Consider the following 72,089-nt stretch of genomic DNA (forward strand, 5'->3'; position numbering starts at 1 on the left):
AAAACTTGTTTAAAATGAGAAAAAAGATTTAGAGAACAAAGATCCACATATATGCATTTATTCGAAAACCTTGTATTACAAGACATCGTGGTGTATTTTACCACGGGATAGACAGCTTGGCTTAATTCCACGAGTTGAGTAAAATGCATGTCAGTAAAAAGAAAAACAAAAAACTTCTGTGTGCTGGTTAAAAAAATGATGAGAAGATCATTTTGCCTGATTTTGCTCACTTCAGACATGTGACTTTTTAATATCATTGTGTATAAATATATAATGATATCGGAAAGGAATATATTACCCTGGACTTTTGAAGATGTCTAAAGGTCTTGCACAGAGTGACTGAACCTACAAATCATAGTGCAAAATTGTACAATTCACTACATGCATGAATGGTCAATACATTAAAAGGAATGCATTTTGCGATCTGATATAAATTCTCATTTATTTTTTATTTTTATTTTTCTTTTGGTGGTGGGTGGGCTGTGGATAGAGTCTTGCTATGTCACTCAGGCTAGAGTGCAATGGCGCAATCTCAGGTCACTGCAACCTCCGCCCCCTGGGTTTAAGCAATTCTCCTGCCTCAGCCTCCTGAGTAGCTGGGATTACAGGCCTGGCTAATTTTTGTATTTTTAGTAGAGACAGGGTTTCACCATGTTGGGCAGGCTGGTCTCAAACTCCTGACCTCGTGATCCACCCACCTAGGCCTCCCAAAGTGTTGGGATTACAGGTGTGAGCCGCTGGGCCCTACCTAAGTTCTCATTCCTAGCTCACTAAAAAACTAGTGATTTTAAGCAAACAAACAAACAAGCAAACAAACAAACAATAGTGTTTCTAGGAGACTAGTTTTGGATTGAACTAGATTCTTTATAGGTCAGATCCTAAAGATACTCCTATGTCTCCCAATTGTTTCTTCTTACACTATTTTGCTTTAGGATACTTTGCCCTGAGATTTTAAATTTAGCCTTCATTAATTAAATAATGTAATTCACTTATTCAAAGAATAATGGAGAGGTGTGCATCAATGAATGTGTGTTTTGTTTTTCTCTATTACAAACTAAATCCTGGCTGTCTGTTTGCTGGTGAAATCAACAAACAGATAACCAGGATAGAGTGGAGCATCATAACAGCTCACTGCTTGTGTGCTCTGGTCCCTGCGTACCCTTCCTCCCTCCTTGGCAGCATTTTATCTGTAAAAGAAGTATGTTCTATATGTTTTTATCATGGACATGTAGAACTCACTTTGAACTAAAAAATCACTTTCTGGTTGAAATCAAGGATAAAATGAATTTCCTTAATGCACAACACATTAAACATCCACAATTATTAAACCACCAGTTTATGGAGCAGTACTTTTTAGTCATTTTATGCCCCATTTTGTGTATATTCCACTAGAATTTTGGAAGAAGGATGGCTAGGAATTTATCCCCAGCTCACTCCTTCAATAAGAATAAAAGACTTTTCCAAAGTAAAATAGAGCTAATTCCGTAACGCAAGTCCAGGAAATAGAAATCTCCCAGGGTTATGGTTCACTACTCTTTATTCCTCTGCCCAAAATGGCAACTCTCTTTCTTGCTCTTCCTCTCTCATTTTTTCTTTTAATGAACAATTCAGTTACATAGCCATTGAGTTGGGTAGAACAAGGTAGGTGTCCACACCTGGTGATGAAGGGATGTGATGGTTGAGATCACGACATGTTGGAGCCTGAGCAGTGTGAGGAGTGTGTGCCTGTAAGAGGGCTGCTCCCTGGAGAGAATAAGAGCCAAGAGGCGTGAGAAGAGTGACCACAGGGAAGAGTGGTCTGGTGTGCGTTGTCACAGCCTTGTGCAGGGTGAAGTGGCATACACACAGGGGAAACCCTGGTTATGGAGCCTGATTGTGAGCGGTGTGGAAGCCATGTGCATGGAGAATGGGGCAACAATAGTGATGAAAGACTGGCTACATACAGGAGCTTGATCAATTAAGTAATTATAGTAAGGATGATAGGAATCTGATTTGTTGCTGTTGGAGAAGGGAGTCTCCTGTCTTGGACTCCCAAAGTATTAGGATTACAGGTGTGAGCCACCATGCACAGCAACAAACCTATGGTTTTGGATAGAATCAGTTATTTTATGACATGACATGCTGATTCCTTAAAATTGTGCCACGCAGAATTACACAGTAAAACTCACAAGGCTTATGGAGCACAAAACTCAAATACTTCCTTACTGACACACACACAAAAGATTGAAACTTAAAAATGATAGTAGAGTTTACATATGGTAAGTGGGTAAGAAGTACGTAAATATTATACTAAATATGTCACTTTATCTTGAAAAGGACCTGAAGTTTGCTTGTGGAAGTGGGAAGCAGAAGAATTGCAACTTATGAAATAGTGGAAGAGGTTTACTTGAAATCAGACAGAAAGCTGTGACGTTAGATGAGCTGGGTATAGCTCATAGCACATGAGATGAGCTGAGGTAATCTAGAGATTTGTGCATGTGTGCATACTTTATGTCCAGGCTTGTTTCAGCTGGATGCAGTTTTCTGGTTTCATCTTGTGTTTCTTATAAACGAAATAATGCATAAGCAAACACAAAATATATACTACGCTCAATTTGTTCCTTCGTATGTCAACTGTACTGAAACAGATTCTCATTTTCAAAACAAGCATTATAGCAGAACTCATTGAATATTAAAAAATATATATAGATATAGAAATAATTGTAGATGAAAATATATGCCTTCAGAGACATTTATATTCCCTATCTCTACAACTGAGAGGGCTGGAGAAAGGCAACATCCCCCCCGCCAGTAGCAATGAGCACACCTAACTTGCAGATCTCAGACTCTAAATACAACTAAAAGAAATCAGAGGCCAGGTGCAGTGGCTCATGTCTGTAATCTCAGCACTTTGGGAGGCTGAGGCGGGTGGATCATCTGAGGTCAGGAGTTCAGGACCAGTCTGACCAACCCTGTCTCTACTAAATACAAAAAATTAGCCAGGCTTGGTGGTGGGCTCCTGTAATCGCAGCAACTTGGGAGGCTGAGACAGGAGAATCTCTTGAATCTGGGAGGTGAGGGTTGCAGTGAGCCGAGATTGCACAATTGCATTCCAGCCTGGGAAACAAGAGCAAAATTTTTTCTCAAAAACAAACAAACAAGCAAACAAACAAACAAAAAAACAAAAACAAAGAAATTAGGAATTGAGAAAAAGAACTAGAATAGGAAAAGGATAAGATGAGCACATCTCAGAGAGACATAGGAACCAGCATGAATAGACTTGCACTGGCAAATCTGGGACAATCTCACCATCACAACAAATGTTTTTATAATGTATTGTAAATAGTTTAATAAAATAAAAAATCTATTGTGATAAAAGTTGATAAATGAATGCACTGAAAGATTAAGGAGGAATGGGACATTGACATAGGGATGTGGAACATTTCATATTGCTTTCACACAAAATAAAATGAACTATAAAACAAAACAAGAAACTTTATAGTGGAGAAACATGCTCTCCATCAATAATGGAAGTGAATAATCATTAATAATGGAACAAGTTCAAGAAGAATTCCACCTAGTAGGATGCAATTCAGTATATAGGCTCGCTTTTGTGATATTGCTCTTAAAGTTGTATAACCTAAATGTAATCATGGGGAAACATCAGAAAAACCCAGATTGAAGACATTCTATGAAATAACTAGCCTACGATCTTCAAAAGTGTCAAGGTCATGAAAGTCAGAGAAACACCAAGGAACTGTTCCAGATTGAAGGACTAAAGAGGCAAGCAACTAGGTATAAAATGGGACCCTGAACTAGATCCTTTTGCTATAATGGACATCGTTAAAACATTTGGTAAATTTGAATGGGGTATCAGGATCCGATGGTTGTTACAGCCTGAATCGTGTGTCCCACCCCATCCTCAAAATACCTCTGCAGAGTAGGTATTATCTCTTTTTATAACTGAATAAAGAGGCTCAGAGAGAAAGTATTTTGTCTAAAGATACTTAAATAGTAAAATACTAAGAAAGGATTAAATTCAAGGCCAAAAGAAGGGAGAAGGACTTTGTTCAAAAGAAGGTCTCATATAATTTATTTATTTATTTATTTATTTATTTATTTATTTGAGACGGAGTCTTGCTCTGTCGCCCAAACTGGAGTGCAGTGGCCGGATCTCAGCTCACTGCAAGCTCCGCCGTTCGGGTTCATGCCATTCTCCTGCCTCAGTCTCCCGAGTAGCTGGGACTATAGCCGCCCGCCACCTCGCCCGGCTAGTTTTTTGTATTTTTTTAGTAGAGACGGGATTTCACCGTGTTAGCCAGGATGGTCTCGATCTCCTGACCTTGTGATCCGCCCGTCTCGGCCTCCCAAAGTGCTGGGATTACAGGCTTGAGCCACCGCACCTGGCCATAATTTATATATATTATATATAATATATCATACATTATATCATATAACATATATAATATATGATACATATAATATACATTGTATCATATATTGTATATTATTATATATTTATATATTATATATATATATAGAATACATATAATTATATATATATATATTTTGCAGATGGTGTCTTGCTCTGTTGCCCAGGCTGGGGTGCTATGGCATGCTCTTGGCTCACTGCAATCTCTGCCTCCCGGATTCAAGTGATTCTCCTGCCTCAGCCTCCCAAGTAGCTGGGATTACAGGTGCATGCCACCACGCCTGGCTAATTTTTGTATTTTTAGTAGAGGGGGATATTACCATGGCCAGGTTGATCTCGAACGGCTGACCTCAGGTGATCTGCCCTCCTTGGTCTCCCAAAGTGCTGGGATTACAGGTGTGAGCCACTGCGCCCAGCCTGATGGAATTATACTTTCTATCAGATTAATTCTTGGAAGTGTCTGTGTGGTTAACAAAACCAGGGTGCACTATAACTGCTGTCATTTCAGTTAGATGAAGCTGGAATAGATACTATTCCGAGAGATTTTCAATGAACACCCATCAAAATAAGGCCAAGATAAAAGCCAAAATTATTAGTTAGAAAAGACTCGATTTTATACTCCTAAAATAGAAGGGAACTTAGGTCTGGACTTGGACAGGGATAGAGGAAGGTGGCTCAGGAAGTAAAGGGAAGAGTGGAGAGATCTGATAGTTCATGGGTTTGTTAACTCCTCCCATTTGCTAATCTCCCCCGCCGACCTACTCCACCTTAGCACTCACACTCTTACACAAATAACTTCTATCTTCAAAAACAGAAGAAGAAATTGATTGAGCAGACTTCCAATCTTTCATTTCATGAGCAGGGTGGTCTCCAGAGAAAAGAGTATCAGTTTTACTTTCAGTAGAATTGGTCCTTAATCCAGTCTCTGTTTAGCTGTATGCTTTTTTTATGTCATTTAAAATTTTTTTCTGACAGGTTTTCCTTGAGTGGCTGAATTTGATTTAGGTTCTTGTCTCCTCCTATGTGTACCACTCTGTATGCTACCATAATAGAACTTGTTAGTATAGACACTTTAGTATGTCACTGATCCACCAGCTATACTCTAGGAAAAGCTGCAAACAATTTTTTTTTGTGGTCAAGAGTTTTATTTTATATGACTTTGTATTTATAGAGTAAAACTTAGCCAGTGCTTAATGAATTATTATTGAATAAATGAGTAACCAGATAAATTTTAAAAAGGGTCCCTTTGCTTCTTTGAGGCTGATTGCCTTGGTTTGTTCAAGTCATTCAATTATTTATCCATTCATCCACTAAACAAGCTTCCCTAAAACATGTGCTCTATTGAAGATATGAGGTTTACAAAGAAATAAATGAATTGTGTCTGCTCTTAAAAGAGCAGACTTTAAATGGAACATGGAACATTATCGAGTTGTAAAATACATGGAGTGACATCTTTTAACCTTATTTAAGTGGGGAGATGGGAGCTGCATTGTGTCCCTCTTACCTTGTACACAATTAAACTATAGGACCTCTCCTGAGCTAAGCATTAACCTGGCCTGAAGGATGTGAAACCTTTAGATTCTGGGAATACACCAATGACAAAACCTACAGAGAACTTCCCTCCTCTGTGTTGGAGGAAAGTCTGGAGGCAGTTGTAGAGAGTCATGGGGTAATGTTCTGCTGGTTTGCAGAGATTTGTGAATTCCCAATGGATGGTGATGTAGCTTCTCAATTGAGTGTTCCTGAAATGGCAGTGGTCTTTCTGGTCCCCCATAGGTGGCAGGAGGGCTTGGCAGATACATTGAGCTTCTTTTGGCCCTGATTCTAAGATAACAGGAAGCTTTGGCAGCTGAAAAAAACTAAAGAACAAAGAGATTTCCTTTAGGTGCCAATCCAGGGGAGTTCTGTTTTGGCATCTGGCAAAACTTTAATCCATTCAGCCAGAGATTACTGTTCCTTCCTTCATTTTTAAGATTTTTGTCACCCAAGGTATCTCAGCAGCTGGAATTCAACCCTCAGTGAATAGACAAAAAGAAAACGGACAATCCACCTAATGGTTCCAGCACTCAAAGTGAAGAGAATCAAGAAAACACACAAAGTAAGTGGCTCCTAACAAAACACAGCTACTAGAGAAGTCCCCCCACACCCCTGTTCAGCAGAGTGTTCTTGTCTTGTGCAAGAAACAGGTTACAGACTATGGAAAAAAGGGTTGGGGAAGCTTGAAGATTGTAGCTTTCACCAAAGGATCTGAAATTGCAGTTAGTAATCATGAGTCAATCTTTCAGATTTAGATAAGAAAAAAAAAATAACAAAAACTTCCTGAAATTGATCATGTTAAGTACAGCTTGAGATTTCTATTATCATAAATAGAGTATTAGTTAACATCCTAAATGTTTTTTTGTGTGTGTGTTTGAACAGATAAAGTATAATGTTATGTAAGTTTTGCAGACAGATTTTGAACTTGAACAAAAGTAGCACCCCTCTCCAATAAACAAAATTATAAAAGTAAGGAAATTCAAGCATGGCATATATACATGCATGCGTGCGTGCGCGCGCGCGCACACACACACACACAGATTTGCTGGACCTACAAAAACGGACCATGATTTGCAAACAATGAAACAAACAAAAATAAATTGATGAAATGGATGAATAGAACCAATGAAATAAAGATTGGGAAGATCTTGTATAAGAGTCCAAGCAGACTTTCCATATGAATAACAAGAGCGCCAGAAAAAGAAAAAATTAACAGTTGAAGAGGACAAAGTTACTAAATAGTAGGACAAAATGTATCTGAACAGAAGACTCAAGTATTACAATTGAAATGCTTCACCAAATTCCAGGCAAGATAGATAAAAAAGATATTATTCTACTGTGAAAAGAAGACCACTAACACAGAATTGGAAAAATAAGGCTTTTTTACTGACAAGAGACTGCCCTGTAGAAAGGCAGGAGAGAATGTTTACAAGCCAGGGAATGAAGATGATCATGAGCCAGTTCCTTAGCACATAAAAATGACAGACTGACTTACATGTTCCTGAGTATACCCAAGGCCCTCCAAGATTTGCTTTATGACCAGCAGAGCGGGGAGGAGGTCTCATTACCCTGGTAATGAAATGATTCTTTGTAAGGATCAGAAGGGAGAGAACAGTGGACTTTGTAAGTGAGCACACTCCAAAACACCTATTTGAAAGAAGTTCTGATGTGTATTTAAAAGAAGTCAACAATGTCAAGTAAGATACATGAATAAAATATACATGATGTATGTTTTTCAAGGAATAAAATATTAAATAATCCACTCTTAGTTATAATTTTTAAGTTCATTCAGAAGCTGGCGTTCTGTTAATTATGGGAGGACTGATTGCCTTGTTGGTACCTAGATATATCTTGAGAAAATTTCAGGACTCCAAGGCTAGAAGAAAAATCTTAAAAGCTTCCAGATAGAAAAAATAAGTTACTTGATTTTTCTTAAAAATGATCTTTTGACTATGTCAGTTATCTTTTCTAAAACTTAACTTTTTACAACATTCTATAATGAGTCATTAACTTGATTTTTAAAAAATAGCAAATACATGATAAATAATATATTTAAATTGGGTGTGGACTAAATATGAAGTGTGTGTGTGTGTGGTGTGCGCACATGTGCTTGTTACTGACATGAATTCCAACTACCAAAGAAAGGAGAGTCAAAGACTAATGTTTTATTTTATAACAATATTTAATTATTGGACATTTTATACAAAATAGACTTTGATCAGATAGCATTTGAGCTCATTGCAAATAGTAAACATGCAAAAGGAATTGAGAATAATATTCAGGCAAGGATACAACATTACTAACTAGAACATTTTTAAAATAAAAAGCACTACCTAAAATCATCATATTACTACTTTACACACATGCATTTCTTTAATTTGTTTTTTACATAGATTTCTCACATCTATTCTTGCTTCACGGGTTTCAGTTTTATAATTTTGGGAATTGAAGACATAGTGTCTACATTAAGAAACTGACATGTCTACTCTGTATTTACTCACTGCCAAAAGCATTTTGGGAATCCTGGAGAAGATCTGTTCAATTATTTGTTTTATGAGTCACATCCCCTCAATTAGTCATTGAAGAGCAAGAGACAGCATCAGACATAAGGATATCTTTACACCGGCCATTTGAGACTTAAGATCTATTCACTCTGGTCCATACTCTCTTTGGTTACTGCCTTTTTTTTTTTTTTTTTTTGGACTTGATTCTTGATAATGGGAAAGGAAGCTGGAGAGCAGGAATGGTGTTTAGACTTCAGGTTCCAGCTGGCTGTGGTCACCATGTCCATGGAAGTGATGGTCAGGTTCTCTCAATATAGGCACCTTTAAAAAAACAAGTTTGGGGGCACTTAATAGTTTATTTCACTGTGCTTGTCAGAAGTTAGTATTGAAATAAAAATATTTTTGGTAATTATTATTCAAGCTTGGAAAGAACTGGGAATAAAAATTGTTTGAGTTGAAGAAAAATAAAAGAATAAAATATTTATCTCACCCACCCTGACTACATTCCTGCTTTTGCAAACTAATTCTCCCTGAAATTTTGCTGAGAACGCCCAAACATCTATCCTTCTCAAGCTTTGCAGGAAATAATTTGGGGAAAAGTATCAATAGAGTAAAGAGAAACTGGAGGATAGAAAGAGGCTGATGTTTTGTTATTCATTTTGATGTGTACTCACTTTTGATGTGTACTCACTCAAATTCTTCAACCTTATGTATTTCACTTGCTTTTGACTACTTTTACCTATGACATAGTTTATAATTATTTTAAATTTCTTTTTTTTTAACCAAATAAACCTGTGGACCATATATGGTATAAAATCTCACACTATTTCTGATAATTCACATTATTTTTATGAATAGCTTTTTTATGGCTCTCAGAGGAGTGAAACAACATTTGCTAACTAAATTCTTTCTTTTCTTTATCTAACCTCTGCTTTAGAAAATACCATAACTTCTGATTTTATCTGGCTGGGCACATCATCTCAATTTCTCTCTCTCTATAGGTAGTTCATTCAGTTCCTTTTTATTTATTGATTTTTCTTTTACATTTGACATCCCATGGAAAGAAAATTTTAAAATTTATTATTTATTATTTTTGTAGAGAGTTGCCCAGGCTGGTCCTGAACTCCTGGCATCAAACAATCCTCCAGCTTCGGCCACCCAAAGTGCTGAGATTACATGTGTGAGCTACCATGCCAGGCTAATTCAATTTCATCACACATATGCCACACAGATATCTAGGCTTGAAGTGAGTAAAGCTTTCACTAATGAAGCCATCATTCACATTCTTGTTTAGAATACTGTACAGTACCTCCCAATAAACAGAATCATCATAGCAGTCCTGGTCAGATGGCTGTCCCCAAAAAGGCAACTTTAGAATTAAACCTGTGTTGGTAGAGGGAAAATGAATCATGTCGTGATGCTGAAGAGGAAAATCTACTTGCATAGTAGTTAATATCCTGTTATAAAATCATTGCCTTTAGCTGGCATAATTACTTTACTGCCAGAAGATTAGAACATTTTTGAATTTAGCAATTGACTTGCTCATTAATTATCTATTGTAAATAATCTGAGAGCATAAGATACAGGGAAGTGTTCACTTTTTATGCTGACCTGTAATCAGACCTCCAACAACTGCTGTTCCGATAGAGGAACACAGCGCAGCTGCCTGCATGGCCACAGACCTAAGGAAGCAAACAAAAAAGAATCAGTGTCTTTCCTGGACCTCAACCAAAGAAAGTCTCACCCACTGAAGGTGTGGATGACTGCCATCTTCAGGCCAGAGTGTAACATTACACACCAGCAAATTAAGCATTTGTTACAATTTTTCTTTCATATTCTTATTTTCTTTGAAACTCTTGAGCAGTGTTAGAAAATTCTGAGATACACCTAAAAGAAGAGAATCATCTTTTAATATAAACTTTGGAAATAAGACTTTCCTTAGAAAGGGTTTAGCACTCTCAAAAAATTGATCCCTGATCTGATTTATTTAATAAATATTCAGTATCCACTCTCTGTCAGTTTCTTTCCTAGGCATTGAGGATAGAGTAATAAATAAAACCACATGAGCTACTATCTCTCCTCACTCCATTTTAATGAAATAGTTATGACAAAATTAGAAAAATCTATCAATAAGTTCAGAAAAGTTAATTTCCACATATATTGTAGAGATAGCTCATTGAAGATATTTAAGTATATCTCTATATGTCATATTAGAAGTCATTGCTTTAAACTGAAATTAGTAAAGGATTGTTTGTAATTTTGATAATGAAAGAATGTGATAAAAGGCCATTGAAGTGCATAAAGGTGTTGTATGAATGACAAATGACCTAGGAATGTGGGAATCTTCTTAGCAAAGTGGCTTACTCATAGCAGGCAGTTAATAAAGAGCTGTTTAAAGATTGAATGAGTGACTCCAATGAATAAAACAATAGGAAAATGAGAGTTTTGTTAGTCTTCCAGTCTCATCATCCAAGGGAGAGGATGCACTAAACTCAGATTCCTTTTTTTTTCTCCTTATTTGAAAGGTTTAAATATTTTAATATATATAAAAAACTGCACAAGTAACATATAATTGTGAAAACATTAGAAACTGCAGATAACAAAAAGAAGCAGAAAAGTTTAATATTCCTCAGATTGTATCAGAATTAAAATGTAAAATAAAAACACATATTTTTATAAAAATGCAATCATGCTATATTACTTATTTTCCCATTAAATATGTTTTAGGGGTCTGTTTATGTGAGTCAATGTAGATCTGGACCACAGTTTGAATTGCTACAGGGTATTACACTGGGCAAAGTACTGGTTGCTTCCAGTGTTTCATATTTTTAAAAATGCTGTGAGAACATCTCTTCTGAACAAGCTTATGAACTTGTCTGATTATTTTCCTAATATAAAACCTATCTAGAAATGAGAATATTGTAAAAGGCTACATATACCTCTTTTTTTGAGACGGAGTCTCGCTGTGTTGCCAGACTGGAGTGAAGTGAGGTGATCTCAGCTCACTGCAATCTCCTCCCTCCACATTCAAGCAATTCTCCTGACTCAGCCTCCCAAGTAGCTGGGATTATAGGCGCCCACCACCATGCCTGGGTCCTTTTTGTATTTTTAGTAGAGACGGGGTTGCTCCATATTGGCCAGACTGGTCTCAAACTCCTGACCTCAGATGATCCACCTGCCTCGGCCTCCCGGAGTGCTAGGATTACAGGTTTGAGCCACTGCGCCCGGCTTATATACTTCTTAAGAACTTTTCCAAATAGAAAATTGTACAATTTCGATTCCAATTTTTTACTTTAGCCACTATTCAGTATTATTATTATTCATTCATGCTTTATCACTTTGATAAGTGAAAAACTGGTAGCTTGTTTTAATTTGCATTTCTTTGATTACAAATGAAGTTGAGTATTTTATATATACTTATTTATTTGATTTTCTTCTTTTGTAAATTTCCTATTATTTTTACAAGAATTTGCCAAGATCTTTTACAAGGTCTTAAAAGATATTTTTGATAACAAGTGTTCTGTGATCAAATAAACTTGGAAAACAATGACTTATACAAAATTAACAGCATTACTAAAGTTATGCTGCCATAATTTGCAAAAATGTCCCTTAAGAATATTAACTTTCCCTTGTTCTATGCTTATCAAAAACCTGATTTGTATTTTAATATTCTGAAGAGACACATGTAAGTAGTCCTGGCTCTCAGGCAGTATTTTATTTGGTGTGAGATATGTAAATTTTACCCAAGTGAATGGACCTTCAAGGCTTGCCCCCCTTCCCCTCTGATATTCCTCTACCTCCTGACCCCACCAACGAATAAATTGAGAAGATGTTTCTAAATCTGCATTTTCAAGGACTAGACCCATAACTCTGAGACTTACCCAATGTCTGACCACCCAGCGAGGCCTGCCCTTTGAGAGCCAAATAGACTAGTTTTATTGCATCTGTGAAACTGGTCTAGGCATGATGCTCAAGAATTCTTAACCATAGGCACCTCTTAGTGTGTTTGCACAGTGTATGCACACTGCAACACTGAGCAGTTGAGCTCATTCACACATGCTTTTATCATGCTTAATTTGCATTAAAATATTTTCGTGTTTGATTTCTGCAGTCTCTGGAACTGAAAAAGATATGCATATTCTGGAGTTGTCTTCTAAATTTGCAAAAAGGGTTAAAAAACATATAGAAGAAATGTGTCAACTGTACACATGAAGAAGGAAGCAAACTACGTAGTAGGAGATATGATTAAATGAGTTTTTCAAGTATGTACTATTATTGATCTCAACGGGGTTAAATTTTAATCTGCTAAAATTGAAGATAAGATTTTCCTTTTTAAATTAGTGGTCATTCAGACATTTCTAGACATACATTTCCCTCTTCTTCATGCTTTCAATTGGATTTAAAAATTGAGTGTTCTACTATGCAGCCATAAAAAAAATGAGTTCATGTCCTTTGCAGGGACACGGATGAGGCTGGAAACCATCATTCTCAGCAAACTAACACAGGAACAGAAAACCAAACGCCACATGTTCTCACTTATAAGTGGGAGTTGAACAATGAGAACACATGGACATAGGGAGGGGAACATCACACAACCGGACCTGTTGGGAGGTGGGGTACGAGGGGAGAGAGAGCATTAGGACAAATACCTAATGCACACAGGGCTTAAAACCTAGATGACTGGTTGATGGGTGCAGCAAACCACTATGGCACATGTATACCTATGTAATAAACCTGCAAGTTCTGCACATGTATCCCAGACCTTAAAGTATGCACAATTTTAAAAAATTGAGCATTCTGATTCCTCTTTATTTACTCTGAGGGATCTGGACTCTACCATCTTCCTAGCTTTTTCACATGGATGACATTCATACCAAGTCGTTCCAATATTGTGGCATCCCTTCCATTCTCCGGCGTTTGCTTGATAGTTGTTCTTCCTCTGGTCATTTAAGTAAACATGTGTACCCAACTCAGGGAAGAATCTACGTCTGATAGAGCTAGAAGGGATTTTGGAGAATAAATATTCCAATCTTCTTATTTTACAGAGGAGAAGACTGAAAACCAGAAATGCTGAGTGATACCTCAGAGGTGACGTAACTAGTTAGTAGCAGAGTTGGGGCCATATACCAGTGTTGTTGATTCTGTAGAACTAACTGCTTTCTGTCTTATTCCAACTCATTCTTCTTTGTATGGATTGGATGGAACTGACTGTTCAGTTCATCATATGTGTCTCCTCTTCCATTTTGGAGGGATCAAGCAAAAGACTAAGCCTTCTATAATCTAACTGTGATTATCAAATTTCCCTGTCTGCTAGGAGACAGTTGTTTCTGGTAAAGACATTTAAAATAAAATTATTAATTTTTTTAAATTGACAATTTCAGTTAAGGTGCCTCTTTCAATGTAAATTTATTCTAATGATCTTCTCTCTCAGGTGCGTCTCTTTGGCTCCAGTAAAGACAATACAGACCATGGTCAGAACTGCTAAAATGAAAACTCTCCCATCACTAATTTCTCAAAGTGAGAGAAAACATCACGGGACCACAGGGGATGGAAAACCCATTCTTTTACTCACGTGTTGGAGGCGCCCAATGCTACTGCCGCAATGCCTGCAAGGCCTCCCACTACACCAGGTAAGCCGTGGAGGTTATGGACCCCACATGTATCATGGATCCCCAGTTTAGTAGTAAAAAGTGGCTAAAATTGTAAAAGGAGGAAGGTTGATTATTTTGTTAAATGTATAGAACTGAAACAGAGCTATAGCTGAGCTCTATTCTTCCATGCAGAATTATTTTATAAGTATTTTTATGTATATTTAAGGTATACAACATGATGTTATGAGGTACACATAGAGAGTAAAAAAAGGTCACTATAGTGAAGAATATTAACGTCTCCATCATCTTATATAGTTTCTTTTTTTTGTGTGTGGTAAAAGCAGCTAAAAATCTCATTTAGAATAAATCTTGTGTACAGATATATAATACAACTTTACTACTATAATCCTCATGCTGTGCATTGAGAAGTGTTCATTCTGTATTTCTGCTACTTTGCATTCTCTGACCTACATCTCCCCATTTTCTTCTCCACCCAGAAGAAATTTTGTGTATAGTACAGATCTCCATCCACATCTGAAGTCCACTTAAGTTAAAGGATTTGAGTAGATATTTGTGGCAAAACTGCCCATTTCAGTCTTTAGTGGATGGGTTTGAAGGGAGTCATTTCACATCCTACTCCTTCTCACCTACTGATGACATCCTAAATCTCTCTCTCTTTCTTTTTTCTTTGAGATGGAGTCTCACTCCGTTGCCCAGGATGGAGGCTAATGGTGCCATCTCAGCTCACTGCAACCTCTGCCTCCCGAGTTCAAGCGATTCTCCTGCCTCAGCCTCCCCAGTAGCTGGGATTACAGGCGCCTGCCACCATGCCTGGCTAATTTTTGTAGGTTTTTTTTTTTTTAGTAGAGACGAGGGTTTCACCATGTTGGCCAGGCTGATCTTGAACTCCTGACCTCAGGTGACTCGCCCGCCTCAGCCTCCCAAAGTGCTGGGATTACAGGTGTGAGCCACCATGCTTGGCCGACATCCTAAATCTCTTAAAAGAGCAGACTCCTTAATTGCATAAGACAAATAACAACAACAACTTCAATGGAACAACCCCAAAGGAAAGTAATGTCCATGTACTTAACATTTAATTCAAACTAAATTATAAATAATTGATATCAGATTCTTTCCTGTTACACAGAAGTTAGGGCAGTGTAGAACCACTGAACTACTGAAATGGGAGCAGTATTTCCTAAAAGAAGGCAAGTGGCCTCCAAATAAAAATGTTTATAAAACAAAACTTTGTAGCTTTTTTCTGCTGGTGGGACATGTGAGAAAAATGGTGCATATTCAGAGTTTGACTGAGAACATCTGCCGTACTTACAGTCAGGAACTTGTATCCAATCACAGAGACCGCTCCTGCAATGCTCCCAAGGGTCATAGAACCGAATGGGTGAATTGCCATATCCGCACAAGTGCCCACGGCAACTCCTCCAGCAAGGGTGGCATTCTGAATGTGAACCTGTGTGAGCAGCAGAAACATAAATGAGGCAAGCTGGATGATGGAGAATTCAGAAGGATCAGAGGATTCTAGAGTTCAAGAGACCCATATCACATTCTTCAGCTGAAAGGGCTATTGGTTCTTTTTTATTTTTTTTATTTTTTATTTTTTATTTTTTTATTTTTTATTTTTTATTTTTTTTTTTTTTGAGACGGAGTCTCGCTCTGTCGCCTGGGCTGGAGTGCAGTGGCCGGATCTCAGCTCACTGCAAGCTCCGCCTCCCGGGTTCACGCCATTCTCCTGCCTCAGCCTCCCGAGTAGCTGGGACTACAGGCGCCCGCCACCTCGCCCGGCTAGTTTTTTTTGTATTTTTTAGTAGAGACGGGGTTTCACCATGTTAGCCAGGATGGTCTCGATCTCTTGACCTCGCGATCCGCCCGTCTCGGCCTCCCAAAGTGCTGGGATTACAGGCTTGAGCCACCGCGCCCGGCCGGTTCTTTTTTAAAAAGAGGGTTGGTTGGATTTATAGAAGGCCTTTTTTTCGAGAAGGTGACATTTGGTATCTTTCTTGCCAGTCCCTTGGTAGTGAATGAGTAATCAGTTTAACCCATTAAGGCCAGTGGTGGAAGGCATTTGAGAAAATCAAAAGATGTTGTAGTGGGAGGATAGGAGTGTTTAGAGTAAATATTCTCGCAATGTTTTGTCTATTTGTGCAGTTTTTGGAACACATTTGTGGTTATCATGAACCAAAAGATGATTATGGCCACCGTGTGTTTTGTAGTCTATGATATTCCAATATTCAAAGAGGAAATGTAGAGACGTTGAAATGTACACATTACATATTAAAGACAATAGTTTTTGCAAATGTCACTGGATTGAGGACATTTGAGGATGAAGGAAAGAGGAATTTTTTTTTTTTTTTTTTTTTTTTTTTTTTTTGAGATGGAGTCTTGCTCTGTCTCCTAGGCTGGAGAGAAGTGGCGTGATTTTGGCTTACTGCGACCTCTACCTCCCGGGTTCAAGTGATTCTGCTGCCTCAGCCTCCCTAGTAGCTGGGATTACAGGTGCACACCACCATGTCCAGCTAATTTTTGTATTTTTAGTAGAGATGGGGTTTCGCCATATTGGCCAGGCTATTCTGGAATTCCTGACCTGAGGTGATCCACCTGCCTTGGCCTCCCAAAGCACTGGGATTACAGGCATGAGCCACCGTGCCCGGCCAGGAATCAATTTTTGTTTAGCAGAATTTCTCAGAAAAATTACAGTCTGGCTGTTCTGAGAAGCAGAGGTCATCATACTTTTAAAAGAGAAACACTGAACTGTGCAATTTTTTATTTTCTTGTTTTTAATGACCTCTCAATGAGACAATTTGTGGAGAATTAAGATACATGTCCTCAGCTATGCTTAAAAAATAAATTACAATAGCCTTTTCCTCCCCACTCCACCCCACCTGCCCCACCCAGCTAGAAAGGTAGACTGGCTGATCTGACGGGTTACTCCTTTATTGGTGTTTCTCTAGCTCATAGGCAAGAAACTCAAGAGACTAATCTGGGGAAATTTTAAAAAATTTTATTTTGAACTAATCGCAGACACATAAAAGTTGTAAAAATACTATAGAATGTTTCCATATATCCCTCGTGCATTTTCTCAAATAAGATGTTAATCTTACATAACCATGGAAAGGAAATTAGCATTGATAAAATACTAGTAAAGATCTTATTTGAATTTCACCATTATTCCCACTGAAATTTTTTCCAGTATCTTATAGAAGATCCCACATTGCATTTGGTTGTTATTTCTTTGAGAGGAATGTTTGCAGTTGGGAAAATAGAATCAGTGTGCATCATCCCACTCTCTTTTTCTGCTGTTTGATAAATCTTGTTTCTAAGAAATCTTTTCTCAGAACTTGGGAGCAGTTAACTCTATTATTAAAGAAATATACCTCAAATCAAAGATTTTTACAAGACTACCTTCATTCTCTATTAGACTGTAAATTCCTTGAGAACATTTTTTAATTTTCCAGGGTAATTTTTATTATTATTATTGTTTTGTGTGTGTGTGTGAGACGGAGTTTTACTCTTGTTGCCTAGTCTGGAGTGCAATGGCACACTGCAACCTCCGCCTCCCAGGTTCAAGCGATTCTCCTGCCTCAGCCTCCTAAGTGGCTGGGATTACAGGTGCCCGCCACCACGTCTGGTTAACTTTTTTTTTTTTTTTTTTGTATTTTTATTAGAGACAGGGTTTCACCATGTTGGCCAGTCTGGTCTCGAACTCCTGACCTCAGGTAATCCTCCTGCTTAGGCCTCCCAAAGTGCTGGGATTACAGGCATGAGCCACCACACCCAGCCTAGGGTACAGATTTGATGAATAAGTGAATTAATGAATAAATGTTGCTATTTTTAAACATTCTACAAGGTGTGCTTCTGATTTGTCTTGGGAGTTCAGCAGTGATGTGGAAATTACCTACTACTTATCTGAGCAACTGTCAGTGTCGTGAAGTGAAATTTCCATGAGGGCTAAGGCGGCACTTACCATGTTGAGCTTGCCTCGGCGCTCCACTAGGCTGGAGAAGGCAAAGGCTGTGACCACACAGGCAGCGAGAGAGAAGTATGTGTTTACAATGGCCCTGGACTGTTTGTCTCCAGGTTCAGCAATGGCCGAGTTAAAGCTGGGCCAAAACATCCATAGAAAGAGAGTCCCTGTAGTGAACCCAAAGAGGGGATATTAGTTCTGAATATGGAAGACAGTCCAAAAGATGCAGCTTGCTTTATTTATTTATTTATTTTTGAGACAGAGTGTCCCTCTATCGCCCAGGCTGTAGTGCAGTGGCTCAATCTCTGCTCACTGCAACTTCCACCTCCTGGGTTCAAGCAATTCTCCTGCCTCAGCCTCCTGAGTATCTGGGATTACAGGTGCGGGCTACCATGCCCACCTAATTTTTTTTTTTTTTTTTGTATTTTTAGTAGAGATGGGGTTTCAGCATGTTGGTCAGGCTAGTCTCGAACTCCTGACCTCATGATCCACCCGCCTTGGCCTCCCAAAGTGTTGGGATTACAGGTGTGAACCACTGCGCCCAGCCTGGAGGATGTAATTTCCTTTGGCCACTGACAATGTCTCTCTTTAGGCTTGATTATCTACTGTTAAGAGAAAAGACAAGAATTGAGCCAGCATAAAGTAGTATGCAAAAGATGCTCCTTTTTTCAAAGTTTAATTAAATTTACTATTATTATTTTTTAGAGATGGAGTCTTACTGTGTTTCCTAGGCTGGACTCAAACTCCGGGGCTCAAGCAATCCCACCTCAGTCTCCTGAGTAGCTGAGGCTACCGTCGTTCACTACCATGCTTGGCTTGGATGTTTTTTTTTGAGCATCTCACACCTGTGTTGACGTTAATCTTCCCTGGCCCCTTTTCAAATAGATAAGATTCAAGCAAGTTTATCCACACTCACCAATCATTGCAAACAAGTCTGAGTAGTAAGTGGACTCTTCATTTTTATGCCCCCTTCTCAGTGCAGATCGATACAAGATGCCTGCTACAGCCAAGCCAAAGTAGGCCCCAAATGCATGGATCGTCATTGATGCTCCAATGTCAGAGGCCTGAAGGGACAAAATAACATTCATATAAATAGAGGTGAACCTGAGACTCATTTATGGGAGGAAAGTCAATGAAAGAATTGCGTTGTTGGTTAAACAACTTAAAAAAATTAAAGAGGGACAGAAAGATTGTGTCAGAGAAAGAGGGGTAAAACAGGGAGTAAAATAGAAATAGCACAGAATTTGGGGCCACACACAACTGACTTTCAATCCTAGGTCAGTTACTTCCTTGCGATGTGACTTTAGACAAATTATTAAATATCTCTGATCTAAGGGTTCTGTAAAATGGGGAAATGTTACCCACACTCAACAGAGTTTGTGGTGAGACTTAGATAAGATCATATTTCTAAAGCACTAGTTCCCTAGTGGACACAAAAGACATGCAAGGTTACTTCTCTAGGTGATGGAGATTTTGAGTGAAATATGTATTGCACAGCCTGGCATGGTGGTGCCTGCCTTGTAGTCCCAGCTACTGGGGAGGCTGAGGCAGGAGAATGACTTGAGCCTAGGAGTTTGAGGTTACAGTGAGCTATGATTGTCACATTGCACTCCAACCTAGGTGACAAAGCAAGAACTAATCTCAAAATAAATAAATAAATAAATAAATAAATAAATAAATAAATAAATAAAAAGATATTGCTTGTGATAAAAAACGAAGATGATATGTTCACTTGAAATTGCAGTTAAAGCTCACTTAATTGTAATTCAAGACTTAAAACTTCAAAAAACCAGAATTTTTACCCATATTTGTTTTTTTATTTGGCTCTATGATGACCTGAAAACCAGTTGAGGTCCCAGATTCATTTGAAGAGATTTAGATTCCTCTTTAGGATATGGTGTGGATTTGACCCAGTTTTCTACATTTCCATCCCCTAGAGGGAATACTCAGAGGGTCAAATTCTAGACATTCATCTGTACTTATAGACAGTAAGATGACACACATCTATTTATGAAAGATTTCCAAATTTAAGTAAAAATGGTCTCCTAGTTGTTGTTCCTTTGTTTGCTAGACATAGACAGACCTAGTCCCCTTGAAGATCCACACTTGGTTGGAATGAGTCAAATATCTTCCCAGCATATATGAGCTATCTAGCAATCTTTACCCTCCCAGCAACACTTAGTCCCCTCCCAGCTGGGAAACCTTGCTTTGCTTCACCAGGTGGCTTCAGGAAGATGGGAGATGGTGATTAATCATGCTTGGACTTTTCAAATACCATGTGATCCTGTGCCTCTCTTGAAATGCTCACATATTTGTAGGCAAAATAACCTTCTATTTTTCCCTTTGGAATCATCAAATAAGTCTTCATTCAGCTAGCACACAGAGTTGACAGAGTCTTTATTAATCGGACCCACTTACCTTGGTGGTTTCATCTGGTATCGGTCAAGTCCTTTCACCTTACTCTAAAAAAGTTTTCTTTTAGTTCTTCATCACCAATTCAAGACTGTGGTTGTTGTTACTTTGGCTTGAAGAACGTTTCTCTCCACTAGTTACTTGAAAACTTCTAGGTATCTTTTAGGTCCAGTGTAACTGTCACTTCCTCAGGGAACCTCTCCTGGATTCTACAATCTAAACTAATCTTCCAGTTACACTTTCTCATAGTCCCACCGTACATATTTTTCATAGCATGTATTGCAATTTATAATAACATTTGTGTGTTTGTGTCTTTGGGTGGGTAGATGAATGTGCAATTCTTTATTTGTTTTCTGTCTCTCCCACTAGAGTGTAAGCTCTATAAAAGCAGGAACTTTCATGTTTTGTTTGTCATTGAGTCCCCAACATCTAGAAAGTTGTCAAAAATATTTGCAGTTGAATTGATGTTAATAGAAATATAAACAAAATCACAAAGTACTAGAGAGTGCCCCGAAGTGTTCTTTATTTATTTATTATTCCTGGGAGGAATCAATGAAATATATTGTGGAGAAAAAGGTTTCATTGAGGCCTTAACAAAAACCACTATAAGGCTTTATATAGGGCTATTCACCTAGTAGTAAAAATATAAAAAGGAATTGATCATTGATAGGCAAAAGAAGAGTTGAGGAATTAGAACAATCTGGAGGTGAATTCGGACTCTGGCAAGTCATTCAGTATCTGTGATGATCAGTTTTTATGGTGTATATATGAGATAATAAAAATAATACCTACCATGCAGTGTTGTTGTGAAGATGAAATGAGATAATGTTTACAAAACTCCTACTTAACAGTAGGCACTCAGTAAATGATGGTTATTGTTAGTATTTGCTATGGTATCACTCTCACCAAGATTTGCTCCCATATACCATAGACACCCATTGTTTTTTGTAGCCAGAACTGATGTCCAAAGCTAGGTAAGTATAAATTTTCTAACTCTTACCTTAAATATTTCACCAACCAGATATTCATTGCCAGCAAATACAGCAATTTCTATAATTGTCATGATCAGCATTTGGGTGGGGCTCGTTTTTCCCAGGACAGCTCCAAAAGATATCAGAACTGTGGCTGTACTGAAGTCTGCATTTATCATGCTGAGGGGAAACAAGAATAAATTGAAGAGTAATGCACACCTAACATAAAACTGACCAAAGTGCAATCCCATCTCCCACCAGGCCCATCCGGTGCTTCCCAGACTTACTCATCATCTCCCACTTCCTTACTCCTCCTCCAACTAAAGAGTTTCTTTAGTTGCTCTAATGTATATATTTTAACTTACCTTTTATCTCATTTAGGGTTTTACTTTATATTCGTTGATTTAATCAGTGAATTATTTCTGGAGTATGTGTTTACTATTGCACAACAAGAATACATGTTTACGCTTTAGAAACAATCTGAAAAATAATGAATGGGAAACTTTTGCTCCCTGTAGCTGAGGTGGAAGGAATAATACTTTTATGGAAGAGGGTTTCTCATACCCTCAAAGTCAAACCAGAGATATTACAGACATGAATGTATTATCCAGCTCAGTAGAGCAAGGCATTGATTCAGATTTTTGAATTTCAACAATTTTCTGTTACATAAGGAAGACAATTTGCCAGCCAGCACAGTAAATGATAGTGGACTACCAGAGAAATGATTGATCTGAAAATGCAATGGCTGAAAAATAAAGAATTGTTTAGTCTGTTTGGACTGCTATAACAAAATACCATAAACTGGGTGGTTTATAAAAAACAAATTTATTTCTTACGGTTCTGGAGGCTGAGAAGCCCAAGATCAAGATGCTGACAGACTTGGTGTCTGATGAGGGCTCCCTTTCTGATTGGTAAGTGGTGCCTTCCAGCTATGTTCTCACATAGTGGAAGGGGTGAGGAATCTCCTGTGGACCTCTTTCACAAGGATGCTGACCCCATTCATAAGCACTCTGCCTTCATGACCTGGTCACCTCCCAAATCCCCCACCTCTTAATATCATCATGTTGCAGGTTAAGAGTGTAATATATGAATTCTGGAGGACACAAACATTCAGCCCATAGTAAGGATGCTCACTTTTTGATTCCAATGGTAATTTTCTGTCCCTGGCTATGCAGGATTCCCTGTACAACAGTGCCCCACTGGAGGCCCAAAGCAGCAATGAGTAGGTTGACACCCACACTGCTGAAGCCATATTTCTTCAGGAAGGTCATGAGGAAGCCAAACCCAACAAATATCATAACATGTACATCTTGGAACACTGGAAAAGAGTAAAGGAAAAAAAATCTGCATTAGGAGAGCATGAAGAAAGTATTGCATCATAGTATATCCCACGTATTAAGTGCTACCACCTTTGTATAACACACTGGGAAAAGAGAGCATTAGCTGGGAAGCAAAAGTTTGGTTCCAACGCCAGCTTGGCTACTTACCAACCAAGAGACTTTGGCAAGTTATTCAGCGTTGGAGCTTTTTATTGGGAAGACTATGCACTATTACAACAGTGTGCCTGTCATCCTGTTCCTGAGGAATTTTACATTGTTTTACACGTGAAGATAGCCTTACAAAGCACAGAGCAAGCATCACCCTTTCTTGCACTTTACCAAAACTCCCAGGAAACAGAATATTTTATCTTTTCATTTACATAGCTTTGTGTATATACTTCAGCTTTATCATTTGTCATGCTATATTAGCATTTATTTAGCATTTGTCAAACGATAATAGTCAATAAGGTGTCCATCTCCTGCACTAGATTGTGAATTTGTTGATTGAAGGGGTTTGGACACATTCATACTTGGCTCTCTTTAACTTGGCCTAGTAGCTTGCATATCAGACAGGAAGCAGTATGTTTCTTTGATGGATGAGTCTCCATTCATCAAATGTGTATAATAGCACCAGCCACAAAAATCTTACCACATCATTATTTGAGTCAAATGGGATAATCTCTGTTAGCACTTTATGAACCATGAAGCATTAATAAACATAAAGGCTGTATCCTCTTCAGTAACAAATATTCAACTTGGTGTCTGGGGATATGGGCTCAGGCACCTGAATTCAATCACATGATTGTGTGACCCTGGGCAAGTCACTTACTCTCTATGGGCTTCAGTGTTTTCATCTGCAACATTGTAAAGGCCCTATTTCACAGAATAATCCAAGTGGGATCACCTGTGTAGGAGGATTTGCATACAATAAAGTATTATACCAATAAAACATACGATCAAATGCAAGATAGTGAAAACATGAACTCTTCAAGAAACTGACAACTAAGTTGGTAAGACATATATATGGATAAGCCATATATGAAATTGACATTTTTGACTGGAAATAGTCCTTTGATCTGAAGGGAGGATCTGGACAGTACATAACAGCATCCACTACAGTGGACAAACCTGAGTGGGGTACCATAGTCTCTCTCTCTCTCCTTTTGTGGTGGGGCGGGGAGTGGGGAGGAGATGGAGTCTCTTTCTGTTGCCCAGGATGGAGTGCAGTGGCATGAACCCGGCTCACTGCAACCTCCGCCTCCCAGGTTCAAGAAATTCTCCTGCCTCAGCGTCCCAAGTAGCTGGAATTACAGGTGCATGCCAACATGTCTGGCTGAGTTTTGTATTTTAGTAGAGACAAGGTTTCACCATGTTGGCCAGGCTGGTCTTGAACTCCTAACCTCAGGTGATCTGCTCTCCTCGGCCTCCCAAAGTGCTGGGATTACAGGCATGACCCACCATGCGTGGCCCCATAGTCTCTTTTCAATTAAACATCACCACTGTGGCCAGAGGTTTAAGTGGAAATAGGTATGAGGAAGGATATGCCTTGAAAATATGTCCCAGAAGAAACCGACATTAAAGGTCAATTAATTTGCCCAAAGGGTGAACTCAGGATTTGAACTCCAACCTGACTTTCCTGATTTCTCTGTTCATTGAGCACTGCAGGGGTATAAAATGACCAAAGCAGAGCTCTGGCTTCCGAGGCATACCGAGACGTTACTACTTCTTGGCTCCTCTCTACTTCTGTTCTGCCATCAGGCTCAGGGTAGTGTGTTGAGGGTAAGAGACTATGGTACACTACTCAGGCTTGTCTACTGCAGTGGATGCTGAGATGCGCTACCCAGATGCTCCCTTCAGATCAAAAGACGTATTCCTCCCATTTTCCCTGACTGTCAGGAGTGCTGCCAGATGAAGCCCTAAGGTCTCAATTCTCTCTGGAAAATGCTGCTGTTTTGCTCAAGGTCATAACTCTTCTCTAGGGTAGTCTGGACACAATAACCGATTCACATGAGCAACCCCTTGTTTCAGAAAATGACCATCTAAACCTGGACAATCCTAGCTTCAGAGCCTCCTGCAGGGTCAGCTGAGGACTTCTACTTCTCTCCTCAAATCCTTTTCCCTCAAGTGTTGATCCTTAAGGTGTTGATTCCCACCCCATACCTACCCAGGGTACCCTGGAACTGAGATTTTACCTGACTCGCTGACGGGCACTTGTCATGTCAGTTAATATCAACCTGTTTCCCTTTCTGCTTTTTGAAGTATAGATAACCACATCATTCATTTTTCTTTACACATTGATTTGCCACCATTTAATTTTTTTTTTTTTTCTGAGACAGAGTGTAGCTCTGTCGCCCAGGCTGGAGTGCAGTGGCCGGATCTCAGCTCACTGCAAGCTCTGCCTCCCAGGTTTATGCCATTCTCCTGCCTCAGCCTCCTGAGTAGCTGGGACTATAGGTGCCCGCCACCTCGCCCGGCTAGTTTTTTGTATTTTTTTAGTAGAGACGGGATTTCACCGTGTTAGCCAGGATGGTCTCGATCTCCTGACCTCGTGATCCGCCCGTCTCAGCCTCCCAAAGTGCTGGGATTACAGGCTTGAGCCATTTAATTTTTATATGTAAAAATTTGATCTAGATCATAGAATAAGTTGGAGGGGAACTTAGAGTATATGCATGATTCTTACTATGGTTTTACTAAACCTTTATGGTACTCAGTTTTTTTTTTTAAGGAATACTCGGATTACATGATGTCTAAAGTGTCTTAGCTCTACAATTTATTTTATTTTGCATTTAGGTCAGGACTCTAAGACACACAGAAGTTAGGTGACTTGTTTATAGTCACAAAGTATAATAAAAATAAGGACTCAGTTTTTTTCATTTTGTTCATTTTTTTAAATTACACAAAGTTTTTCTAACTTTTTTTTTTTTTTCCTTAGAGCACTCTGGTTCTCCCTGTAATCTATTGATTTTAAACTGCGCAGTTACCAACTGATATGGTTTGGCTCTGTGTCTTCACCCAAATCTCATCTTGTAGCTCCCATAATCCCATGTGTTGTGGGATGGACCCGGTGGGAGATGACTGAATAATGGAGGCAGGTCCTTCCCGTGTTGTTCTTGTGATAGTGAGTGGGCTGGAGTGCAGTGGTGCAATCTTGGCTCACTGCAACCTCCACCTCCCAGGCTCAAGTGATTCTCCTGTCTCAGCCTCCCAAATAGCTGGGGTTACAGGCATGGGCCACCATGGATGACTAATTTTGATATTTTTAGTGGGGACAGGGTTTCACCACGTTGGTCAGGCTGGTCTCAAACTCCCGACCTTGTGATCCACCCTCCTTGGCCTCCCAAAGTGCTGGATTATAGGTGTGAGCCACCACGCCCGGCAGTCTGATGGTTTTAAAAACAGGAGTTTCTCTGCACAAGCTCTCTCTTTGCCTGCTGCCACCCATGTAAGACGTGACTTGCTCCTCCTTGCCTTCCACCATGATTGTGAGGCCTCCTCAGACATGTGGAACTGTAAGTCAAATAAAATTTCTTTCATAAATTACCAGTCTTGGGTATGTGTTTATCAGCAGTGTGAAAATGAACTAATACACCAACTAATTTAAGAAATTGTTTTATCTAATTTCATAATTTCCCTTAGTGGAACAATTGTTCTGCAGCATTCACCCCTCTTCCCCTTTGATGGAAAACCAGATATTTTATATTGGGGTAAAGAAATTTCATATATTGACTGTGCTTCAATATTTTTCCCTCTTCTGATGTAATTCTTGTTACTGCTTTTCGCCACAAGGGGGCTTAAGAACCTCATTTATTATTTAAATTAGTAAGAGCTTAAAAAGTTGTGGAGGCTCTTGACAGATAATGATTCGGTATGAAAGATATGAATAAAAAGGTTTATAAACAACTAGGATTATTGCGTTATCATTTATCCTGCTTTAAGAGTTTGTGGGTGGGAACCAGGGAGAGGGCCACAACTATAGTTGTGTGGTACAAGGCTCTGTCACTGAAGGAATAGTGTCCATTTTATAGAAGAAAAGGAACTCCTTTAGGGGTTTGCACTTTGGAGAAGACTTCCAACAGGTTTTAAGGATTGTCAAGTCTTGTCTAAATAAGTGATTCTCAACAAGAGGTAATATTAGCCCCCAGAGTACATTTGACAATGTCTGGAGACATTTGTGGTTGTTGCAACTCGAGTAGGTAGAGTGGTGCCACTGATGTCCTGAGGGATGCTGCCAAACATCCTGTGGTGAATAGGACAGCTTCCCACAAGGAAGTATTGGGTTCAAAGTGTTAAGGATGCTGCTGTGGAGAAATCCTTATCTAAATCAACTATGCTTTTAAGGATTAATAGTAAGTAGTGTAAAACTTTCATTTTCTTTAAACGTTTTATACCAAAACAGAAAATGCTGGCTTGATTTACTTACAAATTTCTGCCCAGTAGCACAGCAAATTTTGCACTCTGTTTTGGGCCAAGATAGCAGGGTAGAGGGAACCAGGTGCCTACGTTTTCCTTGCTCTCTTCTCCCATTCTTTGCTGCCCCCTGAGATCATAGCAACTCAGTGTTTTTTATTTCAAGCATTTTCCTGAAAGTTGTTAACAGAAAATAAAAGAGGATAGTGAAAGCTATAAAAGCGAAGAAATCTCAAGGCATTAGAATCCTACACTGTTCTTAGCATTCCCATCTCCCTGGCTGTGATAAGTTGTGTCTTTCACATTTATTTATTTATTTATTTATTTATTTTATTTATTTATTTATTTATTTATTTATTTACTGAGACAAAGTCTCGCTCTGTCTTGCCTAGGCTAGAGTGCAATGGCACGATCTCGGCTCACTGCAACCTCTGCCTCCTGGGTTCAAGCGATTCTCCTGTCTCAGCCTCCCCATTAGCTGGGACTACAGGCATGTGCCACCACACCTGGTTAATTTTGTATTTTCGGTACAGGTGGGATTTCACCATGTTGGCCAGGTTGGTCTCGAACTCCTGACCTCAGGTGATCCATCAGCCTTGGCCTCCCAAAGTGCTGGGATTACAGGCATGAGCCACTGTGCCTGGCATCTTTCACATTTAGAGAGGCATCACACTGATCAAAAACACTGTGTCAGCTCAACGCTAGCTAGTAATTTATATTCCATTCTAATTGTTTACTAGCTGTGTGTCTTTGGATAACCAGTGAATTGCTCTGAGCATCAGTTTCCTCATCTGTAAAATGGGACTAATACTTCATAAGGCTCCATGAGGGCATGTGTTTTATCTACCTCCTCATGTCTCCGGTATCTGGTACAGTGTGCGTGTGAAATATATCCAGAATAAACATGTAAACTCTGGTGTACATCTAACATCTAACAAACTTTTATGTTTTGATATTGGTGTATATTAAGGACTATCACATTTAGGCTCAATCTTAGAGGAGACCACTATATTTAGCTGTTTTCAAATAGCCAAACCTGTTTCTTTGCTATTAGTTGATGACATGCATAAAACCCCCCATATTATCAGCTGTGTAAAACACAATTTCATCTCTTTCTATGTGTAAATATGTGTTTGTCTGTGTATATCTTTATATATTTTAAGCTCACAGTGCCTTATCTTGGAAAACATCAATTGCTTTGAATTCTACAATTTTTGTTTAGAATACAAGGATATAAGATCACTCAACTTGATATTTTCACTGAGTAAACTCATTTTCCCCACAAATAGTATATTCTCACCCTTTAAAAGTCGACTGATGTTAGTAAAGACCAAGAAATATTTTGGCAAATCTGTTGGAGACAATAGATCCATGTAGACAAATATGGCCTAAATTCCTACCTGATAAACAATGCTGCCTATAGAACGTAGTGGTTAAAACACAGGTTTTGGAGGCAGACAATCTGGGTTGGAATCTCACTAAGCACTTTCATTTACTAAACATTTGACCTTGGACAAATTGCTTAATCTTTCTAAACCCCAATTTTATCATAGGTATTGCTTCTTAACATGTGTATTCCAAGGGTTGTTTTGAGGATTAGAAAATACACAGTAAGTTCACACAGTGCCTATGACAAATTAAGCATCATTATAATCAGTGGTTTTATTATAATTTAAAATTTGTCCTACTTTTCTGCTAAAAATGAATTTGGGTTTGAGGTTGGTAACCAGAACCTGACAGGATACAATTTCACCATCATCATTGCCATCACCACAACCATCAGCAGCGTCAGCATCCTCAGCATCATCTCATTCATTAGTAGAGTTTAATTTATGTTGTTAATTTTGTTCTATTCTACTTTTATGTCTCGCAATAGGATATCTTGCAAGCCCTAATGTATTAGCCTGTTCTCACAGTTCTAATAAAGACATACCCAGGACTGGGTAATCTGTAAAAGAAAAAGGTTTAATTGGCTCACAGTTCCACAAGGTTGGGGAGGCCTCACAATCATGGTGAAAGGTAAAGGAGGAGCAAAGTCATGTTTTACACGGTAGCAGGCAAGAGAGCTTGTGTAGGACAACTCTCCTTTATAAAACCATCAACTCTCATGAGATTTATTCACTATCACGAGAACAGCACAGGAAAGACTGGCCCCCATGATTCAATTACTTCCCACTGGTTACTTCCCACAACACATGGGAATTATGGGAACTACAATTCAAGATGAGATTTGAGTGGGAACACAGACAAACCACCTCATTTCACTCCAGCCCCGCCCAAATCTCATGTTCTTGCATTTCAAAACCAATCATGCCTTCCCAACAGTCCTCCAAAGTCTTAACTCATTTCAGAATTAACTCAAAAGTCCACAGTTTCATGTGAGACAAGGCAAGTCACTTCCACCTGTGAGACTGTAAAATAAAAAGCAAGTTAGTTACTTCCTAGACATGGTGAGGGTATAGGCATTGGGTAAATACTCCCATCCAAAATGGGAGAAATTGGCAAAAACAAAGCAGCTACAGGCCCCATGCAAACCTGAAATCCAATGGGCAGTCCTTAAATCTTAAATTTCCAAAATGATCTCCTTTGACTCCATGTTTCACATCCAGGTCATGCTGATGCAAGAAGTGGGCTCCCAAGACCTTGGGCAGCTCTGCCCCTGTAGCTTTGCAGGGTACAGCCCCCTCTCCAGGCTACTTTCACAGCTAGAGTTGAGTGTCTGTGACTTTTCCAGGTGCACGGTGCAAGCTGTCAGTGGATCTACCATTCTGCAGTCTGGAGGATGGTGGCCCTTTTCTCAGCTCCACTACACAGTGCTTTAGTAGAGACTCTGTGTTTGGGCTTGCACCCCACATTTCTCTTCTGCACTGCCCTAGCAGAGGTTCTCTATGATGGCTCTTCTCCTGCAGCAAGTTTCTGTCTGGACATCCAGGCACTTCCATACATCCTGTGAAATCTAGGCAGAAGTTCCCAAACCTCAATTCTTCACTTCTGTGCTTCCACAGTCCCAATACCACAGGTAAACTACCAAGGCTTGGGGCTTGTAGCCTCTGAAGAAACAACCAGAGCTGTACATTGACCCCTTTTAGCCATGACTAGAGCTGAAGCAGCTGAGATACAGAGCACCATGTCCTGAGGTTGCATAGAGCAGGGAAGCCCTGGGCCTGGCCCATGAAACCATTTTTCCCTCCTAGTCCTCCTGGCCTGTGATGGAAGGGATGGCCATGAAGGTCTCTAACATGCCCTGGAGACATTTTCCCCTTATCTCGGTGATGACGGAACGTTTGACTCCTGATTACTTAATGTAAATTTCTGCAGCTGGATTAAATTTCTTGCCAGAAAATGGGTTTTTCTTTTCTACTGCATCAGCAAGCTGAAAATTTTCTAAACTTTTATGCTCTGTCACCTCTCAAATGCTTTACTGCTAAGAAATTTCTTCCACCAGATACCCTAAATCATCTTTCTCACGTTCCACAGATCTTTAGGGCAGGGGCAAAACTATGCCAGCCTCTTTGTATAGCAAGAGTGACCTTTACTCCAGTTCCCAACAAGTTCCCCATCTCACTATCACCATTTTGGTCTAAGCCGTTTAAAAAGTCTCAAGGAAGTTCCAAAATTTCCCACATCTTCCTGTCTTCCTCTGACCCCTCCAAATTGTTTCAACCTCTGCTTGTTACCCAGTTCCAAAGTTGCTTTCACATTTTTGGGTATCTTTACAGCAGCATCCCACTCTACCTGTACCAATTTACTGCATTAATCTGTTCTCACACTGCTAATAAAAATATACCTGAGACTGGGTAATTTATAAAGGAAAGAGGTTTAATTGACTCACAGTTCCACATGACTGGGGAGGCCTCACAATCATGGTGGAAGGTGAATGAAGAGCAAACTCATGTCTTACATAGTGATAGGTGAGAGAGCTAGTGTAGGAGAACTCCCATTTATAAAACCATCAGATCTTGTGAGACTTACTATCACAAGAACAGCACAGAAAAGACTTGCCCTCATGATTCAATTACCTCCCACTGGGTCCCTCCCACAATATGTGGGAATTTGGGGAACTACAATTCAAGATGAAATTTGGTTGGGGACACAACCAAACTATATCACTTAATAATTCAACATGTTAAAATATAACTGATTATTCTAACTCACTCTCTACCACCCAAATGAAACAAAACTCTCCCTTCTTTCTATTTCATATATATATATATGTATGTATATATGCCAGCTGCTTGGAATGATGTCCACTCCATCCCACACCCAACACTTTGTGTGTGTGTGTGTGTGTGTGTGTGAGAGAGAGAGAGAGAGGGAGAGTCTTGCTCTGTTGCCCAGGCTGGAGTGCAGTGATGTGTACATAACTCACTGCAGCCTTGACCTCCTCCTGCCTCAGCCTCCTGAGTGTCTGGGATTACAGGTGCACGCTACCTGACTCAGCTAATTTTTTATTTTATGTTTTGTAGCGACAGGATCTCACTATGTTTTCCATGCTGATCTCAAACTCCTGGGCCCAAGTGATGTTCTTGCTTCAGCCTCCCAAAGTGCAGGCATGAGCCCAGTCCCAATACTCCTTTACCTGAAAATCTTCTAGATACCTTTTAAGAATCATTCTCTGAGTGTTACTGTACACAGTTGCCACGTTGTGCATATCCCTCTTGTTTTATTTCATTTGTTTGTCTGCTTTGTTGCTCTGTGTCCTCATTTATCAGTTATTTAAATAGACTTGATGGACCACTGCCAGTTAGACACTTTTGCAGGAGAAAGTGAATGCAACCCTTAAGATAGGAGTCATTGGGTGGCTTGTCTCAGAGAACTCAACAGAAAGTCTGCCACTTGTAGCTTTTTAGGAATTGCCTCAGTTATTCATAAATAAATAGATTACTGGTGAGGGCCATTGCAAATTCATCTAATTGGTACTATATTGGTCTTATTCAGAAAAATTTTGCTTATAGACTAACTGGTGAAAATCACAAAGTTCCTTTTCCAGTTAAAGTTTGGTTAGCTTTCTTGTTTCATTTTGTTCTGCTTTTTAGTGGCTCGAGGCTGGCCAGGTAGTTTGCTATACATATAGCTTTTTGGCCTTAGTGAGTTCCAGTCTTTTGAACCAGTGGGTTGTATTCTAAACTCATCTTTTTTTGAGAGAATAGTATCCTTAGGGCAGTATCTTCCTTCCTCCCTCTAAATATGTTATTTTTACATATTTCAAATATTTAGAAAAGAGAATACAATAAACACTTATATACTATTCACTCAGATTTATCAGTTATTAATATTTTCACACTTGCTTTCTGTGTTTGTGTGTGTGTACATCTCCTAAGTAAAAGGACATTCTAAATACCATAATATCAGCATCACATCCAAAAAATGCCAACATCGATATAATAACATGATCTAATATAAAATTATATTCAGATTACTCCAACTATCCCCAGACTGTCTTTTTATAAAATTTCTGGATTAATTATTCACTCAAGTTTCATACATTTTCTTTGTCATATGTCTTTAGATGCCTTTGATTTAGAGCAGTTCTCTTACATGCTTTTCATTGCTGGTATTATTTCATTTTTTATGTAGAATGCCCTACAATTTGGATTTGTTTGATTGTTTCACCATGATGAGAATCAGACTAAACATTTTTGGCGAGATATTATACAGATGGTATTGTGTACTTCCCACTAGATCACACCAGGAAGCACATAATTTGTTTTTCCTATTACTGATAATGGTAGGTTTGACCACTTGGTTAAGACTGTGTTGCCAGATCTCTCCATTATAAATGTAACTTTGACCCTGTAAATATCAAGTAATCTCTGGGTGATGCTTTCAGACCATGTGATTGCCATGCTGTCCAATAACTTTTCACCCAGTGATTTTAGATTCCATGATGAACATTGCTGAAATGGATTATTACACTGGTAACTTCAAAATTGCAATTTTCTGTGTCTATTCTCCTTTTGTATTAATTAGTATTCTTCTGTAAAGAAGAGCTTCCTCCTTCTCCTCTTTTTCCCTTTTGTGCAATATTTCTGTGGGCTTATTGAATCCCTTTTTCCTTATTTGAATTTCTATTACCATTATGTCATTATTATTTTAACACTCTATGTATTCCTAATTTGGCCTGTTGATGCCCCTTCAAGCAGGATCCTGCGTCCTTTTCACATGGCCCTGTTAATCTTTAAGCACTTGGGTTACCTTGTGCTTTCTTTGCCCCAACCTGGAACCAGCAATTTCTCCAATGAGTCTCGGAGTGGGGAACGATATTTCAAATCCAAGGTCTTAGTACTATTTGTGCCCATGGCTTCCAGGTCTTTTAAATAGGCAAAACTGTTCAATTCAAAGGCACCATATCGGTTCTGCTAGAGACTAGTATTTTATGTTAGGTCATATATTATGGACAGTATATTAATTCAGTTTTCATGAGAATTCCAGGTAACAAAACAGCAGCAAACCATTTCCTAGGAATGGTTTACACAGCACAAATCAGCTACCTTCATTTGTAACATGAAGATTTGCTGAATTTTTTGGTGAAAGTCATGAAATGATTTCAAGTGATATGTAGATCCTTTGCCAGTTCACCTCTGTCTTCAGTGGTTCCCAAAGTGTGATCCACAGATATCTGGGTGTCCTGCAGACTAACTTCCAGGGAGTCTGAGAAGTTAAAACTATTTTCATTACAATTCCAGGATCATATTTGCCTTTTGTGTATGACATGACTTTTTAATACGTATGAATCAGCCTGGTGAAATACAAATATATGTAAAGCACTACTGAAATGTGATGGTATCTCAGAAAAAAAGCCCTTTTGTGATTGATTGAGTTGCTAATTGAACAAGAAACATTTTAATAAGATTCCATTGTTTCTTGAAAGAAAGACTGACACATACATTGCTGCTTCTCAGACTTGAGTATCTGGCAGATATTTTCTGAAAAATGCATGAAATGAGGCTATCATCCCAATTTAAAGAACTGACAGTATTTATAGCTGTGATATATTCTCAATTTTTAAACAATTAGAATTTCAGAAAATGTATTTCTGCTATGACAAGCTTATCAACTTCCTGATACTCGGCAAGACTTTTCTAGAGAGATTGTTGATGATATTAACAGATATTCTTTTTTTATGTTATATATGGAAATATGTCAACATTTGGAAGATATGTATAAGTCAGTGAATCAATATTTTTCAAATGAACAATATAACAGTATTACAGAGTGACACATGAGAAAATGAGTCAATCAAAGTACAAGATAAACTAAAGGATTTTTAATGCCATGGAGTATAAAAAGATCATTAACATGATTTTAATGTCCCCTAGATATTGAATACCTAGCATCTGTGGAATTCTAAAAAAAAAAGTAAACAGTCCCCAGAGAGCTTTCTCTTTAACCTTAATTTTCTCTAGTCCATCTACATGTTAGCAAGGAGTAGCTGACAGACACAGTCAAACTTCAGTGCTTTTTAAATTATTTGACTCAACAGGGTGACCAGCACTTTGATAGGTGCTATGGAAGCCAAAAACCATGGAGTATAGCTAGTTTATCAGATGAGTATCTCAGAGGTTATTCATGGCATGAAACATGATATTCAGGTACATAACATAGTTTCAGAGTGCTTAGGGCTGTGTGCAAATCCAAGGGTTCTGTAACATAATTCCCTTTTCTCCCATTCAAAAAGCATAACAGAATACAAGTGATGAGAATAAATTTGTATTTTCTGTAGTTTACTTAAAATGTAGATTAATATACAACTTCATTTATTTTTGAAATACTCAAATATTTTACCATACTGCAATTGAGAACTATCATAACGTACTGTGAACTTCTTGGGGGAGGAAACGAACCTTTTCTATGCTTGAATCCCTGCACTGGCACTGGGCATGGAACTAGGTAGGCACCCAAAATACTCATTTGACTTGAACATTATTTTCTATTAATAAATATAAACAATCTGTTCTCCATTAACTTATACCATTACATAAACTTTGTGTAAGTCAATTGTTTGAAATGTAGGGAAATACATATATATATAATATATATTATATATATGTATATAACACCTCAGTCATGTACTTTCTCAGTCTATTCTACAAACGATTTTAAGCAGGAATAATATAACTGAACTGGAAGATGAGAACTTTCCAGAATTTTGAGTCTTGAGACCCACCCTTACTGAAGAGAGAACTTTTAATTGTGTATAGACTGGGCTATGGACAGCATTTTGAATGAATGAAGGCTACCTTTCATGTAAAATTCCACTTTGTGGCATTCTAGGTGCATAGGAGACAAGTTAATTAATTGCATGCAGTGGATGCCTTGAGTTATTAGGATTTTGTTCTCTCACATAACCCTGGTGGAGAGAGGCTGAAAAAACATCTCTTGTCCAAATGCATTTATGTCTCTAATCTTGCTTCATTTACAGCCATGGCATTTTTTTTTTAACCATCTAAATATATGGTATACATTTAGACATTCAGATGTGTCTGGTCGCACATCTCCTTGTCTGCCTTCCCCCATGGAAAGTAAACTTCCTGAGGACATGGACTTTGCCCATTTTGTCTTGTTTTTTCATTTTCTTTTCTATTTAAAATTGATACATAATATTTATACACATTTGTGGGATATATGTGGATGGTATTTTGATAAATGCATATGAATTGTAATAAGCAAGTCATGTTATTCAGGATATCCATCACCTTGAACATGTATCATTTCTTTGTATAGGAAACATTTCAAATCTTCTCTTCTAGTTATCTCAAAATATACAATATATTATTGTTAGCTACAGTCACCTTACTGTACTATATACACTAGAACTTATTCCTTTTATCTAACTTTATATTTGTAACCATTAACCAAACTTTCTTCATCATTTTCCCTGTTCCAACGCCCTTCCCAATCTCTAGTAATCATCATTCTACTCTCTACCTCCATGCAGAGAAAAGGAAATTCTTACACACTGTTGGTGGGAATGTATATTATAATGTAAACAATATGGAAGTTTCTCAAAAAACTAAAAATAGAACTATCACATGAACCAGCAATTTCACTACTAGGGATATTTCCAAAGAAAATGAAAGATATGTTTGCACTCTTATGTTTATTGCAGCACGATTCACAATAGCCAAGATACGGAATCAACCTAAGTATCCATCAGTTGATGAATAGTTAAAAAATAATGTGGCATATATACACAATGGAATACCATTTGGTTTGTTTTATTCACTACCTAGTGCCTACAAACTTAAGAGACTGAAGATTGCTTGCAAGAATTGGTAGTTTAATAAACATTTTCTTCATGAATCATAAAATCAAAAAATTTTCATGTTTTTACAAGTGGTGTAGAAGAGTGATATGACTACTAAACTATATTTTTAAAAAGATTTATTGAGATATAATTGACATATAAAATTATATACATTTGAGGCATACAACTTGATATTTTGATATCCGTATACTTTGTGAAATGATCACTACAGTCAAGCTAGTTAACACATTTATCACCTCTACGTTGTTACCATTGTGTGTGTATACCTGTATGTGTTTGTGTGTGTGTGTGTGTGTGTGTATACCTGTGTGTGTGGGGGGGACGGGGGATGATCAGCTATATCATCTCAGGAAATTGCAAGTATCCATACAGTATTGTTAACTATCATCAATTATGCTGCACACCAGATGTCCAAAATTTACTCATCTATTGCTAGGTTACTGAAAAATGACCATGTTTAGTGACTTTCCTTCAACCTGGTCTTGATCTCAAATTGTGAACTGAAGTTTTACCTAGGAGATTTGATGCTGAAACTCAGAAAGTTCAGCTTGAACGACGCAATTATTAAGCTCTTAAAGTCTTAAGATAACGTTATTTAAACTATATTAATCTTAGATCTTTTTTTGGCATTTTTAACATTGTATTTCATCTCTTTGTTTACAAGTGTATTAGACAGTGGAGTCTTAGAATAAAATAATCATATTTGTTTTATTTTTGAATAAATTTGCTGTAGCACATGCTTAGTGCTTAATATTTACTAAATGAATAAATGGATGAACGAATGAAATGTACAAAAGCATACATAGTTGAACAGAATATTTTTCTGTTTTATTCTCTAACTTGCAAATTATAAAACTTAATTTAATCAAGAACCCTCTTGGACATCTATGCAGTGTAAAGACAACTGGACTTGGAGTCTAGTTTTCTCTGTCTTATTATCCTAATTCTGTCCTTAACTTTCAATTTTATATTTTTGTTATGTCACTTAGCAACTCTAAGCCATTATTTCTACATGGGAATACCCCCATTACATTAATTCCCTATAAAAAGTAGGAATAAAAAAAAGAGTGTCAAATTGTTTTTTTAAAAAGCTTAGACATATGCTATGAAGTCTAATAAACATTATACCATTTTAAATAATTTTTATTTTTTTAAGATTATTTTAACTTTACTTAAGAAAAGTAAATAGTCTATATGATAGTTACCTACTACTGTCTCCCTTCTTGGTTAATGAGGTAATGGATGTGTTGGTTTATAATAAGGACTCAGTAAATGGTAGTTATCATTGTTATATTACCTATTTTACAGCCTACCCTTCCAAACTTGAAACTAAATTTCTCTCTTTGCTTAGTCATCATTCCAAAGGAAGGATGTTGTTTTTAAAATATGTTAAGTATTCACACATTTCTTTTCATCTCAAAGGAACAAACCGACTTCCTTTCAGAATATTGTAAAACTCTGAGTACACCTTTTTGATTAAAACTCCATTAACTTCCTACATCATGCTAAATACCCCTTCTTATTCCTTAGGGTCTTCACATGAAATCTAGGGTTCCCTTCTTATAATTTCATTTTCTTAGCACTCTCTCTCCTCGAAAGTTACCCTTGGCCCTTTCAGTGGGGAATGCAAAGGAAGTGTGATACTTTTCTTTGCAGAACTAGTGACCAACTGAAGGAAAAAAGAAGGTCAGTTAGCAGTAAATAAGCAATACAAAAAGAATAAGTTATTTTAATTTTCAGCTTCTTTTTCTGATATTTTCATAGGAAAAAGTTCTAACCAAACACCTTAATCACAGAGAAGAAGACCAGATGTCACAGCACAAGCATGTAATATCTTAGCACTCATAATCATCATATAATTCTACAAGGAGCTCAAGGGTTTATAGTAGTCAATTGTTTCACATTCTGAGAAACTGAAGAACCCAAAAATGTATAGTAAGTAGTAAATTGCCTACTCACGAGGATATAACTCAAGGAATTTGCCCATGTCTGTTGAGGTGGTGATGTTGAGCTGCTGGGGAGTAGTCTGGTCCATTTCATACTCAACAAATAATGCAAATAAAACAATCATGGCAATTTCCAGGACTATGGCCATGAGAGGGAATTTGAGCCTCATGTTTGTGGCAAAGGACAGAGGCACACTGAGAGCTTCACAGGCTGTGAGATGTTGATAAGAACAAAGGACTGCTCTGTGTGTGGAATTCGACTGCATGTTCAAGGCACCCCCATGACATCACAAGAAAAAAAAATGGGCAAGACTGGTTAAAATGCCCCACCCATTGGGGAAAATTATGCTGTGTAATCTAATTGTCATTCTAAGTGTTGATTTGAAGAATATGCAATGAAATTGTGAGAAGCTGGATGATGCCAATGATCTATTGCACAGGCCTCTAGAATCATGTTTAACTTAATTCAGTAGACATTTTTTGAGGGCTTATTGTATGCCAAACATCGTGGAAGGCTTTGTAGAAGGCACGAATCTAAAGCAAAATATAGAATTGGTCTATTCTTGAGAACATTAAGAATCTAGCTGGGAAAACATAAATATAAGTGAATGATTATATAAAAACAAATATGTGATATAATAGTGGTTATAAAAGTATTATAAAACATAAATAAGGCAGTGACATTTTTTGCCTTAGCCCAAGAACAGTAGTATATAAAATAATACGGATATGGGAACTAAAAAATAAATAGGGTTTTGCAAGTAAAACAGATAGAGGGAATGGTACAAAGCTTGGAAGAACGTGGCATGTTTTGGAAATGGCAATTAGTCAGGCAAAGCTGGAATATAAAACAGATGAGGAGAAAATGAGGAAGTGGCAGAGGTAATGTTGTAATGGAGGGGACTGTGTTGTAAAGACCCTCACATTCAATACCAAGGATGCTAGATGTTAAATATTATCCATGAGCAATGGGGAATATATAGGACTGTAAGGAGCAGTTTTGTGTATTTATGAAGTTTTTCTTGACTCCTTACTCTGGTTTACACAAGTGTAAATATAGAAGTAAACAAATGAGTTGTGATATATGTTTTAGTCTTAAATAGGAAGAGAGTAAACTTAAACAGGAACATAACTAATCTAGCATACTGATAGATAGTCAATTGTAAATAAGATGCTAAGCAATTCAAAACTACCATATGGGTGGAAGAATTCTTGTCTCCACTTTGGAATTGTTCTCATAGCAGAATAAACCTATTTTTGAGGACTAAGAGCTACCAGTTAAATGAAATTTCTTTCATGAAATCCAATTTCCAAAAGATTCTATGTAGAATTTGAAGAGAGAGTGCAAATGACTGCCAAGACAAAGTCTACATTATAACAAATGTGTATAAAACAAAGCAGCAACATTTTTTTGATATTTCTGGTATGATTTTTCACAGTAGAACATGATATATTAGGACTAAATGATCTCTGAAATTTGATAAATATACAAATACTTTGAAAAATGACTATTTCCGTTGTTCCTTACAGGATAGTACAAGAGGAGTGGGTTCACATTCTTAGCTATGAAAATACTTGTGTACATCTCACACTTTAATTTTTGGTTTTGCAGTAGCCTAAAGAGTGTTCATGAGAACTCCAACAAACCCTAAATGAAAAGTATATATGTTAATAAACTATACATAAACTTGTGAAAACCAAGTATCAAATTATAAATTGCAAGAACATCTAAACAATATCATAAATCAGTTGTTTTAAACTCTTTAACAAAAAGTGACACAATATATTAAATAACCCAAGACCGATGGCAACTCTCTTTCTCTGGGACATTTGCAGCAGCTCAGCAACCACTCAACACATGGGGAGTAGACGATTCTACTCATGTAGGTAATGGGACTGTGCTAGGACTTGACTTCAGTCTGTTTATCTCTGAGGAATTCAGATTTGTTGCCTTCTTCTGAATGTAGACATTTGCATTGAAATAAGTTGCATCATGTACCATCGGGAAAATATTTCTCTTGTTCAGCTCTTCACATAAGCTTCTCTTTCTAATTGGAAATCTTTGCACATATTCTCTGCCCCCTATCCTGTATACATCATCCATCATTCTTCAGTTTTCAGATAAAATGATACTTCCTCAGAAAAACTTTCCTTGATCTCCTACCTTAAACCAGGTTTCCACTATTATCTCTCATTGAATTGTGGTCTTTGCATTTAGTACAGTTGGCTGTGTGTGCTATATTTATGTAGTGTTTGTATTTACATATAATTTTTAAGAATGGCCGTTTCCCTTACTGGCCTGTTAGCTCCAGGACAGGGGCTGTGTCTCTTTTGCACCTCATTTGTTATCTAGAGTGAATAATACCATGTCTAGCACAATATATAATTGATAAACATCATTTGAGTGAATTGAATTAAAGGCAGACTTGAAGGGAGAAACACTCAGCAGGCAGGTCAGCGGTGTGAGGAAGGGAGAGAGGAATAACTTTAATACATTTCATTTTAAATTATAAATATGTAGAATCCTGACAGTAGCTTTCATACTGCTGTCTACTGTCTCATTACTTCCATCAATGAGGGCTTATCATCAGGTTCTCTGTGCCTGGAACAAAAAGGAGGATCAAGCTCAAGTCATGAAACTTGGGAGGGTCAAATTCCTGGCAGACCAACACATGGTAGTGTGAACCTGAAGATTTCAACAGCATTTTAGAAATCTCTCTCCTGACAGTTCTGAATCACAAAGGCAATAGGCTGAGGGTGTGGGTGTCCTAAAGTGGAAATGGTTTATCTGTTGCCTTGTCTGCCTATGAAACTGCAGAATGGCTTTCTTCTAGTGCCTTCAGTAAATGAGGTAAAATCGGAAAGAATCATGAATAGGTAAGCCATGTTTCTGTGCAAACCACACCAAACAAAATAAAACACACACCATGTCAATGAACCTTCAAGTTCCCAGCTAAATACACAGATACAAATGAAGTATTCCTGGGTTAATGCAGGAGCCAGTGGGCTACATGGGATCTCAGACTGATCTTCAACTTGCTGTGCGACTTTAGGAAATAAACATAAGTCCTTTATCTTATTTTCTGAATATATGTAAAATGTAGCTAATTGTTATTATTGGGAATTTTAATTTGAGTTTGCTTATTTTTAATAGCAAAGAATAATTGAAAGAAGACCACTACTGTTTTAAATTGTCTCTTTCTCTCTACCTTTGTGTATCTGTAATAGTGGTGGGAGGGTGGGAAGTATTTAGGAAGATGAAGGTACTAAAATATTTTTAGCATTTTCTGTTCTGGACACTGTGGTAGGTGGCTATTTACCCACCTTGTTTAGTCCCACTGCACTTTTACACACACACACACACACACACACACACACACACACACACACACACATATTATTATTATTATTTTGAGACGGAGTCTTGCTCTGTTACCCAGGCTGGAGTGCAATGGCACGATCTCAGCTCACTGCAACCTCCACCTACCGGGTTCAAGCGATTCTTCTGCCTCAGCCTCCCAAGTAGCTGGGATTACAGGTGTGCACCACCATGCCCAGCTAATATCTGTATTTTTAGCAGAGGCGGGGTTTCACCATGTGAGTCAGTCTGGTCTCAAACTCCTGATCTCAGGTGATTCTCCCACCTTGGCCTCCCAAAGTGCTGGGATTACAGGCATGAGACACTGCATCTGGCCTGCAATTTGATATATTTTTATTCTTTGCATGCATAACTTGCTCCATTGGTTTACATATGTAGCTACCCAAGCACCCAACTGCCGTACTGGTATGAGGTCCAGTGACTCTCTTTTGGTGCTTCTTTCATGTTTTCCTTCCAAAAAGAGACCTTGGGTTTTATTTAGTCTAACAGGATGGCCAGTCTAACTTGTCTTCCTTCCCAAGTGGGGAGCAGACACAAACATTTCTTGCTGCCATAGGGGATGTGGTGCAAAAAAGGTCTTTCTTCCCACAAAGGCTCTTTGCACTTTCTTGGGTCTATGGTGGATGGCCCTGTGCCCTCACGAAGGGCTTTCTTTCCAGCTACCTGGTGGCACTCAGCATTATTTCACAGAACACTGGAACTGAGCAGGGTTACAGGACCAGATAAATCAGCACCAGCATTTCCAAAGCAGCTGCCCAAGGCTTTGGAACTTGTCTTAAACTAGGAATGTTTAACATTTTTGTGCTATGGACACTTTTGGCACAAGCCTCTGAATCTCATATCAAAATATATTTTAAATGCACAAAATAAAATACATAGGATTACCAAGGAAACCAGTCATAGTGAAATACACTGACCAAATACTGTAATGTAAAAGAAGAACCGATAGCCAACTATCTGATATTGATGCTTCTCTGTAATGAATGAAATAACATCTAGTGGCATGTCTAATAGTTTCCAAGTTGGAGTAATGAGTATAAATAATATTTTGAGATACCTGTGATGTCTATTAGTGACAGTTATCAATATTATTAATGATGCTGTTGTTTATTTTCTACATTCACAATAGAAAAAATATTAAATTTCAGTTAAATGTATTCTTGTTTCCCTATTTAAATATATGGACCATCTGAATTACATTTATAGAACCCCAGTTTAAAAACACCTGTTTTAACTATAGCCAACAGCTTTATTTCGCTTTTTCTTCAGTCTCAGGAGGCTTCGTATCATTTCTTGCCCCTGGTAATTCTCACGGACATATCAGTTTATGTCAATGAATTGTGTTACTTCTGAATTCCAGGGAGACGTTGAAGAATATCAGTCAAAATCTTCCTAGGAGGCCCCTGTATTCTTTAGACAAGTTGATTTTTCACCTTTCCTGTGATTAACTTTGCAGAAGAAGAGCTACAGCGCCTCTGAAGTGATCTTTAGCAAAGACAACAAAACTAACTTCTCCAAGTTAAAAGAGAACTCTACAGACAGATGATAAGCTTGAGGCTCAGAGAGTTTCAGCAACTTGTTCAAAGTTGCACAGCGGGTAGATAGCAGAGCCAGAATGAATACAGGTTTGCCCAATTTCCTAAATTTTACTTCTTTCTGCTATAGCCTGTTGTTTTTCTTTTTATAACCATTTATTATTTATTTATATGGCTACATAATTGCTTGCACCAAGATATCTCATATACTCCATACTGTTTTTCTATGTGAGATAACATGCTCACACTGATCTCAAGGTGCTGACAATATCAAAGAAACTTCTGAAACATAAAAAGGGAATAAAAAATTTTAGAACTACTTTCTGTTTGCAGTTTTTTATTTTACTTTAGCTTGAAATGTGCTATCAAATGACGATATCAACTTTTCTACTTGGAACACTTTTTTCTCAACTAGGAGAGATCTAGATCATAGAAAACCTTTGTATGTCTCCATTTAGATATTCAATAGATATTCCCAAACTTAGGCTTAATTACAGAATCCTAAAATTGATATGAATTTCAAACTTTGCAGACCAAGAAAAAATATATGTATGTGCTTTTAAAATTGAGAATATTGAAACTACATCTCTTTTCTGTTGGGGACTGTTTATATGTACATATGTATATTATATATAACATATGTTACATATTTAAATGTAATTATATATGATTATATATAATTGTATGTACATATATATGTAGTTTTTCCGAGGGAAAGCGATTCACTCTACCTCCACATGCATATTAAATGGACAAATGTCATCAACCAAAGATCAGGCACAAAGTGTTTTCAAATATGATCTTCACCATGTGTAAGTGTTGAGCTGGAGTTTACATTCTATAAAGGCGTCGCCTTTTCTGTGGGTTACTCTTCACTACTGACACTTCCAGAATTATCAGAACGAGACATCTTACCTGTAGCAGGGATGAATAGAACCTTGAAAGTGTCAGGATTGTGGCTGAAGGTAATGTTTCATTAAGTACATGGCTAATATTTCCTTCTCTCTTCTTTCATCTTGGTCTGGTATTGTTGAACTGAAGAAATGGGCTGGACGTGGTGGCTCAATGCTGTAATCCCAGCACTTTGGGAGGCCGAGGTGGGCGGATCACGTGGTCAGGAGATGGCGACGAGATCAAGACCAGTCTGGCCAACACGGTGAAACCCTGTCTCTACTAAAAATACACAAATTAACTGGGTGTGTTGGCTCACGCCTGTAATCCCAGCTACTCGGGAGGCTGAGGCAGGAGAATCGCTTGAACTCAGGAGGTGGAGATTTCAGTGAGTTGAGATCGCGCCACTGCATTCCAGCCTGGGTGACAGAGCCAGGAAAAAAAAAAGAAATGGATCTTCTATGGAGCATATGTGTTGCTTTCCTGCTTTGAAAATGGGGATAATTGCCTGACTCCTTAGCTGGATGATTTATATTACATGTAAAAAAAATTCCTGGTTTAAGAATTAGAATGTGTAGACCACAGTTTTCACATAATTATTAATTACTTCATCCATTAGATTTGAGCATCATGAGGAAATCCAACTGTTTTATTCACTTATTTTTATTTCTGATTTGACTCATTGTGGAAAATAATGTTATAATTTTACATTTTTCAAAACAATTTTATTGAGATATAATTCACACATCATACATTTCACCCATTTGAAGCATACAATTCAATGGTTTTTGGTACCTCCACAGATATGTTTAACCATCACCACAGTACATTTAAAAAAATTCTCATGTATTTATTAGGCATCCGTATTTCTTTTATGAATTATGTGTTTGTAGATTTTGCCCATTTGTCATCTTATTTTTTTTTCCCAACATTTGTTTTAGGTTCAAGGGGTACATGTTCAGGTTTTTTACATGGATAAATTGCATGTCACGGGGGTTTGGTGTACAGATACTTTTGTCACCCAGGTAATCAGCAAAGTACTTGATAGGTAGGTTTTCAGTCCTCACCCTCCTCCCACACTCCACCCTCAAACAGATCTTGGCGTCTATTGTTCCCTTCCTTGTATCCATGTGTACTCAATATTTAGCTTCCACTTAACAAGTGAGAACATGTGGTATTTGGTTTTTGGTTCCTGTATTAATTCACTTAGGATAATGGCCTCCAACTGCATCCATGTTGCTGCAAAGGACATGATTTTATTTCTTTTTATGGCTGTGTGGTATTTCATGATGTATATGTACCACATTTTCTTTATGCAGTCCACAATTTATGGGCATCTAGGTTGATTCCATGTCTTTGCTATTACCACAGTCAATTTTAGACATTTTCATCACCTCAAAAAACACCATATTCTTTAGCAATTCCTACACCCTTTTCCTAGCCCTAAGCCACCACAAATCTGCCCTTTCTCTATGGACTATCATATGAGTGGAATCATATAGTATGAGGTCTTTTGTGATAGGTGTGTTTTACTTAGCATAATGTTTTCAAGGTCTATCCATTTGTAGCACCTATCAGTACTTCATTACTTTTTACGGCCAAATAATATTTCATTATATGGCTATAACACATTTGTCTATTCATCATTTTCTCGGCAGACATTAGGATTATTTTCAACTTTTGGCTATTATAAATAATGCTGATAGAAACATTAATGTATAAGTTTTTGTGTAGACATGTGTCTTCATTTTTCTTGAATATATATTAAGTAGAATTGCTGGATCCTATGGTAATTTGACAGTTAATCATTTGAAGAATTGCCAACAATTTTCAAAAGTAACTTTTCTCTTTATCTTCTCACCAGAAGTGTATGACTGTTCTGATTTCTTCACATCCTCACCAATATTGTTGCGTTTTTATTTTAATTCTAGCTATCCTGGTGGGTGTAAAGTGATGTGTTCTTGTGCTTTTGATCTTCATTTCCCTGACAAACTAATGATGTCAAGCATCTTTTGTGTGCTTTTGTCCATTTGTATAGTATATCTTTCTTGATGAACTGTCTGTTCAGATTCTTTGCTCTTTTTAAAAAAATAATTGTTGAATTGCACCAAACCATGTTCTCCTTAAGATTGTCACTAACTCATATACCATAAAGTGAATCTCTTAAACTGTCTTTGTCACTATTTTTCTCATCCTTAATGTGGCAGTGAGGATTCTTGCTTTGTCCACCTGAAGCAATTGTTGTAAGATTTGGTGAGAGAGTGTATATAAAGGCAATTTATACACTTTAAAGAGATAAAAAATCTAAGTTATTAAAGAGAAATATGGTGATAATAGATGGGACAGTGTTTTGGATTAAAATTAAAGCCATTGTATAAGTACAATGAACTGTGAAAATGAAGAAATACTATTTAGGCAATAAAGTCATCAAAATGGTTATAGCTCATCAACATTAGGAATCAAGCCAGGCACGGTGGCTCACTCCATAATCCAAACACTTTGAGAGGATGAGGTGAGAAGATTGCTTGAGCCCAGGAGTTCAAGACCAGACTGGGCAACATAGTTGTAGAGACCCTATCTCTACAAAAATACAGAATAAAACAAAAGAGTGGTGGCACACACTTGTGGTCTCAGTTACTTAGGAGGCTGAGGTGAGGACCACTTGGGCATGGGAGGTGGAGGCTGCAGTCAGCTGTGATTATGCCACTGCATTCCAACCTGGGCAACAGAATGAGACTCTGTCTCAAAAGCCAACCAAATAAACAACACGAACAACTACAAAACCCACAAAGAAACAAAACATTAGCAATCAGACAACATTTTAAATGTTTTATTTTGAATAATTTTAGATTTACAGATGAGTTGCAAAGATAACAGAGAGTCTCTTATTGCCCTATGTTCACTTTCCTCTATGTTAACATCTAACATAATCATAGTATAATGACAAAAATCAAGATATTAACATTGTTATAATACTATTAACTAAACACCAGACTTTTCACTAGAATAATTTTTCTGTTCCAGAGTCCAATCCTGGGTCCTACACTGCATTTAGTCACCACAATTTCTTAGTCTCCTATATTTTATGACAGTTCCTCAGTCTTTCCTTGTCTTTCATAATCTTGACTCTTTTGAAGAGTACTAGTCAGATATATTGTAGAATATTCTTCAGGTGGGGTTTGCTGATATTTTCTCATAATTGGACTGGGGTTATACATTTTTGGGTTGACAATTACAGAGGTGGAATGCCCTTGTCATCACATCATATCAGGGGGTACTTCATATAAATATGCATTACCATTGGTGACATAAATCTTGATTACTTGGTCGAGGTAGAGAAGAGTTTTAATTTTGAAATATTCTCTCTCCACAGCCTTGCCAAGAGAGGATTATGTCCCAAACATATATTCCTAATTTTACTAATAATAAATGACTGTGGTAACCACTACACAAAATAAAATAAAGAACAAAAGAGAAGGAGGAGCTAGAGAAAGAGAAAGCGGTAGAGAAGGAGAGCGAGGGGACAGAAACCTACGTGTGGGTTCCAGAGAGATCCCGCCTGATTAGTGTCCTGGCAGTTGGGCCCATGGGAGTACACAGCTTAAGTGAAGGGGAAGTCACATAAACCAGACACGGCCTTGAGCAAGCTGCTTTTCAAAGATAAGGTTAGAATGGAAGGACTTCCCAGAAAATATGACAGATCTTTATTTCTTTTTTTTTCTTCCAGAACTTGATCTCATTCCCCACTGTATTTTATCAGCATGCCTCAGCTTGCTGAGCCTTAGACACAGATGTGTCTTCAGAGTAAGCATTTGGTGGCATTTTTAACATCTACTGGCACCTGATACCTGCAAGGCTCTTTACCCATGCTAACTACAATCCTTAAAACAGTGCAGCAAAATAGGGGTTTTAATTTTTTTCTCCTATTGTCATTATACAAATGGGAAAACTAAGACATGAAATGACTGTTGAAGTCTAATGCCATTTAGAAAATTCCAGTATCCACATTAAAATGAAAGTCAGTCAGTCTGACTCTAAAACTGTGTCATTCTTTTTCTTCGACTAAATTGGTTTTAATGCTCTTCTACTGTCTTTCAGATATTACTTATATCCTAGAAAAAGTGCTTCTCTTAATAGAAATATAAATAATTACATAGATCTATATTTATATATATTTATAGTTTTTACATGATAAAATCTAAAGTTTTGGTTTTTTAAAAATTATTCATACCATACAGAACAACGTAAAGTATGAATGTCCACTCATTCACTCTTACGCTGCTGGCAATAGTTTGATATTCATCTTTCTGATCTCCTTCTATACATTTATACATAAATATGTTCTCATATACATATTTCTGATTTTATAATATCAACATTATAATATAATACTTTAAAAACTTCACCACATGTCTTGGAATATCAGTTTTACCTTTTTAGTTTTAAAGATGGTAAACATATTTCATGGCATAGATGGGTCACATGTATTGATATTTTGATAGAACATCAATAAAGGTTTTTATTAGAGGATTACAACCTAAATAGAAATTGCATGCTGAAACTTCAGGGATTATAACAAGCAGGGAAGGGAGACGTTTAGGAGTATTTTGGAGCCTTCAGTATAAATCAATGCTTACAGCCTCAGACCTTGAACCCAGACTTCCTATTTCCCTATCCTAACTACAGTGTTGACTTGATGTGTGAATCTGTGCAAGTCAAAAATTCTGTGATTGGTTTTGTTCTCTAAAACATGCGAATAATAATGACTTTGCAGAGTCATAATGAAGTCACAATAAGGATCATAATGTTACTGAGTACAAAATTACAAAGAAAGCCTGAGACACAGTAAGTGCAATGTTACTTTTATTTTGTCATTTTTGGCTACCCACATTCAAGACTCTTTCTATTTTGAAGGAATTTTAAAATAAGAGCCTTGTTTCCTACTGTTGAGTCTCTCATTGGGGCAGATATTTCCAATCCTCGCCCCCAGCCATTTGCCAGGTTAAAATCTATGACTTTAGCTTGGTTAGTTGGATTCTCATGTCTAGAACTTAGAGAATTTCAAAGGCAGTTAATGAAGAATGCATGGGAATTGAAAACTTGGGGGATGTTTGTGACAGCAGTAGTGGCATTTTTGTAAACTAGAATATTCTTATGGTATTATTAGCCTGTAACATCAGCTTGCTTTGGTGGGACTTGTTTCGTGACTTTGGGTTTCAAGGCTGAAGTTGATTTTGCGAGCTTCCTGGTACCCTCCCAACAAATGCCATTTTCTCCACAGAGATTTGGTTTCTGTAGTTTGTAACTAAGAAGATTGGTGATTCAGTATCGTCTCTGTACCCCCTGTAATCTCACTATTCACTCAAAACATTTATTGAGGACTTCCTCTGTATTGGAAAAAAAAAAAAAACTACAGTATATGATATTGCCTCTCCACAACAAATTCAGAGAGGTTGAATTTAGGGTGTTTTTGCAAGTCAGAATCAAGAGATTGTTTATCTATAAACACACATTTCTGGAGAAAAGAAAGTCATGTTAAGCTAAATAAAAAATTTTGTCTATTAATGTTGTCTTTTTTTTTTTTTTTTTTTTTTTTGAGACGGAGTCTCGCTCTCTCCTCCAGGCTGGAGTGCAGTGGCCGGATCTCAGCTCACTGCAAGCTCCGCCTCCCAGGTTCACGCCATTCTCCTGCCTCAGCCTCCCGAGTAGCTGGGACTACAGGCACCCACCACCTCGCCCGGCTAGTTTTTTTTGTATTTTTTAGTAGAGATGGGGTTTCACCATGTTAGCCAGGATGGTCTCGATCTCCTGACCTCGTGATCCGCCCGCCTCAGCCTCCCAAAGTTCTGGGATTACAGGCGTGAGCCACCGCGCCTGGCGTCTATTAATGTTTTTAAAAAGTTTTTTGAATTCAGTAATTTTGTTTTGCAATCATTTTGCATGTAGGAAAAGCAAATTAGTAGGTATTATCCAGGTGTAATAACTGTAATTTCTGGTTTTGATTGAATTTCTACAGACTCCCTTTCAAATTGGCATTGGATTATTCTTATGGCTAGAACAGTCTGTCAATTTACAGTGGCTTCTGCCGACACAATGCATCAGCTTAAGACTCTTTCCCTTTTATCTGACTCAAACCCAACTTCTCAACTACAGAAAGGAAACCTCAGATTTTATGTGAAAAACTGATATTAATTTGTCTATTATGCTTCCTCTACCTTTTGCTTGGAAAGATCACTTCCTTTAGAGTTTTTGTGGTCCATTTAATGCTTCCCTGTACTGTTATTATAAACCAGATTTTATCCATGTCCAAATATTTGAATGAAAGAAGTCAACACACTGGTTGATTTGCTCTGGTTCCCACAATCTGTAGGACTGGGTCTAATCATAGGGTGAAAATCGTACCAGTGATCAATTTGATTATAATTTCTGGGTGGTAGGATTATGGATAATCATAAATGTGATTCTTATATTTTTATATTTTCAAATTTTCTTAAACATATGCATTATTTTTATAGTAATGAAGACACTATAAACATTTAAAAACATTGATATGTTAGGGGAACCAGTAGGGATATAAAAATAAGCTAAAATTTTTGCAAACTCTAACTTAAAAGGACGTTTTATTTCTCATTCGTGGTAAAAATGAAAGGCCTTGGAACCAAAATTGTGAAGTCACATAAAAACACTTAAAGATCTTTATGTACCTTCTTTAGCCCAGGAATGTGCCTAACTTTGGAACAGCTCCATGGCTTGCAGTACACCTTGATTCATCATCTCATTTAACAGTGTACCTATTATCCCCATAGGCAAACACAGGAAGTTACTCTTTCATATTTAGGCTTGTGGATACACAACATATTGTGTTTCTTGAACTTGAAGAAAACAGATTGTTTTAAGTTAATGAATATATTTATGACAGACCCCTTCAGCTGCAAGTCACAATGTGACTGAATCATCATTAATACAACAATGAATTTGGCTGTTATTTAGGCAAATGGAATATCAGCAAAATACAAGGCATTTTTTTTTTAATTTTAAGCAAATAAATCTCTATATCTGGCTTTTAGCTACTATGAAAGAGAGGGCCAACTACTTGGAAAAGAAATACAAGGGCCACGTGGAAAAATGAAATGTTTCTGGACAATTTGTAAGTTAAATAAAAATCAGTGAGCATAGATTTACTAAAGAAAGACTGCTCTTGCTTGTATGTACCATTGATTAATATTTTAAAAGTCCATTTGTCAGATCTATAACTAGCAAATGGTTATTTATGAGTTTATCTTTTCCCCGTCAAGGTCTACAGTTATCCTCAATTTAAGTTGAAAATAAGAGGCTAAATATATTGTTTTGTTTCCTAACAACAACAATAAGAGAAAATCAGAATGGAAACATCAACATTCTTCATCCTCTGATTGTGTCTGGTTCCTACCCAGTTTAGTTAATTTATTCAAGCTATCAGAAAACTTAAAAGTTAAAGAACATCAAATTTATTGTTTTAGATAACTATTAAAAAAGTAAATACATTATTATTTTAAAATTATATTTGTTTATATCTACAACTATATTGACGTTTTTGCCTAAATTGGCTAATTAAACAAACCAGTAATTTACTCAAAATTTACTCCACCTAACTCAATTTACTGAACCAGTTGAAAGGATCAACATAATTATAATCTGTGACTTACTGTTTTTACCCACAAGCCCAGCTAACAGAGAGATAGCGGCATTGGGAGGCAGGGATTATGGGAGAAAAATTGGTTTCAGTAACAAGTAAGAAAGAAAGAAAGAAAAAAAAAAGAGAAAAAGACAGGGGAAAAAGAGAGAGAGAGGGAGGAAAAGAAGAAGGAAAACCAGCTGTTGTGGGTTACATTGTGCCTCTGTCTCCACCCCTTAAGATAGGTTGAAGTCCTAATCCCCAGTGCCTGTGAGAATGACCTTATTTGGAAATAGGGTTTTTGCAGATGTAATCAAATTAAGGTAAGGTAATATTGAATTGGGGTAGGCCTAAATCCAATAACTGGTGTCCTTCTAAAAAGAGAGAGATTCAAAGAAACAGAGGAAACACACACAGAGGGTTGACAGCAAGGTGAAGTATGCAGGCAGAAACCAGAGTGAAGCAGCTACAAACCAAGGAATGCCAAGAAGAGCCGTCACCAGAAGTTAGGAGATAAGCATGAAAAGTTTCTCTCCCCAGAGCCTCCAGAAGAAACTATCCTGCTATACTTTGGTTTTGGATTCTGGTCTCTAGACTTGTGAGAGAGTATATTCTGTCGTTTTAAGCCACTCAGTTTGTGGTACTTTGTTACAGCAGCCCTAGGAAATTAACATGGCAGCTACCCAGTTTCATAGTTTTCCTGTCCTCGTCTTCAAAATAAAGAGCATGGAATACTTCTCAGGGCTCCCTTGCTGAAATGGGTCTTTTCCAGACAGAAGAAGCATCTACAATTTGGGAAATCCTAGAACAAAACTTTTTTCATTTTAGGATTTACTGTACAAATCAGACACAATTTTAAATTAAGACATGTAGAGTCATACTAGGAAATAAATTCTTCTAGTGTATCAGCTTCCTTGAAAAGTTTCACTATCATGAACTATTTTATTAAGGATTAATGTTTTGTTATTTTATAAAAACAGTAATTTTTTTATATTATACATTCTCTCCCAATAATTTTTAGGACTTTCTGGGTGGTGTCTCACCTACAGTGATGAAGAAAATTTTGCCAGCAGTAGTCACTATTCTGCTTCACATGATAGAATGGTAGTGGCTCTACTGGGTCCTGTAGTTTCTGAGTGTTGCTGTTACTTCACCTGTGTTCTCGCTCAGACGCAATAATTTTCTTGCTTTGTAATCACCTTGTAGTTTCTGCTGTGGTTATAGTGCCCCAGGGGATATTGCAAACCCATGACTCTTGTTAGTTACAGCTATTAAGGGATACTCCCCTGAATACTGTCACCTTTCTTGCTGTTCTTCTAGGACAACAGTTTCTACCTGGTGGTTCCCAATCCTCTGCTGAGTACAGAAGTCCCTAATAGTTTCTGTTGGTCTTCCATCATGTTACTACTTTGCTTTTCTCTACCAAGCCCTGTTGTCTTTCCTGATGCCAGCATCTTCCTCCAGGCATGGCAGCACCAGTGCTGCTTCACCAGGTATAGCAATTCCCACTAGGAACTTTGCTCAGCCCACGCCACTGTTAGTGATGAAGGCAGAGGAGCAGATGTCAGGGTGGGCACAGAATGATTCCTTTATCCTCTATATTGCTTTGTAATACAAGTGTTCCCAAGGTGCTACCTATAATGGAGCTTTATGGAAATCAGTGAATTAGACCTTTCGTTTTTAACTTAATGGACAGTTATTACCTTTATTCTGGTAATAATAAAGGAGATAAATAAAAATAAGTTGGAGATATCAAAGAGAGTGGAGAAAGGATACATAATTGATGAAGCAAACTCCAGGAGAGAGGAGGGTTGGGGCTCAGAACACAGGTTAACTTTGAACAGAAGGTGAATCACCCTGTTAAAAGACAAGAATTGTAAGGAGAGATTTGCATATCAGTTAGCCATTGGTGTTGGACTCCAGGTTCAAATCTAGACTACGTCTCTTATTAGCTCAGTATCTATGGGCACAATATTTAATCTGTCCTCATCTCTGAAATGAAAATAATAATAGTTCTCAACTTATTGTGCCATTAAAAGGCTATTACATGTGAGACAGTGCATGTAACTGATGCATCTAGCATTGTGCACACAAGAAAATGCATTTAAAGTGCTTAGCACAGAGCCTAGCACATAGTAAGGCCTTTCAGAATGTGCTATTATTAAGAGTGTATATATATATACTCATATATATTAAAAAATATATATATATCCATATATACACACACACATACACATACAGAAAAGTTATGGTAATATCATTCCTGCCTACTGCCCCCCATCTTTTATAGTGAAATGGAAAGCAAGGTCTTAATTTAATATAAAGCCCAGTAAGACTATTTAACGAATTAATAACTGTGCCTTAATTGCTTAAAAAATGAATTAAATTTTTCTCTACTTGGGTAATTCTACTTCCCAATTTAAACTTTTGTGTGCATTAAGAGTCATGGCAAAATACTGATTGGTCAAGAAATAGAAGTAGAGAATAATCTTTGAAAAGGTGCAAGACAGTGGTCTATTACTCAAAGTAAGCAAGGTAGGAGAAGGAGATGAATGAAGTTATTAAAACATTTGAAGTTGAGGAAAAAAAAGAGATGGTTTAAAGCCTTAGTTTCATCGTTGTTTTTAAACTTTTGAATACATGATAACTTTATCTTCTGAAAGCTGATTTCTGTCAAGGCGGGGGACTTAAGAGGGAAGGCAAGGCGACTTTTGGATAATGTCACATAATATTCATAAACAAAACAGTAATGTTCTTTTACTACTCTGAATGATATCAAATGTTGGGACAAGGCTTTTTTGGTATTGCTTGACTCCTGGATGTGTGTGAAATCAATGGAGAGTTACACATCCTCCTCCAAAAAGGCCTTTTTTCAAGGTATTGCTAGTGATCTGCAACATACAGTGCCTTGGAGACTGCTATGACTTACAATCAACTTGTCTTTCATCTGGTGAACTGTTTGCCATGCTGTATGTATCTACTCTATTCTGAGCTGATGTAGCAGCTTGAGATGTCCAACCCTTACAGAAATACAGAAATATATTGCATTATACATTATATACTGGATAAATTATGAACACTCCTGAAAACTGCTACTCTCTTAACTTACTCCAGATTTCCCCTCTCTCAGGAATAATTGTTTATTCTTCACAGTCCAACCATGTTCTATTCTTTTAAATACTGTTTTTTCCCTTTACGAGTCTTGTGTTCAGCATCTTCTGCTCCTTAACACTTTAAGCCAAAAATTATTAAGTGTAACAATGAGCTCCTCAAAATCTAGATCTTCTCTACCTAGTCAAATCATTACACATACCTTCTTAAGTATGCTGTTCACAATAAAGCTAGGCCAGAGTCACTTCTTTTTTCCGTGACTTTTGTTTTGGATTTAAATCTTTACTTTTACTGTCTAAGAGGGCCATCACTGCCCTCTTAAAAAACTATCTTCCATCCATTTATCATTGTCCCCACTCAGTTTTTACCCTCTGCAATAGCTTTTCTAATTACAGTCTGTTCTCTGTATCTGTGGGTTCGGCATTTGTGGATTTGAAAATATTAAGAAAAAAATTCCATATTGAATCTATGCAAATGAAATGAGGTGTAAGCATTGTATTAGATATTACAAGCAATCTAGCAATCATTTAAAGTTTACGGGAGGATGTGTACAGGTTATATACAAACACTAGGTTATTTTACATAAGAACTTGAGCATCTGCAAACTTTGGTGTCTGAGGGGGTCCTGGAACAAATCCCCATAGACACCAAGGGATGGCTGTGCTCCATTCCCCATTCCCTTCAATGACCTACTTCACCCTTATACCTTTTATATTTTTCTTCAATTTTAACATTTAATCATAACCACTTGATATTGTTTATTATTTTGCATATATATTTAGTGTTCCAAATCAGTGTAAAGCCTTTGAGAAGCAGAATACGTGCTATGCATTTATCTTGCTCACGTTGAACGAGATAGTAAGTATAGCATTCCAAGGAATGCTAAAACATTTTTGCATTTCTCAGCACTATTACTTACACCAATCCAGACACAGGTGGGAAAATTTGTAAAACTAGGCTAGGCCAGAGATTTTTTAACCTTTTTTTGTGCCGTAGAGCCTTTTGAGAATCTAATGAAAAGTTTTATTGCTTTTCATGAGAAATTGTCAAACATTCATTTCTGCAATATTTTGCATACACTATCAAAGGATTCATGAATCTTTCAGAGTAACTTTCCCATGAACTTTGGCATAAAAACCTCTGAAACAGAGCATATAGGGTAAGTAGTTCTTGACTTAATAATCTTCCTAATTTTATCTCTATTTTGTCTATTCAAATATGACAATTTTCTCTATATTTTGTCTATTCAGATATGACTCATAGAACTTGCTTTGATGCAAGATTGTCTCAGATCTGGTTTTCAGAGACTTTTAAATACCACTGATGAATAATTATTTAATAACATTGATTATGAAAAACACTCCCCCTTGTAGGAACACTACAGACTGTAGATGCCTTGGAATATTGCCCATTCATAAAAGGTTACCTGAGGAAACTGTTTTTCAAGGTGAAATGACAACCAGTGCCATGTGAGATTAAAGTTTAAGAATAATATGATAATTTATTGGGCACTTATTACTCTGTTAGCTGATGAGCACTTTTCCTGTATTCTCTCACTGAATCCTCATAACCACATGATATAATAGTCATTATTTTACTCTCTTTTCTTAAATAAAGAATCTCAAGGCCCAAGAAACTGAGGAACTTGACCTAAGTCACAGTGCTAGTAAATGTTGGAATTAGAATTTGAGCTCATTGAATTGTCTCTGGAGCCTCTTCCCATAATCATGATGCTATATTACCACTTTGATTTTGAATGACTCTGCACTCAGAGAACATGTGTTTGGACAGAAAGTGCACACTCTTTTACGCACCCCTTTCCTTTTGACCATCTTTTATTCTGGAACCAAATATACAGGAAATGTTTGCATAACCATTGTATCCTGAGTACCATGAAATGCAATTCTATTTGTTTAGGCAGAAGACATTTTGTCCTTAATCTAGCTCTAGCTACAATCATTCACAGCCCTCAAATTAATCAGTATTTATAGAATAGCACTGTCATTCCTACACTGAAAGAGTTTTTTGTTACCGTGAAAGAAGGAAGAAGACCAGCACTTATCTCAGTACTCCTGAAAGTTTGTCAGTGCCCTTTAGTACCAAATATGCCTTTCATTTTAAAATCACTTTGTAGTTTTCCTTTTCTCTTGTGCAGTTCTGTGCAGGGAATTTTACTGACTCTTACTTCAAAAGGGAAAAAGTGATGGATAATTGAAAGAGCAAAGACTTCTGACTCTAAATTTAGCATTCTCTGTATTTTATTCAATATTACCATTCTTGTAGGCTTTGAAAGTTATAAGATAGTCCCAAGCTCTTGATAGAGTAAAGCAGTAGGTAAATGGCTGTATTTAAAAATATTATAAGATTTTGGGATACTCAGTTATATCTGTGCCCAGCTTTGGTTTTAAAATTAAGAGCCATTAAATCTTCACAAAATAATAAGTTTAGGTCATCATGATTCAATACATTTTTAGATAATCTATTCTCTAAAAATAATCTTCCTTACTTTCTTCCTTCCTCCCTTCCTTCCTTCCTTCCTTCCTTCCTTCCTTCCTTCCTTCCTTCCTTCCTTCCTTCCTTCCTTCCTTCCTTCTCTCTCCCTTCCTTTCCCTTCCCTTTTCTCTTTTCTTTTCTTTTTTCTTTTCTATCTTTCTTCTTTCTCTCTGTCTCTCTTCACCACGTCCAATCTCTTTCTTCTTCTTCTTTTTCTTTTGTAGTGAGAATACTTAGTCCACTCTCTTAGCAAATTTCAAGCACACAACACAGAGTGGTCAATTGTAGTTACCATGCTATACATCAGATCTCCAGAACTTACTTATTTTGCTTAACTGATACTTTGTACCTTAAAACAACATCTGCCAGATTTTTCCTCCTTCTTTCCCTTGGCAACCACCATTCTACTGTCTGCTTCTGTGGCGTTGACTATTTTAGATTCCACATGTAAGTGAAATTATCCACTAATTCTCTTTCTGTGTCTGACTTTTTTAACTTAACATAATGTCCTCCACATTGATTCATGTTGTCACAAATGGCAGGAGTACTTTAAACTGAATAATATTCCATTGGGTATATATTCCACATTTTATAAAATTGATAATTTTAAGTTATCAAATAATTAGATAGGAATATTATTGCTAGAAAGGAGACAGAAAGCCAGGGATGTAAAATTATTCCTTTCAGGCAGAATTTTTGAATTCTCGGTTTAAAATCTAGTATTAAAGTACAGTACTAGATTTAAATCTATACTACTAGATTGAACTAGATTTATAGTACTCTGTATATATATGTGTTGCATATATTTTGTATATATATACACCATATGTATTTTGCTTGCTATTTTAAAATATAAATTTGTACATTTTCATCCTTTCTTTCTCAATATCTTTCTTCTTATTTCTCCTCACAGATTAATAAAGTGTGCTGTAAGAATTAGGAGATGACAAAACATTTATAGGGGCTTCCCACCCCTTCAGGGGACTTTGTGAAGAGACAATTTCAATGTGTTTTTCTGTGTTATATTCATGGATCCTACCTGTTGCATGGAGTAACGAAGAACAGAGACCACACATAGTAGCAGATGGAATAGAGACATCCTCAAAAGAGGGGAAGAAACCTGTTTTTAATAATTGCAATTATTTTGCACCTCTCCCAGAATGACCTATTTGTCATCTCCCAGGAACAAGTAGCGACAGTAGCCTTCCTCCACGCAGAGCCTCCATCACTCAGTTTAACCCCACATATGCCCTCACAAACAACACATTTCATTATTCTTCTCTAATGAGAAATACACTGATGATGATGATGATCATTTTGATGTCAGTCTAGTACTTACCTCTTCTTAGATACAAACACTAAAAGTAATAATCCTTCACAACTTATAACTTTTTTTTCAGCATTTGAGTCTCATGAGCTTATTAAGCTATTATCTCAATTTTGCTGAGTATAGTACAGTGTTTCCCGGAGTATAATCTATAGAGAACCCACATCAGCAACATTCAGGATGCCTGTTGAAGTACAGATTCCTAGATCTTACATAATCAACATTTCTGAACAGATTCTTAGATCTTACATAATCAACATTTCTGAAGATGACAAACATGAATTTTAAACAAATTCCTCACATAATCTTTAGTCGTACTCAAGGTTGATAGCTACTTGAACAGTACATTCAGATCTCAGTGTGCTTACATCCTCCCATGACTTCTCCCTCAACCACAAGAGCTATTTTATTTATACGTAATTTGCAGCGATAAATCCACCTGGAGGTGTTTTGGATTTTTAGAAGTTCTGAAGTACTCGTTCTTTCTCATCTAGGTTTTGTTTTCTTACTTTAATTTGTTTTCCAAGTCAATATATTTTTCCTGAATATATTTCTTGAACATTAGCCATGTGCTAGAAAGTTTTTTGAAATAAATTGTATTCTCCATACTGGCAAACTATGGCACTGTATGTCTGTGTTTCTGGAAGAAGACAGGAAATTATTTGAGGGACTATTTTCTCTATTCTCCTATCTTAGATGCATAAAAATGAGGGTACTTTCTTATGCATGATGAATGCCTTAAGGCAGTGGTTTTCAAACTTTTTGGTTTCAGAACCTTTACATACTTTTTAAAATTAGTGAGGATTCAAAGAGCTTTAGCTTATGTGGCTTACAGCTGCCAATATTTACCCTATTAGAGCTTAAAATAATTCTACTACCTATTTCCATATTTTAAAACTCATTAAAATTTGTACTACTCTCAGAAGAGATCAGAAAGACTGATGTCATCATATGTATGCACATATATATTATATATATTTATATATATAATTGTTTCTTAGCTGCTGATAAATTTGTGATCTGAAATTGTGTCATGTTCATCTTTGCAATTCTTATAAAATATGCACTCAACGAATATTTGCTAAGCTGAATTGAAACAGCTGAAATAACAGTAAACTAGGTTGAAAAAGAAATTACTTCCTCTAAAAATTGTAGTTGCCTACACTTCCTGCTTAAATTAAAAAAAATACTTCAAATGGCATACTACTGGAGAGAATATTTTAAACATCATTCAGATCACAGGCTAATACGTTATCTTCTGTTGACAGCACTGAAGACTTTCTCTAAAGGGTCTTCAAATGCTCAGCAGCAAAGAGATAGATTATGTATAAAGCAGAATCTTCCTTTATGATCTTTGACATTTTTGAAAAATTAATGATAAGTATACTATCAATGTGTAACTTTCAATTATCAATTTGCTATCAACGTGCAATTTTCTCCTCCTTAAGCCTGTATACTAATGAAGATGAATATCAGTTCTAAATGTGCAGAAGATAGATGGGTATAATGAGAAAAGTTCTGAACTGGAACATTTAGATTTGAGTTTCAGCACTGATACTGTCTGGCTGTGTGATATTTTAGAGTCAGCAACCCTGAACTTTAAATTTTTATCTTTCCAATTAAGAGGTTGAATTATTATAATTCTGAAACAGGTTGTGGTAAAATGTCAAAAACTGGAGACTATCTCTAGCAGGTTGTTTTAATTTTAAGAATTATCAAAAAGTCTCAAGAAGACACCCTAAATACTCTCTTCACATTCCTATGACACTATTTCCCTGAAAACAGCTAGAACATTTATTGAGTTAAAATGATAAGCCCTTTACTTTTAGCTGTATAGCAAAATATTTTTACATGCACAATTTTTGGAAGCAACTGCAGGAAACTTATAAACATTTCTCTTTGTTGAACAATTTTTACCTTCTAGATTAGGATAAAAGGCAAATATCACCCAGATTATATTTTAAACATGTTCATTCTTAACTAAATTTGATAGTGTGGGCATTTGGGAAAGTTTTTTCCAGTATTTCAGTTCTCAAATGACAAAAATTCTGCTCATGTTCTTTGGAAATAAAACTTTATACAAAGATAGTTTTCTTTTTACTTACCAATATGTTATTTTTCACATGGTATTAACCCACTGACACGCAATTGACATAGTAAAATAATTTACAACAAAATATCATATTTTTATAATTTTAAATGCATAAAAAAATCACAGGTTCAGAAAAGGATTACTATAATTGTCACTTGCACACCCCAACCTTCATGTCTTCTTGTGTTAATGTATACCATAACTTGATTGTAAGATTTTTCACCAAAGAGGCCAAACTTATTTGTCACTAGATAATCCACACAACTCTTCAACATTATTGTGACATAGTATGTGCTCAATAAATATCTATGTGGTAAAGATAGTAGAAAAAATGAAATTAATGAGAGATTAGGAAACAAAAAGATGCTATCCAAAATACAACAGAGTTGAAAAGAAAGTCTATAAAATTTAATAAAGTTAATGATAGAAATTAACAACAAAACCTTTAATATTTCTCTTATCTTCATGAATTGCCAAAAAGTAGTTTTAGGTGGAAATAACTTTCTGTGCATTTGAGATTTATACAGATTCTTTTTCTGTTTCTTCGTTTCTGTCACTCCGTCAATTATTTACAATATTTTCCAGAATATCTATTGTCCCACATTGTCTATTGTTTCTGTCTTTATGTTCACCTGTACCTAATGTTTAGCTCCCACTTATAAGTGAAAACATGCAGTATTTGGTTTTGTTTCTGTATTAATTTGCCTTGGATAATGGCCTCTAGCTGCACCCATGTTGGTGCAAGGGACATTATTTCATTCTTTTTTTATGTCTGCATAGAATTGTATAGCACATGTGTAATACCATTGATAGACACCTGGGTTGATTCCATGTCTTTGCTATTATGATGAGTACTACAATAAGCATATGCATGCAGGTGTCTTTTTGGTATAACAATTTATTTTACTTTAGGTATATACACAGCAATCCCACATATACAGAATATATACTCAGTAATGGGATTGCTGGCTGGAATGGTAATTCTATTTTTAGTTCTTTGAGAAATCCTAAACTGCTTTCCATAGTGGCTGAACTAATTTGCATTCCCACCAACAATGTATACACTTTTCCTTTTCTCTGCAACCTCAACAATATCTGTTATTTTTAGACTTTTAAAATAAAGGTCATTTTGACTGGTGTGAGATGGTATCTCGTTGTAGTTTTGATTTGCATTTCTAGAATGACTAGTAATGTTGAGCATTTTTTTGTATACTTGTTGGCTGCTTGTATGTCTTTTTTTGAGAAGTGCCTGTTCATGTTCTTTGCCAACACACAGACTGTAAAAAATATCTCTGGGAAGGATGATACAGCCAACAATTTCCCAACAAGTTCTTAGGGACCTAGCAGATGTGGGACTGGAACCCTGAGGCTCCCAGGTAACTGATTGAGACAAAGCAGATGAGAGAGCCTCTGAAAAGAAGAAGGATTTTTTTTTGTTAAGACATAAGAGAGAGAGAGAGAGAGAGAGAAGATATAAAGTAAACTTTATTAATTTAATTGTTTTACCTACAACTATATCTGATTAGGCATTTGGAAATTTGGCCATTTCTAGAGAATTAAGTCAGCAGTAAGGGTCCCACATCTTTGGGCATTAAATCATATTGTCAGTTCCCTTACAATTTCCATGGTTAGTTTGTGTTAGCTATCTAAATATAATAAAATGAAATAAATTTAGAAAATAATACCACTGCTAGGTGGTTCATGCCTGTAATCCCTACACTTTGGAAGGCTGAGGTGGTCGTATCACTTGAGCTCAGGAGTTCAAGACCAGCCTGGGCACCATGGCAAGACCACATCTCTAGAAAAAACACAAAAATTAGCCAGGCGTGGTGGTGCATACCTGTAGTCCCAGCTACTTGGGAGGCTGAAGTGGGAGGATGACTTTAGCCTGGGAGGTGGAGTTTGCAGTGAGCCAAGATAGTGCTACTGGACTCCAGCCTGGCTGAGAGAGTGAGACCCTGTCTGGAAAAAAAAAAAGAGAAGACAACTACTTATATAATTACTTATATATATTATTATTATATACATTCAAACATTTTATTACAAACATTGTAAGAAAGAGCTGCTACTAAAATAATTATCTAAAAAGAATTACCCTGATTCTAAAGCAAAAAAAGACACATCAGGAAAACAAAACTACAGAGCAACACATCTATAAATATTGATGCAAAAATCTGCACAAAATACTAGCAAACTAAATTCACCTCAAAGGATTATACAGCATGACCAAGTGGGATTCATTCTTGGACTGCAACAATAGTTCAACATACTAAAATTAATCAGTGTAATATGAACCATAAACAAAATGAAGACAACAAGTAAATATTGTTATTCATTTAAAAAAGCATTTGACAAAATTTAATTCCCTTGTATTTAAAAATTTAAAAATCTAAGAATAGAAGGAAACTACTTCAGCATAACAAAGGCTATATATGAAAAGCTTAGAGTTAACATCATACTCAGTGAGGAGACACTGAAAGCTTTTTTCCTGACATCAGGAAAAATGCAAAGCTGCCCACCTTTACCACTTCTACTCAACATAGTATTGGAAGACCTAATCAGAGAAGTTAGACAAGAAAAATAAATAAAAGGCATCTAAATTGGAAGGAAGAATAAAATTATATCATAAGGTGACATAGTCTTACATGTGGAGCACCCTAAAAATACAACACACACATAATAAAACCTGATAGGACTAACAAATAAGTTCAGTAAACTTTCAAGACACAAAATTAACATGCAAAAATTCAATTAAATTCATATACACCAAAAAGGAACAATACCAAAAGGAAATTAAGAAAACAATTCCATTTCAATGGTATCGAAAAGAATACTCAAGAATAAACTTAGCCAAGAAGTCAAAAGACTGTATACTGAAAATTACAAAACAATTCTGAAAAAAATTAAAGAAGGTGTAAATAAACGGAAAGATATCCACAGGAAACTTCTCCAGGCAGCCTTGAACCAACCCAGTTCTTCCACTATTCTCACTTGTAGTTCTCAAGAATAACTGTAGAATATACTGGGATGCAACACACGAATAGAGGAGGAAGTGACTGGAATAGTACAGGCCCTGTTCCAGCCTCCTCTAGAAACAGGATGTCCTTCAATGTTTTAGCCTCGCAAATTCTATTACCCTTAGAGTGTAAAGCCAGAGATGAACTACTCTTCTGGGCCTCTCAGCTGCGGTACAAAAGGATTATGTTCTGACAAGATTCCATCTTACCCTAGGTGGCTTTCCTGAGCCTTGGAGGCTGGGTTGTAATGAATCCTAGGCTTCTGTTGTCCCTTCCTGCCTATTTGTAAGTAATAATAAGCCTGCCTTATGTAACTTGTTATGTGTATGAGTGTTCTGTCTCACTGGACTCAGACAAGTTGGTTACAAGTGCATAGTGAATTCACTTCACAATATCAGTATTTATGGATTGGCCAACAGTATTTTTGAGGTGTCAATAATACCCAAAGTGATCTGTAGATTCAGCACAATCCCTATGAAAATCTCAATGATGTTTGTGGCAGAAATAGAAAAATTCATCCTAAAATTCATGTAAAATTTCAAGGTACTCTGAATAGTCAAAACAGTCTTCAAAAAGAACAAAGTTGAAGGCATCACATTTCCTGATTCAAAACTTACAAAGCTACAGTAATCAAAACAAGGTGGTACTGGCATCACGACAGACATATAGACCAAAAGAAAAGAAGAGAGAGTTGAGGAATAAGCTCTCACACAGATGGGCAAATGATTTCCAACAAGGGTGCCAAGACCATTTAATGGGATAAGGGCAATCTTTCAACAAATGATATTGGGAAAACTAGATACTCACATGTGAAATAATGAAGTTGAACCCTTACCCCTATATAAAATTAAAATGTAACACCATATAAAGCAAACTAAATACAAGAGCTACAATGGTAAAACTTCAAAGAAAACAGGGGAAAGTTTCATGACATTAGATTTGGCTATGATATATATATTTTCGGATTGCACCAAAAGCACAGGCAACGACGACAAAACATAGATAAATTGTATTTCATAAAAATTTTTGTCTATCAGAGAACACTATCAGATTTTTTTTCCTGTGGAATGAGAAAAAAATATTTACAACTCATAGCTGATAAAGAGTTAATCTCTAGAATATATAAAGAACTCTTACAAATCTACAACAAAATCCCAAGCAACCCAGTTGAAAAATAGACAGGATTTTAGACATTTCTCCAAAGAAGATATACAGATGGCCAATAAGCACATGAAAAGATGCTCAACAACAATAATGATTAAGTAAATGCAGATCAAAACGACAATGAGATACCACTTCATACCCTTTAAGGTAGCTCTTATCAAAACAAAATGAAACAAACAAAAACCCAGAATATACCAAGCGTGGGTAAGGAAGTGGGAAAATTAGAACACTTGCACATTACTAGTGGGAATGTAAAATGGTGCAGCCACTTTGGAAAATAAACAATTAAAAATGGAATGTTGATATGTTTAATATGATAGTTCTTTAAAAATTAAACATGAAATTGTAACATGATGCAGCAATCCCACTGTGGGTATGCACTCAAAAGAAATCAAAGCAGGAATTAGAACACATATTCTCACACAAATGTTCCTAGCTGCACTATTTACAACAGCCAAAAAGTGGAAACAACCCAAATATCTATTGATGGATGAGTGGATAAGCAGATGTGGTATTATATACAATGGAATATTATATAACTTTAGAAAGGAATGAAATCCTGACACATACTACAATGTGGATGAACTTGGAGGACATTATGCTGAATGAAATAAGCCAGATGCAAAAGGACAATTTTGTATGTATGTGATTCCATTTAGATGTGGTATCTGGAGTAGTCAAACCTTACAGACAGAAAATGGGTGGTGGCCAGGAGTTGGAGGGAAGGAGGAATGAGGAGTTATTGTTTAATGACTACAATGTTTCAGTTTGGGGAGTCGAGAAAGTTCTGGAAATGGATGATGGTGGTGGCTGCACAACAATGCAAATGTACTTGATGCTACTGAACCATACATCTACAAATGATTAAAATGGCAAATTTCATGTTCTGTATAATTTACCACAACTTTAAACCTGCTCCCCCTGCCCCCGCCAGCAATTTGCTCCATATACCTTCAAAATAGCTGGAAGTATCTTCTGATCACAAGTAGAGCTTAAAATACTCCCTTAACACAGCATTTTATCAATAATTAATTTAGTACGTTTTTCTCATAATAGTACTGTTTGAGGCTGCAAAATAAAGCACCCCCTGTTACCTTCTGGACAAAGTTTTTGTTAATGATTGCTCTGTTTCTATCACCTGTCAGAGCTTCCATTAATGGCTCCTTTATTTCAAAAGTCCAGATAATACCACGGAAGCAGGCTGCTGGTGTCACTCAGTTCCTTCCGTTTAGAATTTTTTTCTGAAGAAAATAAAAATTTTCAACAAACCACTGTCTCACATTAGGAAAAACTGTCACCAGCAGTGGAGCAAGGGATTGTGAAACTTAAAAACATAAAAAAAGAAGTCGTGCAATTTGAATTTTGCATCAAGATGGCTTTCATACTTAAAAAAAAATTCTGGTGGCATTCTAAATTTGTCAGTTTTAAGAATCCTATTGGAATAGTTTTTATCATTCATCACGCATGCGTGTCATATAATTCTGACAACTCATTTAAGAACATGTTTCCATTCCAATACAAAGAAGTGCCTAGTATTGGCTATTTTCTCACTGTGTTTACGTTTTTTTCTTCAAGTTATTTCCTCCCTTTCTTCTTTGCTCCTTCCATCCCTTTTTACTGCCTGCCTGCAATTTTCTTTCTTTAAAAAATAAGATAGGCATAGTTTGCACAGCAAAAGATTACACTTAACCAAATAAAGTGTTTTAGGACATTATAATAACGGAATTTTAAAGTGGAGTAGATTATCATTTTTAAAAGATTATCATTTTTTCTATATAATTACTGTACTATGCATTTTACTCTACAAATACTGTATCAAAACATTCAATGAACTGTTAAGAGAGAAATTATGTTGCCAAGCTCTGAAAATATGAAATGTAACTTATTTTAAAATGACATTTAATTTTGTTTTAAAGATTGTACATGACCCATACAAGTGTATTTGTTATTTAAAAAAGTAATAGAAATTATAATTAACTCTTTAAAATACATCAGCCTCTCTGTAATTTTTTAAAGTTTTACTTTAAGTTCTGGGATACACGTGCAGAACGTGCAGGTTTGTTACATAGGCATACACATGCCATGGTGGTTTCCTGCACCCATCAACCTGTCATTTACATTAGGTATTTCTCCCAATGCTATCCCTGCCCTAGCCCCCCAACCACCAACAGGACCCGGTGTGTGATGTTTACCTCCCTGTGTCCATGTGTTCTGACTGTTCAACTCCCACTTATGAGTGTGAACATGCAGTGTTTGGTTTTCTGATCTAGAGAAATAGAAATGCTTTTATACTGTTGGCAGGAGTGTAAATTAGTTCAACCATTGTGGAAGACAGTGTGGCGATTCTCAAGAATCTAGAACCAGAAATACCATTTGACCCAGCAATCCCACTACTGGGTATATACCCAAAGGATTATTAATCATTCTACTATAAAGACACTTGCACAAGTAAGTTTATTGTGGCACTGTTCACAATGGCAAAGACTTGGAACTAACCCGAATGCCCATCAATGATAGACTGGATAAAGAAAATGTGGCACATATACACCATGGAATACTATGCAGCCATAAAAAAGAATGAGTTTATGACCTTTGCAGGGAAATGGATGAAACTGGAAACCATCATTCTCAGCAAAATATTTTTGGGTTTTTTGGCCTTAAAAACATTATTTTCTCTTTTTCTCCAAGGTTCTTTGTTTAGTTGAGATAATTGTGTTTGGCCATAAGATTGGCTATAAAATTTTAATTTTAATGTATACTCCAAAGGAGTATTTTACTATTTATAAATTTTAAGAGTCAGTTAAGGACTTTAATTTTACCCATTGAAAATAATATGCCTTTTAATTATCTTCCTAGGAGAGAAAATGAAATAGTGCTTAAAATTAAATGTACAATTTGAAGAAAATAGATTTTATATTAATCTCCAAACTTCCATGTGTTACCACCAGGATTATTTAAATAATAAATTTATGAAGTTTTCAACTAATACCATCCTTGGTTTGATTCTGATATTAGGTCCATCATTTATAAAAATGCTATTCATGTTATCTTTACGAACGAAGCAAAAATTCCTTGAGCTTCTCTGGAAAGTTAGCATGAGTTGGTCGTTTTCTGTTTCTGCAATTGTGTATATATAGCATATGGGATTCTTTATTTGAAACTGCATTTAGAATAAAAAAAATTAATTAACATTGAATTCTTTCCAAACCTTACTAGGTTTTCTTAAAAATCACAGTTGATTACATTGGCTCAATTGTAATTGCATCTTTTTTTACTCCAATGTACAAGAACTTTCTGTTCTCCTACTGTTTACAATAGTAATGCCACAGGAGCCAAGATTGCAGGTACATCATGCCTGTTTCTGTTGTCGCCGCCTATTTGGCTGGGGAGATAGGGAGAAACAGTTGATGGTTCTGAAACCTCTCCTGAGACCGTGTGAGGTAAAAAGGTATGGCTTTGCACATCCTGGGACTAGGAAGAGTTTGATCTTTTCCTAATCTCTTCTATCTCAGGCTGCTTTTGGAAAAATTTTTCTTAGAGTATAAACATGGGGCAGACTAATGTGGTAACACATAAAATTGTCTGTGAGACACTTTAGTTTAAGAACATTCAAGTAATAGACAATCATTCTGCCCCTTGCTAGACCATTCTAAAAAAAAAGAAAAAAAAAAAAAAGTCCAAGTAAAAAATCTCCTGCCCTACAAATGTTAACTTTCCTCTTTTATTTTCTGAAATCTCTGAGGATGGTGTGAGAATGCTTTCTGATGGGGCAGGTTCGCTCTGAGTTTTAGAATGATACTCAGATGAAGCTAAATTCTATGAGTTCTTGTTACCTTTTACTCTACCTGTGACACAGGAGGCATATTCAATACAGTCATCTTATAAATGTGGTGTTATAGCATTTACACAGGAAGATTATCAGAAAAATTATTTAAAGTTTATGTCCCATATGAGGAAGATGAGTATGACATTTTTGAACACATATGCATACAGATTTGAAATCCACAGGAGAAAAGCAAATGTCGGTTCGTTTTATTACTGACCCTTCTTGTCATTTCATGTAAGTAATTTCTCTAATTTGTGCCTCAATTTTCTCTCCTGACAAATCATGATAATTATATAAAGAGGTAAGCCTTCTTAAGTTAACACTCTTAAGATATCGATTTGGGAATTTACCAGTTTTGAAAAACTTGGACAAGTTAGATAACTTTTTTGAGTTTTATCATTTTTTAAGCTGAAAATACTTACATTATAAAAATAAAAAAATTTGGGAGATGTTCTATTGTGATTGTCATAAAATAAGTTGTCAGGGGATGGTAATTTTCATTATTTTTCCCATTACACATTTTTAGTGGTCTCAAGAAAACACATGAGGCTATAATATATATTAATCTACTTGGAGAACCAGAATTAATATTGGACTGATGTATCAATAATGAAAACTGAGATGTATTTAAATTAATTTAGTTATATATAGATGTCATGACTACTCTTATTGAAAACAAGCAACTAAACCAAAAATTGATCAGCATAGCATTTTTAGCTGTATTAATGTTGAAAGAATACAAACAAGAAAACCAAATCATGTGAAAAGGCGAGTTAGCTCAGCAACTGAGTGTATATTAGTATGGTTTCATTGTATAGATTCTAAAAGTACTAATCATTAGCTGATCACCACCATTTTCAGTGTAAAGACACCTCCTTAATATTAAAAATATTCACCGACTTATATACAATATGGTAGTTTTAGGATTTATTAATTGAGAAAATACACAGTAACAAAAAACAAATGAGGGTTCCATTTCACTTTTCAGTGAGTTTGCATTTTAATTATTTTGTCATAGGAGTATATGCAAAAGTTGTATATCCAAGTCTGTCTTCACTTAGACTGGGGCTCATTGTTGAACATATCTAAATTCTACAAGTTAGAGGCAAAATAAGGCGAGAACTGTTTTTGTTAATTTTTGTACAAATGTAAACCTATTTTTTCCATAGTGCATACAAAGTCATGGAGGGAGATTTGAGGTTTAAAAATGCAATAAATTATCATTCATTTCTTCATTCATTCTTTCAAAAACTTCTCCAGTGAACCTGTGTTATGAGCCAAGGGGCTGGGGATACAAAAGTGAATTAAGACAAAGATGCTATCCTCATGCTATTGCGACTTACAGTTTTGTGGGCAAGAAACACAACAAACAAACATTTTATAACAGAATTTTGCAATAATAGTGACATAAGGGTAAGGGGCAAGAGAGTGAGGGAGTGTGTGAGTGTGTGTATGTGTGTGTATGTTATGTACCTGTGAGAGAGAGAATGTATCAAGGAAAGTCTGAGAAGATTATTAACATTTGAGCAGGCTAACATGCATATATTTGGGGGAAGGTATTTCTGGTAGTGGAAATAACATGTCCTAAAACAGTAAAGAAATTGTCATGTTAGAGCAACACAAAGAGGACAAACTAGGCTACAGAGGGTAACCAAGGAAGGATGTTAGGAGCTGAGGTCAGAGATTTAGGTGGGGTTTCATCAACTAGGACCTTGCAGGGCATGACCACTATCAGACAAGTTTGCCTCAGAGGTAAAAGCAATTATGACAACTCTTGAAAAGTAAGATTTTTGCTGCCTAATGTTTTCCCACAAGTTTGGCAAAAATTAATACAGCTTTCTAATGTCTGAATTCATATTTATATCTAGGAAGCTATGTGTTATTCTTTTTTTCATATGCAGTTAGAGAAATGATCTCTTTCTGTTTTTGATGCCCCTTAGAACTTATTATTAATAATTCTGTATTAGTGGTGGGCAGGGAAAATAGCTTCCTATTTTATGAAACTCAGACTTCTGGGGCACTTGAAACTGGAGTTTATCTTTACTTTTGGTTCCAGTTTCTAGAACCTCAAATTTCTTGTTAGTAAGGGGTCCTTTCTTCCACAATCTGAGAAAAAATTAATTAAACATGGGTACTGAGTCATCGTTGTTTATGAAGAATGGAATTATATCTGGGTGAGATGGAAAGGCAGATGGTTAGATTATGACTTTTGTGTAGTGTGAATTTTTACAAAGAACTGCATTCTTTTCCATTTAGAAAAAGAGAAACTTGTAGTTCCTTATCATTTCAACATTTTCCCTTCTCCTCTCTACAGGCACACTTTATCTACTTCTGTGGTTTTAATGTAAAAACCTAAATGTCCTGTTCTGCCATTTCTTTTGAGGCCCAGAGTCTTTTGTCTAATTAACTACTGAATATTCTGCAGACGGTTAAAACGTAGGGTATCTAAAATCAAAGTCACCAATTTTCTGTCTCAGACCAGCTTCTTCTGCATATTCCCAGTCATAGCTGATGGCATCCCATTCTGCCTATTCTCCCAAGTTAGAATTCTGAATCACCTTTGCTCTGTCTTTTTTCTTTCTCCCTCATCCTCAGGTCACAGCACATTGTTCTACTGTAAGGATGTTTCTTAAATAGCACCATTTACTACTGCCTCTTACCTAAACTTGTGCAATAGCTTCCTGTCAGTTTCTTCAAATCTGTTCGTCTCCCATTATGCTTCCTGGTATGCTTGTAAAAATACAGTATGTAAATGACTTTTACTTGTTCCCTACTGTCTGTAAGACATACAAAAATTACTCAGCATGCCATGCAAATCTACTTACAATCTTTTAAGTTTGATATCTGGCCTCATAATCTAAGGTCTGACTGCAACAAAATACTTGTCGTTCTTCAAATATTTGCTCATGCTTTTCCCTCCTATGGTAATGTTACCTTCACTGTCTAAGACACACATAGAGCTTTCATTTTCTGGTAAATAAGCTGCCTCACATTGTTCAATATTAAATGTTGATTTCTTTGTGAGTTCTTGCTGTTCTCATGGTTGCTCCTTTTCGTATGTCTAAGAATTCTCTCGGCAGACGTGGATTGTAGCGGGTGGCTGCTGCTGTAAGGTGGTTGTGGAAGTTAATAGAGGTCTCCATAGAGAACACTGAAAACTCAGTGGATTCAAAATCCATTGAAAGTTTGGAACCAAAGATCATACATGGAAGCAAATCAGTGGACTCTGGAATATCCCTGGACAACAGTTATAAAA

General features: G+C 36.8%; 2 protein-coding genes across 4 annotated transcripts in view; one reads left to right on the forward strand and one right to left on the reverse strand.

Moving 5' to 3' along the window:
* Positions 1 to 8,110: 8,110 nt before the first annotated feature.
* RHAG (Rh associated glycoprotein) lies at positions 8,111 to 38,589 on the reverse strand. 3 transcript variants are annotated; one of them, XM_025382997.1, is made up of 10 exons: positions 38,358 to 38,589; positions 22,539 to 22,722; positions 21,434 to 21,584; positions 18,938 to 19,085; positions 18,022 to 18,188; positions 15,373 to 15,510; positions 14,024 to 14,145; positions 10,063 to 10,133; positions 9,761 to 9,834; positions 8,111 to 8,772 (listed from the first exon to the last, which is right to left on the reverse strand). In XM_025382997.1, exons 1-10 carry the CDS (start codon positions 38,512 to 38,514, stop codon positions 8,698 to 8,700), a joined length of 1,287 nt encoding a protein of 428 aa, XP_025238782.1. In that variant the 5' UTR covers positions 38,515 to 38,589; the 3' UTR covers positions 8,111 to 8,697. The 3 variants fall into 3 exon arrangements, with proteins under 3 accessions (XP_025238782.1, XP_025238783.1, XP_025238781.1); XM_025382998.1 differs by lacking the exon at positions 14,024 to 14,145 and having other exon boundaries at positions 8,665 to 8,772; XM_025382996.1 differs by lacking the exon at positions 8,111 to 8,772 and having other exon boundaries at positions 9,388 to 9,834.
* A 29,738-nt stretch (positions 38,590 to 68,327) lies between these two features.
* Positions 68,328 to 72,089, forward strand: part of LOC112622580 (caspase-3-like) — a 4,486-nt gene continuing 724 nt past the window's right edge. Inside the window, 2 exon segments of the mRNA XM_025382337.1 lie at positions 68,328 to 68,447; positions 71,927 to 72,089. The exon segment at positions 71,927 to 72,089 is cut by the window's right edge and continues 724 nt beyond it. Of these exon segments, the coding sequence (XP_025238122.1) occupies positions 68,328 to 68,447; positions 71,927 to 72,089 (283 nt within the window).

This window comes from Theropithecus gelada, chromosome 4, assembly GCF_003255815.1.
Source record: "Theropithecus gelada isolate Dixy chromosome 4, Tgel_1.0, whole genome shotgun sequence".
In the NCBI taxonomy this organism is placed as follows: Eukaryota; Metazoa; Chordata; class Mammalia; order Primates; family Cercopithecidae; genus Theropithecus; species Theropithecus gelada.

Excerpts from the sequence above, each read along its gene's own strand:
- RHAG (XM_025382996.1), bottom strand. The coding sequence starts at position 38,514 with ATGAGGCTCAAATTCCCTCTCATGGCCATAGTCCTGGAAATTGCCATG. Across the intron at positions 10,134-14,023 it reads GCATTGGGCGCCTCCAACAC|GTCTGTGGCCATGCAGGCAG; the intron begins GTGAGTAAAAGA and ends TTGCTTCCTTAG. Across the intron at positions 9,835-10,062 it reads TGTTGGAGGTCTGATTACAG|GTTTAATTCTAAAGTTGCCT; the intron begins GTCAGCATAAAA and ends CTACCAACACAG.